The sequence below is a fragment of the Carettochelys insculpta genome, chromosome 16, assembly GCF_033958435.1.
Source record: "Carettochelys insculpta isolate YL-2023 chromosome 16, ASM3395843v1, whole genome shotgun sequence".
Taxonomy (NCBI): domain Eukaryota; kingdom Metazoa; phylum Chordata; order Testudines; family Carettochelyidae; genus Carettochelys; species Carettochelys insculpta.
Window position 1 is genome coordinate 4,183,127 of NC_134152.1, and position 69,547 is coordinate 4,252,673.

Below are 69,547 nucleotides of genomic sequence, written 5' to 3' on the forward strand. Positions count from 1 at the left end.
AGTAAACACTGTGCCTGTGTAGCAAAGAAGGCCAGTGGCATAGTGGGGGGCATTAGGAGGAACATTTCAAGCAGATCTCGAGAGGGGGTTGTTCCCCTCTGTTTAGCACTGGTGAGGCCACATCTGCAGTACTGTGTCCAGTTTTGGCTCCCAGTGCAGAAAGGATGTGGATGTGCTGGAGCAGGTTCAGCAGAGGGCAACAAAAATGATTAAGGGGTTAGAGCACATGACCTATGAGGAGAGGCTGAAGGATTTGGGCTTTAGGTTGCAGAAGAGAAGACTGAGGGGTGACTTGATAGCAGCCTTCAACTTCCTGAAGGGGAGCTCTAAAAAGGACAGAAACTGTTTTCAGTGGTGACAGATGGCAGGACAAGGAGCACTGGTCTGCTCAGGGCAAGCAGCACAGCTGGATTGGCTCAGCCAGGACCCCAGGAGAACAGCTGCTGTTTGCCTTTACAGTGCCTGTAATTATGGCATTAACCACCCTGCAGTGACCATGGCCAAACAAAGCCAGGTTGAGGATCAAGAGCCAGCAGGACACTCAAAGAAAAAGAACCCTTTTAATAGGCATTTAGAGAGACAGGCTGACTGTGGCAGCAATAGGCTCTTCAATAAATAACAGTGCAGTAGGGTCGGGACGGGAGTGGGGGAGGACTGACAAACCTGTGCAACAAAGACAGTTTAAAGAGGGGCACAACAGGTAGGACAAGTTGCTCCTCTCTAGGTGTGCTCCATTGCTGGAGCACTGGAAGTTACAATGTGCAGAGAGACATTCAGTGGCAAGGCAAAGGAGCCCCATGCACACCAGAGCAGCGTTAGCGACTAGATAAACCCTCAAGCACAAACACACCAGTTTAAAAAGTGAGCTATGTAAGGGGAAAAAAAAAGAAAACCAGTTACTGCAACTTAGAACAGAACCTGTGTGGAACCACTAGGGCAAGGCCCATTTACACTGATATATTCATTGCCCTAAATAGTGGGCCTGAGGATCCGTGATTGAGAGCTCAAACAGAGCATCTGTAAGTCTGCCTAGGCAGGGAGTTGGGCTGGAGTAGGTGCCCCTATAACTGGCACACATAGTAGCCTCCCTACAGCATCACCAGGAACAGTTCCAACTGGCAGATCCTTCCAGCCATTCTGCCAGAGGCCTTAGACTTGCAGTATGGGGCTGCAGATTGTCAATGGCTGCTCTGCCTGAGAAGATCTCACTGGCACAGAAGGGAGAGCTCGTGTTCTTCCAGTAGGGAACCCAGCCCCCATACACTGGGAAGAACCATAAGGCCCCACCTAAAAGCACATTGAAAATACAGCCATCCATTACCCACTGTGGCTGGCAAGGCCACTCCCAGAGGAGTTTGGATTAACTTCCTGTCACAATCAGACCCGGTATCTCCCTGGCAGCCCCACAACTGAAGGTGATCTTACCAACACCAGAGACCCTGGTCCTCTGTGGCACATGCTAACAGGCAGCTGCAACATTCACAGGGGAGAGGGCAAAAGAGGTGCCCCAGGGTGACTTCCCTCCCCAGCCCTGGGATACCCACCTGTCTTCCACATCCCACCCCCAGACACGGCTAAGATTCCATCCATGCCGAGGAGGCTGCAGGCCTCCCACTCCCCCAGCTGCACAGAGCAGGTGGCCAGCTCAGTCTACCTCAGAAGAGCCCTTGCCGCCTTAGCCCTCATACAACCCACGGCACAGCACCAGCCAGGGCCCAGGGTGACACTGCCTGACTAGCACACAGCTGGGGGTGGAGGGGAGAGGAAAGCTGGAGCCCTGGGCTGGGCAGATCAGAGGGAGGCTGCCCTCTCCTGCAGCACAGGGAGGTGCCCACAAGGGCTGCAGATCTTAACAGCCCACATGGCCCAGCAGCCCAGTGCATAACAAATACTAGGGCTACTTCTCTGTGGTCAGTGCTGGAGGTAACTGCTTTCAGATCCCCGTACTGCAAGTCAAATGCTGACTGCAGCAACTCAACAGGCCTTTGCTGCTGGGCTGGGGCCCAGCCCAGCTCCTCAGAACACCCAGCACAACCCCAGGGTAGTGGCCCCAGGGGGCTCAGGATTAGAACTTCTTCACAATGATGCAATTAGCTCCAAGTTTCTGCTGGATGGTGGGAAGGAGTTGTTCCTCCCCACCCCCAAACACTGAGCATACTGGTATCAGTACCAGGCTGGAGGGCGAGGGCCCCCCCCCCCCCCCCACAGCTGTAAGGTACGTGCACGCAAACTCTGCCAAGCTGGCAGGGAGCAGTGCTCGCTTGCCATCTCAAGGGCGGAAGATCATCCCCTTGCAGCACCTAGTGAAACCACGGTACAGTCCTCTCTAGATCTCCCCTCTTGGAAAATGAGGGAACAGTTTCCTCCCCCCACTCCGGTCCCAGCCCATGCAGGTCAGTCCCTGCTCTCTGGCTCAGGCAAGGGCTCTGCCTGCACCCTGAACTCCCGTTTGACACACACCAAGGGCAGCATGGCCCCAACCCATCCTCCAGGTCCCCCCAGAGGCTCTGTCCCTTCCCTGACTCATTCACCAACTTTTGGCCACACACTAGACACTGAGTGAAGTGTCCCCCCTGGTGAAGCTCAGTCACTCTTCCCCACTGCACAGCAGTACTTGGTAGGTCTGTACTAGCTCCAGAGGCAGGGGACACACTATGGGGCCAGCAAGGGAGAGCCCAGCTATTCTGCACACACCCCTTCTAATGCTTTGACTAAGAAACAGCTTCCTTTGGGATGAAGAACTCCATCACACACCCCTGAGCTGGGAAATGAACTGCATCTGCGACCAAAGCTCTCCATGGCTGCTTCAAGCCTGGACCCACACAGCACCCCAGGCCTGATGGAAGGAGCTCCCTGCCCTTGGCTCTGAACGACATGGACAGCACGAGGGAGTGCGAGCTGTACCTGCAGCACACATTTGGTATTAAAAAGGGTTTCACCGAGGTTCCTGAATCAGGGTGTCAGGACTACCCTGTATTTGGGATGCTGGCAGCACCAGGCTGAGGGCAGAGACAGAAGGATGCCACGTGCCCACCCTGCTTAGCAGCTGGCACACCATCCTCTACAGTTAGATCTTGACACGACTGCAAGGGGCCCCTGGAGAGCTAATTCTTCCACCCATGTAAATTCTGTAAGAGGCCAATTTTGTGCTGCAAGACCCAGACAGTCCCTGTCTCCATAGTACATTCCTAGATAGCTGCCACGTGCACTGCCAGCAGCAGGAGACACCACCCAGCTTTAGTTCCAGCCCTTCTCTGCCATTTCCCAGTTTCAACGTGGGCACATGCGCACTGGAGGCGGAGCCTCCACTGGAGGAGGAGGAGGAACTTGGACAGCTGCTGGCAGGAGGCCAGGGATTTGCTCACAGTGCACGCTTTGCTCAGGCTTAGCTGCTGCCACTAGCGCTACTTCCATGTCCTGCTACCACGCTGGTGCCCCTCCTGGGCTTTGGGGTCTTTTCACACACTAATGCAATATGAGAGGCCGAGGCCTTCTTCCCACTGGGGAGGTCAGTGTGGTGCACTCCATGGTGGGAGACACGTCCTGCACAAGTCTTGTGCAAGCAAACCAGCATTTCACTGCTAACCATCATGGTGCAGCCTCCACAGGGACTTCCGGATCAGACTTGTGCCAGTGAGGCTGCCCAGCAGCAAACCCTTTTCATACCCCTTGGGGCCTGAAGTCTCTCCAAACAAATGGGGCAACAGCTAATCTGTGCACAGATCTCACTCTTACACATCCTGCAGGAGGTAAGCCGAGGGCCCAAGGGCAACACCAAGTAAGGGAATGGCAGCAGCTCGCTCCCCTCTCTTGGGCTCTAACTACAGGAATAACTGTACATTCCCTCCCCCAACTTCTATCCTGGGGCACTGGAGCTCAGAATGGAGGCAGAGGATCTATATTTCACTATGAAACATCAATTTCCGTCTTCTACTGTTGAGCACCATGAATCAGCTGCCTCTTTTTAAGTCATGGGTGGGTGCTGATCCCTCTGCATCTCAGCAGCAGACTCCTACCTCGGTGCGGACATGAGCATCGCCAGCAGCAAGACAGACGTCACCAGGAGCTCGGGAAAAGAGAAACCTGCCCCATTCCCACCTGCCCTTAGACTGAGGGGACATGGCCCAGCCCTCTGGTGTATTGTGAGCTGATCAACGCTTGTCGATAGCCTTGTGTTCCCATCACAAGCAGTGATATGGCAAAGCAGATGATTGCATCCGCTACAACTGGGGGCCTCTAAGCGAGAGATGGCCAGCAGCAGGGGGTGGGTGGGTGAGATATAACATGCACACAGAGTTGGAATGGGAAGGGACACCGGCCTACAGCATGCGACGCCCCTCATAGGAGGTTAAACCACACGGGATTCCTTGGCACTCTGGCCAAGAAGACGGCAAATCACGGCTGCAGCAAGTCAGGCATACGGTCTGCCAAACCTCAGTGACTCCACAGCTGAGTGGTCAATTTTAAGAGGCTGGGTTGTTGATGGGAAGCCAGCAACACCGGAGTCAGTGCAGAGCCAGATGATTCAGGAGATTAAAGGGAAGAAGGATCCTATGAAAGGCAAAAAGAACAGAGATCTGAAAGCCACAGAAGGGTTGAATATTTGTACATGGAGAGACAGGACAGACACTGCTCTGAGGAGCTTACAGTCCCAACCACTGGGGGCTTTGCACTTTTGAGTCAGTCATACTAGAATGGGCCCAGCTGAGGTGCTTGACAAAGCTCAAGGCAAGGGGTCACCTGCAGCAGGCGGTGGCTGCTTCTCACAGCATTCAGGGAGCTCAAATAAATAAAATCCAGTTCATTTGCGGTGGGAGAGGGGGAGGGAGAGGAATCAGGGCCTGAAGCCAGGGGCATTCTGCCAGCGAGTGCAGCAGGAACAAAGTCAATGACAAGAAAGGCAAGGTTATTTAATAGCTGGCTGTGTACAGGGATCCCAGGTGCAGCTCTCCGGCCATTGCCAAGAGTCAGACTTGCATGCTGAGCCATAGTCTACATCACAGGGGCCCTAGTTTTAGCATTCTGCCTCGTGTTCCCCGCGTGCTAGAGTGGGGGCTTCTAACTCACTGCTTTGTTGAAGCGCAGGCCCCAGAGAGAAGGTAAACCCCGTTCTCCCGGCTGCCTACCTCTTGTTTTGCCAGTACCCTCTGACTGCGTCACGTTGCCCGGCTGTATTCAATGCCGCTCTTTGCGGAGATGCCAGACCACGGCAGCAGGCTGCGGAGGAGGCTCTGGGCTTGGCGATATATCCGGTGAGGAATCGAACAGGGGCTCAGGCTGGCCAGCGTTGAACCAATGTGCTGTAGGTAGTCGGTGAGCCTCAGTTAAGGCCAACAGGGAGGTTGACAGTGAAAGGTAGAACTCAGAAGACTGTACTGAGAGCAGCCCGGGGGAGGACAGTCCTAGGCAACGAGAACTAGGCCAGGCAAAACAGCCGTGGCTGTCTACCTGCCACTCACTCACTCACACGGCTGTACTGCAAAGAAGAGCACTTTAGCCAGGAAATGCTTTAGTCCAGGGCTCTGCAACCAGAGCAGTGAGGAGAGCCATTTCTTCAAATACGGGTACAAACAAACCCCATCCTTCCATGCACATGAATAGGAGACAGTCCTCAATAAGGAACGTCAAACCGAGCTCTTTGTACCCGTTTTAAGAACAGCACCCACACAGTGATTTGCACCAGTCAAAATGTGTAAGTTACTTTCACCCCGGACGGGAGAGCAAATAAGGACAAGGAAAATGCTGTGCCTGGTTAGCATCAACCCTCCATGCTCCACCCCACTTGGCTCACTAACCCACCCCCTGATCCCCAGGATTAGCCCCTCTTGGCCCACAAATCTATCCTCCTAATCCCCAAGACTAACCCCTCTCAGCCCCAAAACCCCCACCCCCAGGTTTAACCCCTCTCAGGCCCAAAACCTCCCCCCCCTGCATCCCCACGATTAACCTGTCAAGACAACGAGCTGCCTTTGGAGCCCAGCACACCCTTGGCAGGGGGAAGGCACCACTCTGAATGACCTACAACACTTAGCAAGCTTCTGTTATACACAGCAAAAGGGCAAACAAGGTCTCTCTGCTCTGGAGAGAAGATGCACTCGCTAGCTGCCCCTCCGCCCACCAGGACCAGTCTGGGAGGCACCAGACCCAGTAGAAACCACCACATAGCGAGTTGTCTGTTCAAGCTGAAGCCAAGACCGGATCAGATGTTGCTGTAGATTAGGACTAAGGTTTTGGATATTGCGCATTGCTAGCACAGGCGTGTCAGACAGGAGCATGGGGCTGGGCGGGGAAAAAAAAAAAAAAATCGCACCTTTATCAGCACAACAATGCTGCCAACCCCCCTCAGTGCAGACACAGCTATGCTGCCTGAAGGGTGATTTTGTCTGTCTAGTTACAAATCAGCTCTGCCAACAACATAAGCTACGCGGACGCAACTGCTGGGCTCTGCTGGCACACAAGCCCCAAGACATCGACAGAGCCATGCGGGGAGCCCAGGACTGGAAGGGCAGGGAGAAGCGGCAGGTCTTGCCTCAGGGGCAGTCAGCAGAGACACACTGTGGAAGTTTTGCACAATTCCAGTCCACACCACACCTATTCTTAGCCAAACAGTTGCATTCGCACCAGTCACCCAACTCAGACAAGAGCTACACTCCCTGCCCTGCAAGAGACATCCACTGCTCTGCTGAACGGCTCCTCCCACAGTAGCTCTGAGGAAGTCAGGCATGAACTTGCCAGAGACAAATCCAAACCTCCTTTGGAGAGTAAGGGAGCCAGTCCTTTGCCCGGGATCAGTCACCAATGACAACAGACTTGCTTTGCAGCATTTGTTTTTCCCCAGATCCCGCTTGCCTGGCCGCCTCGCTCCGTAGCTACTCAAAGCCATAGTAAAGGATATAAGATCGTCCAAGGAGGATGCCCACCATTGATATACAGGACGTAGGTGAAGCCGTCTTTGAGGACCCCTCTGATGGAATAGTAATAGGGCAGGTAGTGGTGCTGTCTGAAGTCTCTGTTTTCATAGAAGTTAATTGCTGTGTTGTTGGTGGTGAGGACATGTAAGTAGATGGCTTTACAGTGGTCTTGGGCGGTTGTTGAAATATGATCCTTCAAGCTTTCAAGTAAGAGAGAACCTGCCAAAGGAAGGAAGAGCAGCGTTACAGAGCAGCAGCTCTCTTAAGGGACTTCAAGGGGAGGGCAGCCATGAGCACTAAGCCCCGGCACCCGCCACCACTGCCTCAGTACAGAGCTCCTAGACCTTTCCTCATTCACCCCTTTCAAAACAGCCAGCAGGTCCTGGGTTGGGTGGTCTTAATAGGCTCCTGCCCCTGTACAGTGCTTGGCTTCAGAAAACTCGAGGCTGTACAAGGTGGGAGAGGTCCCTCCTAACAGCCATTGGATTGTGGTGGGCATCAGCAGGATTTAGACCTTAAGAAGGTTACACATGCCGCTGTGGTCCTGCAGTTACGAGCTCCCCAGGCACAAGGACTTGCCAGTAATGGCCCACTGCCAGCCAAGCTCTTACTCCCGTTGGGCTGGCCAGGTGGTTGTTGGAACCCTTTAGTTTGAAGGGGGCTGACCACAGCTAGGCCGCAGGAGAACAGTCAGTGTTCTAGAGGGACAAGACAAGTGACAAGCACCGGACTTCTGCTGCTGGAAGGAACACACGCTTGAGCTAGACGGCGCTCTTCTGCAGGTCTCAATGGCTAGTGGTTACGCCATTCTGCAACTGTGAAGAGCAAAGTGCATCTGCCAAGCAGCTCATGTGCACCTGTCCTGCTGAACTCTAGTAGATAAAGGAGAGCATTAGCTCCCACCAGGTTCTGGGAGCCTGGCTCCAGCTATCTAGAATCTTCATCTGGTATTTGTCAGTGAAGGGGCGCAGTACATGCACTTGGCCTTGGGGGACTGGGTCTGGAGGTTCCTCGGTGCAGTCTCAGGACTGTGTACCAGACCCAGGATACTGTGCCTCCACACACCCCTCTGCTGAATATCTAGCCTCATATACTAGAGAGGCGGCTTGATCCAAAGTGGCTTCTACTAGTTCTGCACCTACCTGTGTTATTTTAGGTGACCTAAGTGCCCAAAGCCTCACATGAGCAGCAGGACACGGTCATGGGACACAGCTTTCATGCCTGGCTTCCAGTGAGAGGCTCCGATGGCCACGTTACAATAACTAACACACCCCAGCCCTCTGCCCTAGGCCTGAGTCTCCTGCCACACTCAGAACTCCTTGGCTCCACCTCCGCCACGTGAATTTTGTTACGTGCACCAAATTGAAGGTGGTAGGTCAAACATCACCTCCGTATTAGTGGACACACAACAAAATTCATTCTGCTCAGGTGGGGAAAAATTAGACAGGACGCCGATTCTGATCCACATTAATAGGCTATTCCTTTAATCCTCTTGTTCTCTTCCTTTCTCCTTCTGTTTTTAAAGAAAAAAAGGAGGGAGAGCCACGCATTTGCAGCTTCGATGGCCTGTAGTTCTGCTACGCAGCACAACACAAGTAAGGTAAGAGTAATGCAGTTCCCCAGTCCCTCCTCCACCAGCGTCAGCGTGCCTTAATCCTGTTCCAGAGAGACCAGCTTTGTGAGGCTGAGGACTTTATCTCCATACCCATTCGGTCCCGAGCGGATGTGTTGGCATAGCTAGCAAGCATGACTGTTATGACAGCATTTTCAGCATGGCCAGCTATCCGCTGAGAAAGGGACTCCAAGCCACCTTCTCTTTAAACAGCCACCAGATAAGGACTCGCGGACACGCCGTACGTGAGGCCATGTGCTAGTGTAATGGAATCTATGTTCCATTTCCAGTTCCCCGAGACATGACAAAATTTTATACAAGCTTCGAATGCAAGCTAGCCTCTGAAACGGCTAGAGCCAAGGCATTCAGTTCTCTAACCTTCACCCATACATCGAACAGGAGTCACAAGGAGTAAATAAACCACACAATGGACTGGTGGCTCAGACACAGACAAGCTATATAGAATGTTCTTACCTATTCCATGTTTTCTAAATTCTTTCACCACTCCTAGACTGAGAATGTAAGCAACTTGAGTATCAATTGGAAAATTGGAAGCTAGGATATCTCCATCCTGGAGAGAGACATAACAGAACATTTAGTAGGGTTCGTATGTGAATCTCTGTGCAGCACAGTGTAGAATGACAAAAACACAGCAAACCCTATTCACAGAAGAGAGTTTTCTGATCCCAGGTGTCTTTATGGAGCTGTTGAAAATGGGAACACAAACACACACCCTCCTAAACGGAGGAAAAGGAAAGAACCAGGCTGAGAGAGGCGTTTGGCAGTTCGGGGGAGAGTGACTGTTTAGTTCCTTTCATGTCTTACACATGTCTATTAACGGAACGCTCTTCTTTGGTGCTTAGTTGTTTACTGAAAGGCACTAAATGGCATTGTGGCATTCCATGTTTGAGCATCCAGATCAAAATGTCAGCCATCTGACAGCTAGAATATGCTTTTCTCCAGCCAACCCTGCATAAGAATAGCCCTACTGGGTCAGGCCAATGGTCCACTTAGCCTAGTATCCACTCCCAGCTTATGCAAATAGACTCTAGGCATCCTGGGATCCTCTCTCTTACACATCAACAGCAATACCATGTTCTAGAGGCAATGCAATGCTTTCAGCAACATCACAGCCTTCAACGGGGTCTGCACATGTATAACCAACTGCTGGTGGTCTAGAATAATAAAAGGTCTTGAAAAATGTAGCTGACATCTCCTTGCCAAAGCACTAAGCCATATGCTCCCAGATACACAGAAGGATAAGAATAGCCATGCATGGGGTTAGTGTATTGTACTTAGTTCTACTGTCAACTTTAGGTAAAGCTTTAAAATCTCCGTATAATTATTGCCTCTCCCGTGATTTTATACGATCCTTTCAGACCAGCTTCTTCTCTACAATAGATTCTGGTGCGACAGATTTTTTCAAATCTGGCACAAGGAGCAACAAAAAAATTCAGCCCACTCTCCTGGAGCTCACTGGCTACAAATAGTGATGATTCAGTTTAGGCACCAACATGAACACATATGATGCAGAATGCACACTGGGAGTGGGGAGAGAGGGCAATTTTTTAAGGTCACTTTTTGGAGTACACTTGCAGGATAGGCAAGGCAGAAGGCTCCTGCGGCAAGAGCTTGCTCACATCACAAATCCTCGCTACGTTCAGCTACAGTTTTTTGGGGCTGACGCAGCATAGCAGGAAGGACACCGCCGCCCCCCCGCCCACACACACACACAGAGGGATATGCACCCTCAACTGCCAACGACTTACAGCAGAAGCAGCACTGCGGCGAAAGTTTCCTACCTCTAAGGAGCCCCCTGCTTTCACAAAACAATGCAGAGCCGAACGCTGGGAAGCACAATTCCAACTAAAGCGCACTCGCCCATTTTCTCAATATCTCCTTAGCGTGCTTTTGGCCAAACTGAAAAGTCTCTAGTTTCTTTTGACAGAAGTAACTAGGGAAGGAGAGAAATGGGCCCCAGGACAGGGAATCATCATTTGTGGGAATAGCACAGTTCATCTTAGATTATACCTCTTTGTGCACTTTTGTCCTGCTCTTTATCTCAGCTACTATCATTCCCACAATGGTGCCTCTGTATGTGGCTCCGAGGGAAAAGAACTTCTTGTTGGAAGTGATGTCCTGATACCATGAGTCAGGGTACCTGGGAAGGAAAAGAGCAATACCTTGGAATGCTTGGGAAACACACAGCATTTCAAACAGGCACACGCCTGCAATCAGGCCACCCTGTGGAATCAGGCAGGGCGAGAACATATGCTGAGCTTCAGTAGGAGACCTGCAATAAACACTCAGATGGTGAAGGAAGTATTGTGGGCAGCTGATTAGATTGCCCTCTTCTACAAGAGCGAGCAAATAGCCAAGCTAGGGAGCTTGGGCCCTGGAGGGGTCCTCTTTTGGACGGAGTTAAGACTGAGGCCTACTCACGTCATCACTGAAGATCCCATGGCACTGGTTGTAATGGAACGGACATTACACACAATTATCTGTGACCACATCCCAGATTGGCTAATTTGTTTCTATGCCACCAGTAACCTCCCTGGCAAGGATTTAATCATTTCTTGTGAAAACGTGACCACCCCACCACCTCCTTAAAAATACTGTCAATGGCAAAAAAAGATGGAGGGGGTGGGGGGGCTTGTGGAGAAGCTCTTTCCAAAATTGCCTCCTGTTGTTATGAAGCTCATGGTTTCCTTTACGAGGCTTTGGGATTCGATGGGATGGGACCATGAAGAAACAAGAGAATTTATTTGCTCCTGCTGTTTACTCTCTCCACACCCTCTGATGACTGACTGATCACCAGCACTGCAGTGTAGGCGATGCAGGACTGGACTGGCAGTGCGTAATGGAGAGAAATACATCAGCATGTGGGGCAACTGTCACAGGCCTAAACCTGGGCTCTCTCGCAGCCCACCCCGCAGAGGAATGTTACGTACTCTATTGGGAACCAGTCACTGCACAGCTGTTTCACTACATCTATGTCATCGTGGCAGAGAAGACGTAGGTTTATGTCACTAACTGCAGTTGGAGGCACGTCCTCTGTCATTCACGCCTGCAAAGGAAAAAGCAGCATATTAGGAAGGATGCACCTGAAAGCTTTAGGTTTGAGTCCTGTTAATATACAAACAAGGGCAACACCAAGGCTTGGGAGAGTCCTCACTGCAAAGCAAGGCATCCTGAGGCCAATCCGAGCTCTGTGCACCACAGGGAGATTAAAGAGAGTCAGGATTTTTTCCATTTTATTTAAATGTGGCTTTTTCTTTTAAAAATGGATGTTTACAATTAAATCTGAAGTTAGTACAAAACATGAAATAAAAAAAATACACTGAATCCATGACCCTCCGGCAAAGTTAAGCTTTGGGTTAAAGGATGCTTTTCTACATACAACTGAACTAGGGGGAAAAACATGCAACTTTGGAGGTCACACTGAACTATGGCCCAACAGTACGTATAAGGAGCTCGAGCCTGTGGGAAATCCGTGGCTGTGTTACTGTATGCAACAGATTTACAAGTAATGCCAAGAGAGACCATCTTGTATCTCCTTAGGACCATGTACCGAGCCCACCTGGTTGGCCTAAAGTTTCTCTTTCATAGCTTCTCTGTACCCGAGATTTGACTGGTGCACTTCTGAAATTAATACGTATGATTCCACCCACCATGGAAACTTACTCTTACAGCGTACCTTCCTACATGGCAAAAAAAGTACCAAATGCAGCGTTACCGCTCTCTTTAAGTCTAAGTTAACATGTTTTAAACACTTCAACCAGCAAGAAGTACCTCTTTAGAAGATAAAGGCAGTACAAATAGAAACATTGACGTCAACCAGGATTTCAGTCACGGACATAAACCAAGCCACCCTGCAGGGACTGCTCACTACAAACCTTGACACTCTTTCCTCTCACCTCAGACGGGGCAATTGCAGCAGAAGCATTACGAAACTCTTCTATTACAATATTGTCAGTGTTGTTTTCAAGTACTGTACTAGGGAATAAAGCAGCCAATAGGTGGCAGAGCGAACACACACCTCGGTATGCGCAATGGAAGTACTGAGTTGGGTTACGGCATGAGTCAGAACAAAGGGCGAGTGGCATACCAGTAAACCAGTTATGCACAGCCAGGGCAGCAACAGGTGAATGACCAGCACCTGTTTAATCTGAATCTGCAAGAGCCACAATGCTTCTCTAGGTCCCTCCCCCTCCAGAGTCCTACAGCTTCACAGCAGCTCTTGGATGAGGATCTGTGGAACTCTGCCACAGTCACAAAGCGTTACTGGGGACTTCAAGCAAGGAATACTGCCCAGCTGTAATGCAAGTTGGGGCTCACGCTTGTTTGATAAATACTCTAAGCCAACCCCCACGCCTTTGGATGAGATATCTGCACACCAGCCGTGGAAGAGAAAGCAGTCAAGGGCATTAATGGGGACTGTAGCCAAGATGGGCAAAATCCTAGAGCCAAACAGATGGGCAGAACAGAGGGAAGCAGTCAGGCAGCCGCACCCATCACATTGCTGAGAGCTTATTTCCCAGGGACTCACATTGTCCTCAGGAAGGCATGGGGCTGGAGAAGTGCTGTCCACCAGAGAAGCTCTACGTCAACACCTGGTCCAAAGCTATAGCGTGAAATAGTCTGAAAAATCCTGCACTATGGGACTGCACAGAGCCACCACACACACACACGACGAGCAATGAGACAGGGTGCGCACACAAGCCATCGACTGCAGTCACGCCACCCATCAGCTCCATTTGTTTGAACCCAGTGATGTTAAGATCAAAGACCCCAACTGCAGGACAGAAGCCCTTTCCCTTCTGTCTCACGGCTGTGCTCCCCCATTGCTTACATATACGCTATCACAGAGGAAAAGATGTTACCTTTAGAAACCATTCCGTTAAGTACAGGATCAGAATAAGGTCCTCCGGAGACAATGCATCATGCAGCCTGTACTTGGTTCTGCTGGAACTACAAGGCCCACCACTGACCTCTGTGTATGGGGCTGGTTCACAGCACAGGGTAGTTCAGTAACAAGGTGACAGACAACAAAACACTAACTAGTACTGAGAACCAGGGGAATTGCTGAACCAGTGGGAATCCTAGGAGGCTCGTGCCCTCACATTCATCAATTTTACAGCCCGGGGGGCGTGGGGGGGCGTGGGAGGCATGGATGATCTCGAAGGCTTAACATTCTTCTAGTGCCATCCCACAGAGGGAATCCCCAGAGCAGGCGGCTAGGTCCGCACTGACATGCTCTCACTGCTTCCCCAGGTGAGGCAGCAAAAGCAGACACAGGATCCCACCACCTGGTCAGGGTGTGTGCTTCTAAATGAATTCAATGCAGAGGAGAGGTGGTTGTCTCACAGCCCTATGCACAGTATGGATACAGATCCAGCAGAAACACCGAGTGTCCCCAACCATGGCTCAACCCTGACCTGGAAGTCTCATCACTTAGGCAGAGAGGACAGTACGTTGTCCATAGTCCATTTGTCCTAAATGTATGTACTCAGAGGGGGCTAGTTACAGCTAAGTGCAAGTGTGATTTTGGTAAAATCAGTATCTCTTCCATTGGGCCTGGGTAATGCCAAAAATTCATTTCATGCAGCCCACTGAGTAATCTTGGTTAGTTTTATTGCCACAGGATGTGTAGTGATCAACTCAGACAATTTTACTGCCCATTTCACAAAACCTGGTGTTTCTTAAAGCTTCAGTTTCCAGGTTCACATAACCAAAAAAAGCTCTACTTTTAAAAAAAGATTTCTAGTCCTCACATTTAGAGAAAAGCCTGGAACATGACAAGAGCATAATCTTCAGACTCAGAAATCAGAAGGCCAAAACGGGTAAGAATCATTTAGTTTTTTAAAGAAAAAAAACAAGAGATTTTAAACCCAGTTCTCTAATTTTAAAGGCCTAACTCCTGAGTTTTGAATGCTTGGGGTTGGTGATACTGAAAAGAACAGCAGGTGCATAATTCTCTACTGCTTATGTGAGGGCTCTGCCCAATTGACAAGTATTTCAGTAAACCTTTGATCCTAGTACGCTGAACTGAACAGATTCAATTCCAGTCCACGCCACGATTTCTGCAGGGCGTGTGATTACAGTCACGGTGACCGAATCACTTCGGTTCCACAGCTCTCTCTCTGGCTGTCAAAGAGAAGCAACAAGTAACTGCAGCAGTGATTTGGGATAGTGCTGCTTGAACAGCAGGTTTGTTTACCAGGCCTCCAGGGAGCTGGGAGCAACGTCATGTTCCTTGAGGTCTCTGGGAACAATTTTGGAGGGAACATTTTTTTTTTAAAAGTTGTGGCTGTTGCCAAGTTTGCTTCTAATTCAACTCTCTCCTATCAAGCCACTGAAGCTACCCAAAACCAACTACAGTCACAACGCAGAGTATTTCCACACAAGACTAGAAGCGTGCTGGCATTTCTGATCCTTGGAACACAGTGAAAAACCTACAGCTGGGACACACCACCTCGCTGAGCCTCACACAGTCTACAGCAGGGATAAACGCACATTCCTACCCCTTAAAACACTTTGGTGTCGTACGTTTCCATCCTTGGGTCTCAAACCGAGTACTAAGCGTTTTCTGCAGGAAGAAAACTTTGCTAACCCTTCCCCAGTCAGAAAAGCTTTGAACAACCTGGGGCAGAGTTCCCTAATGTTGGCTCCCAATCCACCAGCAGGTCACAGGAAAGGTCTTGCGTTGCCTGTCACTGGCCCTCCCATCAGGCCCTGTGCACGCCCCAGAAGTGCCCTCCTGAACACAGGGGAAGTTTGACCTGAGACCTCACGCTGATCTGCATTGTGACACTGTGTGCGGGTTGTTGTGCCATTCAGGTTTGGCCCACCTGCTGCTCTATCCACATGGAGTTGTGGCTACGCTAACACCGGTTCACAATGCCTGGAACAGAAAGCCAGACCCAACCCCATGAGAAAGGAGCAGCTTCCTGCCCTCCTACCTCTCAAGGGCTGCTAGCAGCACTGAAAGCAAACAGTTGTCTTTTTTCCTTTTGTGCTTGACTTAATAAAAACTAAAAAGGCAGTTCACACACACTGCATATAGGGAATAGTGCCCCACACGCATCACCCAAAATAAAATTCAATTGGTGGATTGTCTTAACTTTGGGGACTATTGTTCTAGGGCAGGGGTCCGCAACCAGAAGAGCAAGAGCAGCCATTTTTTCCAATTTGGTTAAAAAAAAAAAAAATCCAACAATTCAAGAGCCGCAATGCACGTGACTAGGAGATGGTCCTTAATAAAAAACGTCAAACCAGACGTTCCAAAAAAGTATATTTAAAGAACAGCACACACACTATGATTTGCAACGTGATACATGTTTACTGCAGGAGGGTCACAAACTTTCTACATATTCTATTTCCTCACACTTTACGTGTGTGTTTGTACCACTGTCTTCCTGACTTTCGCTCCCGAACCTTCTCTCTGGAGTACGCTGGGGAGTTATCCAATGCTGCGAGATCACGTATCGTTTGCTATTTAGCTAGGAGTTGTTCATTTTTGGGCCCTTAGACATTCACCGTCTGTTGAAAATAATTAGGAGTTTATTTTTAAAAAAATTGCAATTTAGCATTGGAAGCCACAAAGAAGCGCTTCAGGAGCTGCAGGCGGCTCCGAAGCCACAGGTTGCAGCTCCCCGTTTTAGAGAGATTCTCTTTCAAAATACGGAGTAGTAAAGGCTTCTCCCACCTTGACCAATTTCAGACCACTTCCAGTGAGCACTCCTTTCCGGGGCCCACCTTCTCTCCCAATCCCCTACTGCTCAGCATTCTAGAAAGACTTCATTCTGCAAAGCACAAGGGAGGGCTCTCTTCTAATCTCAGGCATTTGCTCACATGCCAGCAAGTACTCTAAAATTAGAGCTACAGCTACCAAAATAAAGAGCATATTCTAGGATTGTGTTTACTTGGCTGACCAGGTTACAAGGGGGTCGCCCACCCATTCCCTGTGACTTCCTGCAGTGCTGTTTCAAAAGAAAACATGCTGTAAACAACTGACTTTCATACTGGTAAAAGGAGCTTCCCAGCTTGAAAGCCAGAAAAACACACCCCGGAAAAGATGTAGCAGCAACTGTAGCAGCAGTAGTGACCTTTCAATGTGCCCAAGTACTAATTAGGAGGAACCACCTCCAGGGATTAGATGTTTGTTCCCTCTTCATCGACGACGGAGCCTTTGGGTTCTGCTCAAACAGCTTGCACAAAGACCAACTCTGATGGTTTACGTCCCTCTCGTAACTGGATGCAGATTCACTGACTTACTTCATACACAGCACCAAGCATCTAACCCACTGCAGTCATTCAATGCTCAGGGCTGAGGGTTTAATTCTGGTGCAGTAGCTACTTCTTCCTCACTCGTTTTATTGTTCCTGCAGAGCTTTTTGAGCTACCTGAAAACACCATCAGTTCTCAGGTTTACACAGACTTTCAAAAGCTTTCTTGGGTTTTAACAGAACAGAGATTAAGACAGCTCTACGTTTACTTCCTTATTTATGCACAAGCCAAAGAAAGGATGTCAGGGAACAGAGATTGTTAGGTAACTGCCATAGGCAACCTGTGAGAAGTGGCACAGAAAAGCCCAGCAGGGCGATCCATGTATTCAATCCAATGCCTCAAGAATAAGAGGGCAGGTGAAATCAAAGAACACATTTAAACAAACCCAACTATTTTTATACAGCTTAAGTAATACATCTTAGGATATTAAATGAAATAAGTTTCAAAAGATGATTGGTCACAAGTCTGAACAGCAGAGCAGCGATACCAGACAGACTAACAACAAAAAGACCTATCAGATCCTCAGACTTCAGCAGACTGTCACTGCATTCACAATTTGATACTGTGATGGGTTTTACATCTACCTCCCATCTTGCTATTGGTACAGATGGGACATCTGATGAGAAAGAGTTGGTCCTTTCCAATTTGGCAGATCCTGTGCATACTGAAAGATAACAGCCTAACATGTCTGTGAGCCAAGATACCAAAGATGCAAGAGATGAAGCCAAAGCAAGCACGGGCATTCACATCCAGTTATATCACTTCACAACATTCAGCAGCAGTCTCCAATGGAAACAGTGTTTGAATCTTATTACTACACCTTCTGCTTTGCGCTCTGCTTGTGTAATCCTTCCCAGTGTATCTTGCCTCCTGAATTCAAGTTTATTTGGTCTGTATATAACCCGCAATCTCCTTCTGCAGCAGCTGAAAAACATCTGTGTTCTCCAAAGGGGTGTAGTGGAGAACAAACAGTCGTTTCCGCTGGTGACAGATCTGGAAATTCATAGGAAAGCATACTCAGGAAGAGCTATTGCCAACAAGGGGGAGAAAAAGGAGAGATTAGTTTACCTTATGAAGCGACTACAGAAAAGCATGGCAGCATGATCTTATGTTTTCTTCTAGGTCATTAAATTTTAATGAAGAACTCGATGGACCACTGGTCTGAATCTGTATGGCTGTTCTTAAGAATAGTTAGCCCTTCCTTTAGTTTGTCCTGGTCTTCCCTTTTTGCACACCGCCAGGCTTAGTGATCATAAGAGATGTTCAAAAGTCAGGAGACAAGTTTATGATCATCAGCTAAAACTGGCAAAGAGCACCTATTTGAATTTGAGACGGTATAAACTTTCTTGAGACGTGAGTATTCCTTTAGAGAATCTCAGGAGTCTGCCAAGGCATGTCTATATCACAGCCGGGAGGTGCGATTCCCAAAGCGGGTGGGCAGATTCCTGCCAGCTAAACTTGTGCAGGAGCCTAAAAATAGCCGTGTGGATGCTGAGGCATTGCTGGCATCTCAAACTAACCTCTCAAATCCCCTGGGGTCTTAAGTGGCTAGTGTGAGCTGTCAGTAGTACCACAGCACTAGTACCATGGAAGCTTCACCAGCTAGAGTTAATTAGCGCTTGACATCTACAGCAGGACTGAGGGACTTGGTTTCACAGTTGTACCACTTCTCTGAACAGAAGCCTTCAGCCCTAGCAAAGCCAGTGTCTTTCACCAGCCTTACAAAAACTTAAAGTAGTAGTTGTTTCTTTCCTCCCCTCACCCCAGTGTCTCTCTGCCAGCTTAAGTTACAGTACGCCCACAGCTGAAACTGAACCAGAGCCACAGAACAAAACAAACAGAGTCATTCATTATCCCTCACCTTTGGTTTTCTTCCTGCCATGGAAAACAGGGTAGATGAAAAAGGTGATTAATTTTAAAAATCAGCATTTTTTTAATTTAAACCAGACTTTCTTTTAAAACCACCACATCTCTCATTTAAAAGTAACATTTACAAATAAATCTCATCACCAACGTGCTACACAAACATACAGTCTCATAAAAATGAATTAATGGCTTGAGTCTGTCCAGCCTAATTACGACTAGCTCTTGCCTCTTGAAGGCTTTGGGCTTTCAATTTGTGTTTCTCAGCAGACTAACATATGCAAAGATAGACGAGCTGGACAGGATGCCTTCCCCACTCGCCCCGCCCTGTACTCAGATGGTGGCGGAACTTGGCCAAGCACCAAGAGTTCGTTCAGACAAAATCTTATAGACAAACGTATTGGAAAGGACAGAGGCAGTGGTGTGCACTGGAAAGGAGAGGAAAGACGTTACTCAGCACATACACAGCTTCCTACATCCCCCCACACTTTTACCACAGAAAAACGGTTATGGCTTCTGGGCCTAAGAGATCCTATCAGGGAATATTTTGAAGAAATTTGTTCACTGGGTAAAAAAGGAAAACACGTGAAGTGTAAGCAGCGCATGAGGATGACGCAGGGCCTAGCTGCAAGGATGGAACATCCCAAGGAAAACTGCTTATTGGGAGAAAAATGACATGGCTGAAGGTGTGGTATGGCTGAGTGGATCAACTGGTTAGAAATGTAAATCATTCACTTTGCAAAGGCATCTTTCTTCAAGGATCTCACTGGATCGTTTTACTTGTCAAATCCCACTGACACAAATTCCCAAGTTGTAAGCTATATTGGGCGTTGCTAGAAACAAGAAGTTTGGTTTAGCTAATCTTTATGGCTTGTTTAGTTAGTTAACTAGGTTTAGAAGCTATCACCCAAGTACACAGTACAAAGAGCTGCTGGAAGGGAACTCTAGAGCTGCCACTGACATCTCGTTACATAACACACGTCCCTTATTTTGGGGCATCCTGGCCACAGGCCGTAATAGGGAACAGATGCAGCATCCCCATTTCACCTCAGCATAACTCAGGTTTCTCAAGAGCCCTATTCTAAGACTTGTTTTCTCATCAAGCACAAGTGCCAGTGAGTTCAACGGGGCTTAGCTCAAGATTAAATGCACTCTAAGCACAGTCAGTCTTAGCTTTGCTAACTTGATTTCAACCTAGGATTTTTTTTTTTGGCTCATTTAAATCGCCTTGATTTAAGCAATCCACCCTATGGAAGATGAGAGTTTGAACAGTTTCTACGAAAAAGAATAAATGGACACATATCAGACATCAGGAAAGGTAACATACAAAAACCTGTAAGAGAACATTTCAAGCTCCCTAGACACTCAGTAACAGATTTAAAAGTAGCCATCCTACAATAACAAAACTTCAAAAACAGACTCAGAAGAGAAACTGCAAACTGCAATTCATTTGCAAGTTTAACACTATCAACCAAGGATTGAACAGAAACTGGGAGTGGCTGGCCAATTACAAAAGCAGTTTCTGCACTCTTGGCTCTTGAGGTTCACAACTCCACATTAACTGCTGATAATGGGCCACATCCTCTCTGACTGATCAGACCTTCTCAACTCCGGCCCTCCCCTTGACTGAGACTGCCTCCTTTTCATGAGCCTATATTTAAACCCTCTTCCGGAATCCACCCCCCATCCCATCTGACGAACGGGTTCTTTGCCCACGAAAGCTTATGCTCCAAAATATCTATTAGTCTATCAGACGCCACAGGACTTCTTGTTGTTTTTGACTCCACAAAGACACCAAGAACTGCACATTGCAAAATACCACCTAACCTGCAGAGTAAGTGTCACTTCTCAGTAGTTACATATTTTAAGTCAAAGCAATAGCCTTATAAGCAACCCCCTGATGTTGCCAGCATTTCAATCTAGACTCCTTAAACAAATCGAAATTTCAACAGAGCAAAATATCAAGGCCACTGATTATGTGAAGTCCTTCCTGTCTGATGTCTTTAAACAGAGACTTCATCAGCTCTTCTGCTCTCAATCTACATTACTGAAGCTTATCTATTGAAGTGGTAGACTGCACTTGAGTCCACATCCCAGTACCATTCTGTCTTCAAAGCAGATGGCAAGTGGCATAACTTTCTGCTGTCCCAGATATAGCAATTCCCTGAGGGAAACCAAAACAGATTGTGAAGAACTACAAAAAGATCTCAGCAAACTGAGTGACTGGGCAGCAAAATGGCAAATGAAATTTAATGTGGGTAAGTGTAAGGTAATGCATGTTGGAAAAAATAACCCAAATTACACGTACTACATGATGGGGTCAAATTTAGCTACGACAGATCAGGAAAGGGATCTTGGAATTATAGTGGATAGTTCTCTGAAGACATCCATGCAGTGTGCAGCGGCAGTTAGTAAGGCAAATAGGATGTTAGGAATTATTAAAAAAGGGATCGATAATAAGACAAAAGATATCATACTTCCCCTATATAAAACTATGGTACGCCCACATCTTGAGTACTGCGTGCAGATGTGGTCTCCTCACCTCAAAAAAGATATATTGGCATTAGAAAAGGTTCAGAAAAGGGCGACTAAGATGATTAGGGGCTTGGAACGGGTCCCATATGGGGAGAGGCTAGAGAGACTGGGACTTTTCAGTTTGGAAAAGAGGCGATTGAGGGGCGATATGATAGAGGTATATAAAATCATGAATGGTGTGGAGAAAGTGAATATAGAAAAATTATTTACCTTTTCCCATAATACAAGAACTAGGGGACACCAAATGAAATTGATGGGTAGTGGGTTCAAAACTAATAAAAGGAAATTTTTCTTCACACAGCGCACAGTCAACCTGTGGAACTCCTTGCCCGAGGCGGCTGTGAAGGCCAGGACTCTATTAGGGTTTAAAAAAGAGCTTGATAAATTTTTGCAGGTCAGGTCCATAAATGGCTATTAGCCAGGGATAAAGTATGGTGCCCTAGCCTTCATAACAAGGGCAGGAGATGGATGGCAGGAGATAAATCACTTGTCTTCTGTTCTCCTTCTCTGGGGCGCCTGGCATTGGCCACCGTCGGCAGATGGGATGCTGGGCTTGATGGACCTTTGGTCTGACCCAGTATGGCCATTCTTATGTTCTTATGTTCTCAGTTTGGAAAAGAGGCGATTGAGGGGCAATATGATAGAGGTATATAAAATCATGAATGGTGTGGAGAAAGTGAATATAGAAAAATTATTTACCTTTTCCCATAATACAAGAACTAGGGGACACCAAATGAAATTGATGGGTAGTAGGTTCAAAACTAATAAAAGGAAATTTTTCTTTACACAGCGCACAGTCAACCTGTGGAACTCCTTGCCCGAGGAGGCTGTGAAGGCCAGGACTCTACTAGGGTTTAAAAAAAGAGCTTGATAAATTTTTGCAGGTTAGGTCCATAAATGGCTATCAGCCAGGGATAAAGTATGGTGCCCTAGCCTTCAGAACAAGGGCAGGAGATGGATGGCAGGAGATAAATCACTTGATCATTGTCTTCTGTTCTCCTTCTCTGGGGCACCTGGCATTGGCCACCGTCGGCAGATGGGATGCTGGGCTGGATGGACCTTTGGTCTGACCCAGTATGGCCATTCTTATGTTCTTATGAGTGATAAGAGTCACTGAGAGGGATTTGCTATTAGATCTATTCTGGCTAGATACGGAAAAGAAACTCACTCTATGACAATAGCATTATGGGGGATGAAAGAAGATGGCCAGAGTAAGAGTAAATTCAATGCAGAAGATCTGCCAAGAGGAGAGATTGAATGCAAATGAATGGCAGGTTTCCAATAAGTAGCTGCTCCTCCTACAAACCCAAATCACACATCACGTATGCCAGGTACAGCAGCATTGCAAAATTAGAGCAAACAGTAAGTTAAAAAAAAAGAAAAAAGCAGCCAGTCTCAATCCAAATAGCAAAGTGCACACTGGGAAATTAGACCTTCATGTCCATCTAATGCAAACAGGATCCACAATCCAAGATTTGAGTTCTTGAGCAACTATTCCTGGCGATAGCTCTGGAGTATTACCTGCCTATTAACAAACTCCATTCCCTTTACCCACATCATTGTAAGGGGCACTGCCAAGTATGTGATTATAGTTTTTCTTTTTGATACTTTGTTGGCAAGAGCCCCAAAAGAGGCTTACAGAAAATACTCCCTTCCCCACCCTCTTTGGAATACACATTCCTCTCCCAGATCCTGCACTTCGCAGAAGTAATGTCTGGAACGAGAGAGAAGAACGGCAGAAAATGAAGTTCAGTTTCTTCATTCTCTCTTCTTTAGGATGTCTCAGACATCAAAAGAGTGAAGTACAAATGGGTGCCTGAAGTCAGAGGCAGTAAAACCTGCAAACCGAAAAGGCTGCTAGTCTATAGCATGTGATGAAGATAGGCACACTCAGGCCCATGTGGGCTAGTTTGCAGACTCCCAACAGGAGATTTCTGTGACATGTACACAGGACACCACCACACTGGGTCAAAATATATTTGTGCAGAATCTGTCAGTGTTCTTTGCGCTGAAGAACACACAGATATAAAGAGCTAACAATAAGTGTAAAAGAACAGTTAGCTTTTTTCCCAGATACAAAAACAAGTACCTAACAGCAACAAAGGGTCCCGTGGCACCTTATAGACTAACAGAAAAGTTTTGAGCATGAGGTTTCGTGAGCACAGACTCACTTGCTCACGAAACCTCATGCTCAAAGCTTTTCTGTTAGTCTATAAGGTGCCACAGGACCCTTCCTTGCTGTTACAGATCCAGACTAACACGGCTACCCCTCCAATACTTTCTTATATATATAGCATTAATCTGGAGGCATCCGGCCCTTCCTTGGCAGAGGCAAATACTCAATTCCACTGTCACAATTCCTCTGAGCAAAAAGCAGTCAAGTAGCACTGTAAAAAGACAAGCAAAATAATTTATTAGGTGAGCTTTCGTGGGACAGACCCACTTCTTCAGTGCATAGCCATACTAGAACAGACTCAATATTTAAGGCACAGAGAACCAAAAATAGTAATCAAGGAGGACAAATCAGAAAAAAAAAAAAAAAAAAAAGATCAAGGGGAGCAAATCAGAGAGTGGAGGGGTGTGGGAGGAAGGTCAAGAATTAGATTAAGCCAAGTATGCAGACAAGCCCCGGTAGTGACTCAGAAAGTTCACATCCCGGTTCACATCTGAGCGGTGTAACCTAGACTCAGACTTCCAGAGAGAAAGCAATAATGCGTCTCAGGGTGGATAAACACATGAGGGTGAAGAGCTTCATTAACTGAAGACCTTTTTCAGATTATCAGCAAGATCTCAGCTGACCTTTTCTAAATTGGACCTAATCCCACACAATTAAAAACTTTTACTTTTTAGTAAGTAACCAGCTAAATGCACGGAACAAAGCAGCTGCTCCAAAGGGCATCAGAACAGCGTGAGAGTCCTGTGTAGTGTACCACTGCACGCTTTCTTTTAGTCATTGCCAGATAAAGATTTAGGAAAGCAGCGAAAAAAAAAGAGTCCAAATTTCTTGATCAAGGGGATACCGCCAAGGTGCAGACTCCCAAGAGAAACAAAACATCACAAAAAGATTTCACAGTCTACACAAGAATCCTGCGGCCCAGATTTGGTCCACACTCCACCTTCTGAGTGCTCCTCATTTACGGCACTTGTTTGCAAGGCAAGAAACCACAGATGATCTGACCAACAGCATCTGAAACCACCTACTTCAAATATTCCTTCGGAACTTTGCTTTCTGGCAGTACAATGAGGAATCAGCAGCAGGGCTTTAATGGGTACAACAATGTTAGGAGGTGTGATCAGTCCATAAGTAACTATATTGGGAGAAACTTCTATACCACAGGACTCTTCAAGCTAGCAGACAAAAGCCAAAGGAGATTGAGTAGTTAGAAGTGAAGTAAGATGTGCACTTTAACAACGAGGGCAATCAATCACGGGAACAGTTTATCGAGCAACGTAGTAAATTCTCCTTCACTTGGAGACTACAGATCAGGAGAGGATTCTTTTCCCCCCTCAAAGATGCACTCCGGTTCAAAAAGTTGCTGGGCTGGATACAGGAATCTCTGGACCAAAACAATGGCTAGCGAGATGCAGGTCAGACTAGGTCACCGCTGCCTTTAAAATATGAGACGTGAAGCTACTCACCTCTGCAAAGGAAAGTAAAGACATGAACATGAAGCCTTAGAAAAGGGCTGAGTATTTGGAGATGAAACGGATTGCTCACACAGAATGTATATAATAGTGCAGCGTTCCTCAAGGCATGGCACGCATCCCCTGAGGGGTACGCGAGAAGAGTCCAGGGAGTACACATGCCGTGCAGCTCTTTGAGCAATAACATGTTTGGAGCCACGAGAGCACTGTGTCCCTCCTGGCTCTGACGGAGGGGAGGGGAAATTGGGTTAAAGCAGGATCTTGGGGTGCCTGCTGGAGGAGGAGAGGGGGGTCTGGGTTAAAGTTTAACCCAATCCCCCTCCCCTCCTCCAGAGCCAGGCATGCTCTCTCCCAGCTGTAATCTAATGCTGGCAACTCACTGGAGCTGCTGACGCCGCCACCATCACTGCTGCTGCCAACACCACCACCGCCGCCACCACGCGCCTCTCCCACCAAGCGCTAGAGAAGGACGCGCACGCAGAGCGACACACAGAGCTCTCACAGCTGCAAGCATTTTATTTCTCAAAGAGCCACACAGCATGCACGCTTTGCTTGCGTACACCGCGCCCTGAGAAACACTGGTTTAAACAAATGCGTGGCAATGGTAGAAAAAAAAATTGGGTGTCTGAAAACTGGGGGTACTTGGAGGTACTTTTTGCAAAAAAAAGGAGGGTACTTTATTGGAAAAAGGTTGCAAAACACAGTGTACTTGTAGAGTCCTTTTTCCAACTAAAGACACCCTGCACACACCAAAGCACTGAACAGTAACAGAGAGGAAGCCGTGCTAGTCTAGACACTATCAAAACAAAAAGCAGTCAAGTAGCACTTTGAAGACTAGCAAAATACTTTATTAGGTGAGCTTTCGTGGGACAGACCCACTTGAAGTGGTCTCACCTAAGTGGTCTCACCCACGAAAGCTCACCTAATAAACTATTTTGCTAGTCTTCAAAGTGCTACTTGACTGCTTTTTGTTTTCAAAGCACTAAAATGTTTGATGTGCAGTGCAACAAGCCCAGTACTGGTAGGGATTATGCTGAAGTGCAGTCTTTCAGGTCAGACAAAAAACTGAATTTAAATCACAACAGAGCTCAGGACGCAGTCTGCTGAAATTCCAAGCTGCATGACCACAGCCTCCCAACCAAAACCTCCACCAAGCAATTTCAATGGACATGGTATTCTCAGGCCTTATCCCAACTTCTTGTAGCATTCCTGTGCCAGCAAGCGTGCATGCCCCCCCAAAAAAAGCAGCAATGTACCCCAGATACACTGTGTTACAGAGAGGGAAAACAATGTCTTGTATATGTAGATAAAGAATAAAAGGCACTTATGTGTATTTGACATATTAAAAGAATCTTTCTAGAAACAGAAACGAACACAGTGGAGGGAATTACTCCACCAACGTCTGAAAAATTGTAAAATTTGATAGTCTGTCTTTCATTCTAAAAGATCCTAACTAAAAAAAGCCTCACCTAAGCAAAAGAGAAAAGCCCTTTCAAATTTTGTAGTCACTGCCTAATATAATCTAAAAAAAACCCACTTTCCCTTCACAATAGTATAGGTAAAAAAGGTTGCAACTTACAGCAGCTACCTAAGCAGAGCCTGCTTGTCTAAAGCAGCGCACTACACCTTGAAAGATTTAAGAGTGACTATACAGGAAATAGCACAATAATTTAGAAACTGATTTAATTAAAAACAAGTTCCATTTCTGAATGTTTTGCTATTAATTATACTTTCTCCTAAGAAACCTCCTTGTTTTTTTTGCCTGACTAGTTATCAATAAGACAAGGGATACCTCCCTTTGCACTTGATTTATAAATCTTTTCTATTTCCCCATCCAAAGTTTGTATTTGCCAATGAGAGTTTAAATTGTCACAAGACATACCAAATGGCTGAGCAATCATGAAACAAACCCACAGTAGAAAGCTCAACACCACATCACAAATATTAAGTAAACACACACCCTATAGCAAGGAAGCAGTATTACCAACTTCACAAATGAGGAAAGGCACATAGAAGTCATTAGCTGGATTTCCTAAGGGCAGATCTATGCTACAGGGGAAGGGCGAATTGGGGTATGTAATTTCAGCTACACTAATTACATAGCCAGAGTCCACATACCTTAAATTTTCACACTGTCTCCACTAAGGGAGGTGGATGGGAGCTTACTCCTAACTGGTGGAAGGCAGGAAGTGGGTGGGGCTGGCCAGCAGTACCTCATGCAATGGAGGTACCCCGTAAATTTAGTTTAGGGCATCCCTACTAGATGCACTAAATTGAACCCCGGAACAGCCATGGCAGGGGCCATCTTCCCTGTAGTGTAGATGTGCCCTAAGGCAGAAGTGAGCAAACTTTAGACATCAGGTCCCACTTCTCATCCTTGCAATTAGCAGCCCCCCCTCACCTGTCTAATGTAATCCAAACCCAGAGACATTTCGGTTACGTTCAGATTAAAAAAGCCTGTTGGCACGTGTACGAAAATAACCCTGCAGAACATAAAAACTGTATCAGCCGGTACATAAATGCGAACACACAGAGTGAGCCTGAGACCCAGCAGAAGAGGGTGAAATCACAATATTTCACGTCCCCCTCCGCTGCCTCCCACTCCGCACACCCCCGCCCTAAGGAACCCGATCAGGGCAAACAATGGGAACTGCCCAGTGTTCTGGACCCCTCTTGGCAGGGCCCAGCTCCACCCCTGCTTTGTTTGTTTGGGTGTTTTCACATCTGTGCGCCCCAGGTCCCTAAGTGGCGCCCCCCCCCCCAGGGCTGAGCTCACACCCCTGGGTTTAGCCGGCCCATGCAAAGGGCTCCATACAAGCCAGGCAGCCCTGCAGCACCTGAGCGACTCACCAGCCCCGCAGCACCAGGTCCCACCGCCCCCGCAACGCCGCCCACCAGCAGGGGCCGCCGGGCGCGGGTGGGACGCTGCAGGGACGAGCCCGGGCAGCGGCCGGGCGGGACGGCAACCCCGGCACTCGTCTCGCACCACCGACGACCTGACCCCCGCGGCGGCCGCGGACGCCGGGTGCCAGCAGCAGAAGCGGCCCCCGCCCCCGCCCCAGGAGGGGGAGGCAGCGGCCGCTCCTCACACCCGGACCCCGCGCGGCGCGCGCCGGGGCTCCCGCGGGCACGCGGCCCGGCTGCGGGTTGCGCGCCCCCCCGGCACGGCGACGCCGCCGGACGCGCGCCCGCCGCCCGGGGTCGCTCCGGGGACAGCCACACCCCTTGGGAGCGGGGGCGCGCGGCGGCGGCGGCAGGTGCCCGTCGGGGCCGGGCCGCGCTCCCGCCCGGCGTCTCTCACCTCGGGCGGGGCGGCGGCTGCCTCGGCCTGCAGCGGGAGCGCGGCGGCGTCGCTCAGCGCATTCCGGGCCGGCGGCCACCCGTCCCGCCTCCCTCGCGGCGACCCTGCCACCCTATAGGCTGCCCGGCCTCACGTGACGCGCGGAACCCGGCTGAGCCGGAAACGTAGCCGCGCATGCGCACCAGCCGCTGGTTCGCTGGGCTACGGGTGTCCGGTCCCGTCGGCCTCCCTGGCGGCCACGTGCCGGGCTCCCTGGAGCCGCTCCCGGCAACGGGCCCAGCCCCCGGGGGCCCTTGGCCAGCGCTCCTCGGTGCGTGTGCAGCAGGGCGGTGGCGGGCTCCGCCTCTGGTCCCCAGCGAGCTGCGGCTCTGTCGACTTAGAAAGCCCCGGCTGTGAGAAATAGACACGTGGGCTCCTTGGCGTCCGCAGGAGCGAGTCAGGCACCAGTCCCTCTTCCAGCAGAGAGTGGGGCCTTGTGCCCACCCGCGCTCTGCTGACCGAAAATCACCTCGCAGAAGCGGCACGTGTTGAAGTGTAGCCAGCTCAGGTGTCCTGAAACCCCAGACAAATATCTCCCTCCGACTGACAAAGGAACGCAAAGTATAACGCTTTCATGCCGGGCCGTGCAGCCAGAGAGAAACTCATGCATTCGTCCAGCTGTTTTAGGATAGAAGTCTCCCCCCTCATTCACTGCACAGGGAAAATGCAGCCTGACACAATTTCTCTGCTCAAAGAGTTGCGCTCCTAGAACTTTGGAAGACTGTATCACAACCACTAAACCCACCTACGAACTTGCAGCAAGAGCCTTGTACTAGCCACTTGTACCCCAAAAGCCTCTTCTCCAGGAGCCCTATTATAAATGAGCAAATGGGCAACCACCATGGACGACGGTGCTCATGACAAAAGTCACTGCATAAGCCGCCTGGTTCCCAGCTCCCTGCCACTCCTGCTGGTCAGTTTCCCAGCTGCCACAAGGGGAGGTGAGAGAGGCTGCTGCATGGTTCTCAGCTCCCTGTCGCTCATTATTTTGATTCATGTTATTGCAAAAATGCATAAGTCAAATTCTTGTTAGTTGGGAATCTACTGTATCCAATAAATTAACAGTCAGGGCTGGCATTAGATGGCACCAAACAAGGCAACTGCGCAGAGCCTCAAACAATGGTGGGCCCCCCCAAAGCTAACTTGATCAGTCTTCAGCTTCAGCTTTCTGCCCTGGACTCTAATGAGCCTAATGCTGTTGCTGCTCTCTGGTTTATTTTGATGAACATCCCTCCCCCTAAACTTGCACATGACCTTGTAGGGCCCCAGATCCCTGGTTAAAAACTGCTGCAATAGAACATTTAAATTCCTTTTGGAAGCAGCTGACAATGGAATTGAGGCAGGCATGCGTATCTAGGATGCCCTTTCTCACATCCAGCTCACACAGAAATAAAGGTGAGAAGGTCCCTTCACCCTAACAAAAGTCACCATTTATTTGGCAGGTTAATTTATCTGCCAATAGCGCCATGCAATTTGAAACCATAAACCTTCAAGGCCATGATGACAGGAAAGTTCTCAATCGAGGCTTTTAATGTAAGTGGATGAAATAGGTCAGATACACAAAAACAAGAAAGAAATGCAAGACTTTTAATTAAAAGAACAGAGGCCCATCCTTGAGCACAACTTTTAGAAAAGAGACTGCAGACAATCTAAAATCAAGTAGCTACAGATAAAAAAAATAAACATGGTGTTACATTAGGGTTATTGCAATTCCACCTCACCCTTTTGAATGAGCTATAGACAAGGAGCAGAGAGAAATAACTTTTCATACTCCTTTATGCTCAGTAGTTCTTAGTTTCAAGACCTTTTTCATCATGTTGGAGCTTGTACAAAGTGATTTCTTTTATCTTTCCAGGGAAAGAGAAATAGGCGAGCATCAGGATTCCTCTCCAGTTGTAATTTATTGAATGAATTACAAGTGCCAAGCCACACTTCTATCTCTTTGTCCTTTGATATTAGCATGTAATTGGATAACTATCACTGCCAGGCCTTACCGTCAAAGAGCATGACATCTGAAACACGTATAAAGAAAAAGTAATTCACTCCTGCAAAAGAGTGGCTTAGAGAGTTCATTATTGTCACTGTGGCAAAAATGCAGCCCCAGTTGTGAGCAGGGATACATTGTGTATTTTACTGCAGAGATACAGAAGACAAACTTATCTTGACTGGAGCAGGTTTCCAATTAAAAATACACCATTACCAATTAAAAGCCTATGATACTGAGAACCTGCCTTCTCTGGAACAACATGGGTTTGTATTTTTTGTTTGGCAGCAAATTAATTGAAGTAAATAGGTTGGTTGGCTGAACATCAGTACCTAATTTGTTGCAGTAAACCGCCAATCGGTTTTCGCCAACCAGCATTAGTTAGTGATACCACATTGGATGTCTCGGTTCTACAAATCTGTTGATATTAACATGTGAAAAGCACAAAAAACCGAGGATGTAAGCTCCATGCTAGCAGAGGCCTAATGAAAATTGGATTTGCTGTACACCCTTTGAAAGACAAAAGGGAGGCAGCGATTACTCTTTCTTTAGTGGTTTCCTCCCACAGGAACCACTACTCCACTCCTGTGCTTCAGAAGCAAGCATTCACAGTGCCTAAAACATAGGGATACAAATGTTTACAAAAAGAAAGAACAGGGGCAGGGAACTAATGCGCATGCCCTGGTATGGCTTTCCTTCTGTCCCTAATAAATAAGGAGCAAGAGAACTGCTGGTCTCATTACCAAGGCGGAGATGTGTACCTGTGAGAAACCCCAGACCAAGAAATATAGTGGCATTGCTCATTAGGGGAGGCAGAGTTGACGTTAAAACAAACCAACCAACCAACCAACCACCCTATACATTCCAGAGGGCTTGTTCTTTTCTTTCAGCCATACAATACGGACGAATTAGAAACTGTTCACTGTTAGGGCAAGTGCAGCCTAGCGTTTGCTTTGTCTCCTGAAGAAACTCCTCCTTCGAGACATCATGTAGCACAATATTAAAGAGGCAAGGTATGGTTCCACGAATGTCTGCTTGCCTCTGTAACGCCTCCCCTGCCAGGGAAAGTGGGGGGGGCACACTGTACAGCTTAAGTGAGGTTCTTCAGCGAATAGGCCTGTATGGGAAAGTCATGCCCGGTATAAACGTCTGCACGGGGTGGGCTGGGAGCGCTGGATGAGTGGGGTGTGCTGCATGTGCAGGATAGCCCAGGGGAGGGGTGTGGATGTGAGGATAAAATCCTGGTGGCAAAGCAGCGTGGGTTGGTTGTTGCACTGGACCTGAAATCACCAGCTGGAGTAGGCTGTGGAAAGAAGATCCAGATAGAGGTAAGTATTACTCAAATAATAAACTGTCCAGACACGGAGCAGTTTGGCAGAAGGCCTGCTCCAAGACAAGAACCTGCGCCCAAAAGCCCTTGCCAACGTGAAGCAACATACATAGGCTTACACAGTGAAAACCATTTCCTGGAGAGTGTGGCAATTACGCTTATGACACCCTGCAGATTGATGTGTATGGTGCAAGGTGCGTGCGCTGTGGTATTTTTCAAAGCAGTACCGTCCATGACAATCAGTTTAGTATTTTTTAGTAATCCTGTTGAACAGCTGGCTTGTCAAGAAAGAGGGGACTCTGGATACCCTCTCTCCAACGGCCATGCCCTGTGAGGCTCTACGGCCAGGCTCCAGGAGAGAGGGTGAGGACTCAGGTTTGAGAGCGATGATAAAGAGGAGTGACTATCGAAGATTCACGCTGGAGAGGTAGCCATGTTAGTCTGTAGCTATCTGTTAGTCTATAAAGGTGCCACAAGACTTCTTGTTGTTCTCAAAGATTTATAGACGCTACAGTTAAAATACCCCCAAAATCAGTAAGTGTTCATTTCTGACAGGCAAATGTTCAGGCCAACATTTTCTACCCCACGAGCTGCAAGTCAGGCTTAATGCACATTTTGAAACCTAACAGAAATGGCCTGATTGCCAGATAGAGAAGCCGATCCAAAAACAGCCAGGTTACAATATTTTGGCTGATAATAAAAAGATACCAAATAACTAACGGTTATAACACAAACAAAAACCAGCAGGGTTAAGCATAGAATCTAAGTACAATTGGGTGGGGGGAAATTAATTCATAGGGCTGTGGCAGAGGTAATTTAATAAATTGCATTTCACTTTCACTTTTCTTCTTTGTTGAATAGTCTTAATTCAGGTCCCCATCTTGCAAGCTGATCTGTCTAGGTGGACCAAGGAGGAGCCTCACTGACTTTAATGGGGTCTACCTGGCTCGGGGATTTACACAGATTTTAAGGCAAGAAGGAGCAATCAGATCATTCAGTTTGACCTGTACAGCCGACATCAATCTATCTTGAATGATAGTTGAGAATCATTTAAGAACACCTTAAGAGACACCCAAAAAGCTGTAATACCGCAACTGAGGCAGAAGGCCACGCTGGTCTGGAGCTGGTGTGAAGGCAGCTATATTAAATATTATATGAAAAATAAAGGGGAGAAAGGGAAGCTTGATAGTAATGAATAGAAATGAGAAGTTAGAAACAGTAAGGAAGCAAAGGGACGCACCAAAGGGGAAAATGTGGCCTGCAGAGGAAAGGAAAGGAAAGGAGAGGTTTGGTTTTTTTTTAAACGCATTAAGAGAGAGAATCCTGAAAATGGTATTGGTTCATCACTAGACAGAAGTGGGAGAATTATCAACTCCACCACAGAAAAGGCAGAAGCCAGCAATAAATATTTCTGTTCCGTATTTAACAAAAAGAGATGATACAATTTCGTCATATGGTGATAACTCTCCATTCTACTAGTCTCCGAAGGACATTATCCAGAAACTAGTACATTTAAATGGATTTAAATAAACAGAGCCAAGATGTTAAAGGTGCGCCCTGACAAGCTCGCAGAAGTACTAATGCTGATTTTCACTAAGCACTGAAGAAGTTCCAGAGGACTGGCAGAAAGCCAACGCTGTGCCAAGATTTTAATAAGTTAAATGGGATGACCCAAGAAATTATAGACTAAACAGCTGGACTCATGTTCTGGGCAAGATAACCAACCAGCTGACACAGTAATTAATTAACAATTAAAAGACAGTAGTGTAATTAATACAGAGCAACATGCAGTCATGGAAAACAGATCCTATAAAACTATTTTTTTACGAGATTACAAGTTAAGTTGATAAATGTAAAGTGTTGACCTACTACACTTTGGCTTCTCTAAGGCATTTGACTCAATACCAGCATATTTTGATTAAAAAAATTAGGACATAAAATTAATATGGCACAAATTAAACAGATGAGAAATTGATTCACTGATCATTCTCAAAGGTAGTTGTAAAGGGAGAATCTTCATTGAGCAAGTGTGTTTCACGGAATGGGCTCTTGGCCCTAACCTACTTAACACTTCTATCAACCATCTGGAAGAAAAACCCACTGACAATAGCCCATGGGCACTCCAGCCGAAAGTGTGGGGGGCAGTAATTAACAAAGACAACAAGGACAGTCATTCATCTCCATCTGGCACAAGTACAGTAAACCCTCCATTTAACGAACTAATAGGGGGTAAGGTTGTCTGTTATTACCAGAAGTCTTTTAAATAACGGGAGAAGCACGTGGCAGCGCCATGTGGCCATGTCAGGGGTAAGCCCCACTTTTTTTAGTGGGTGGAGATTTAGGGTTTTAGGGACCCCAGTGAACTTTGGGAACGAGGGGGAACATCTATTGTTCCCAAAGTCTGCTAAATCAGGGTCCGTAAAAATCGAGGGTTTAATGCCGCTAAATGTAAACATATACATCTCAGAACAAAAGAACGTAGGCTGGGGTGGGCAACAATTTTTGATGGCAGGGGGCACTTCTAGGTTTCGGAAAGCAGCCAAGGGCTGCACTTTTCTATGGAGTGTCTGGGATGGAGGTTGGGTACAGAAAGAAGTTTGTCGTAGTGGACGGGGGCAGGAGAGGATGTGGGGTTTGAGAGGGAGGTCACGTGGAGGAGGGGGTTGTAACCTGGGGCAGTGGACTGGAGCGCAGAGTCTGAGACGGGGGATGCGGAGGGCTTAGGTGCTGACCTGGGGCAGGTGGGGGTGGTGAGCTGGGGCAGGGAGTTGAAGTGCATGAGGGGCTGAGATGTCAAAGGCAGGCCCAGGCCAGGGGGTGGGGTGCTTACCTAGGCAGCTTCCGGCCAGCAGAACCCTCAGGCAGGCTCTCGGATTGCCACAGTCCCAGATCTCAGAGCCGCCAACTGCTTCGTATGCCTTTCTGCATGGAGTGGGGAGGAAGGGAGGCTTTGCTCACAGCCCCCACTCCGGCACAATCTCTCAGCACCCACTGGCCAGTTCCCACTGTGCTGGGGGCAGGGCACCCAGTGGGAGCTAAGAGATTGCGCTGGAGGTGGAGGCAGCCTGCAAAGCTCCCCCCCACATGCAGAAAGAGTAGGGCTCTGTTCTGAGCCATGGGGCTGCTCCCTGCCTAAGGGTACCGGTGAGGTGGCCACACACTGGACTGAAAGACCCAGCAGGCCAGATCCTGTCCACCCCAATGCAGGCCATACTTACAGGACAAAGGAGACTGTCCTGCCAAGCGGTGATGCAAAGAGATCTGGAGTCAAGACAGATCCTCGGCCGAATGGGAGCTACCACTGTGACATTGCGGCCAAGAGATCTAACTCTCCAGGAGTGGAGAGGTTAAGTTACCTCTCTATTTGGCACTGGTGAGACTTGCTGGAATACGGAGCCCAGATCTGGTGCTTGCAAAAGCTAGAAGGATGTTTATTATTTAGAGAGGGCTCAGAAGAGAGCCATGACAGTGACTGACAGATTAGAAAAGACCAGACTTACAGTGACCGTGCTCCTGGAGTCTATTTAGCTTAAGGAGCAAAAGGTTCTGGGCTGACTTGTCTGTAAGTATCTACACGTGGGAAGCATATTTAATAAAGGGATCTTCTATGGAGCAGAGAAAAGCGTAACACAATTAGGTGGCTGGAAGTTGAAGCTAGACAAGTTTAGGCGAAAATCAAGATGTAAAAATTTTCCACAGCGTGGGTAATTCAACACTGGAACAATTTACCACGGTTACAATCTACAATTTTTATACCAAGCCTGGATGTTTTTCTAAAATAGACACTCTAGAAATTATTGTGGGGGCAAGTGTGTCCTGCACTATACACGGTCACAAAATTCCTTCTGGCCTGGAACCTATGAAGGTATAAAATCTCTGCAATTTCACACAGCTGCCCCTGTGCTGATCGCCCGAACTCGTGCTTGACAAAAAGCATGCCTGGCAGAAAAGCACACTGAGATTAAAAGCCCTTCAGGGCAGAGGTCCGCCTGCAACAAACAGCTTAGGAAATGCCTCACAATATTCATGTAAATAAATAAAACTTTGAAAGAAAGGTCCCTTACTTGTTGTGTGGTAGCCGAGCGCACATCGTTCTCAAGTCATCTGAAATTTAAGAGGATAGAAAACAAACAGGATGGATAAAATAAAACAACAGATTCCCTCCCCGCCCTCGGGCCATCTACTCTGCACTCTAGGAAATTGTATTCAGATTTTATGAAATGCTAGCAGAGACCAGGGATGTAAAAATCCCATTTAATTAACCAATTAAACAGGAGGCAGGGGAGCTGGGGAAGGGGCTTCCCCAACCGAGGAGGACTGGGTTACACCCCCCCACACCCAGAGGGGGGCTGCTTTGACTGCCTGGCACATCCCCGCACCAGGGCCACTCTGGCTGGGCTAGAGACCCTTCGCCCATGGTGCTCTTGGGCCCCACGCCTGCGGCAGACCCTGCTGGGCTGGAGCAGTCCCCTGCTTGCAGCGGGTAAGAGGCTGCTCCAGGCCCCGTTGGTTAACCATAACCAGTAAGCCTCATCCATTTATGGTGCGGCTTACTGGTTAACCATTAACATTCTTAGTAGAGACCCACAATTTCATCCTTTCATACCCAAAATACATACAAGGAACATTTCCCTGTAACTTCTACATCACAAACCATTTCACACATCATCTATCTGCAAAGGAACATTCTCTCACTTGCCTTACATGAGAGTTAAACAGACCAAAATTTACATGTCGCAAAGCAGACAAACCTGAACACAAAACTCTCAACAGCCAGAGCCCTGTCCCACTGGGGCAGCCACACTGGCAGCCTCCAGCTCAGATACAGGAAGGCTGCTACTGTCATCTCACCGTTCACATGAAGCAGAGTTAAAAAAGGAAGCCTGGAGACTATGTGTCCCTACGTGCCATACTCCATCTTGGACAAGACAACACATTTGCATATTTGTGTTAAGAGACTGATGAAGGCTTTTGCGACACCAGCCTCATTGGAGAAACCGTTTCCAAACGATTTAACCAGAATCTTACTCTAAAGAACACAAAGTCGTGAGTTCCTTTTGCTGCTGATTTAAAGCAAATTTTTCACAATTCTGTAAACAACTGAATGCCCAAAGAGGTGATTAGCAGATATTGATACTGAATTCCCTTCCTCTTCTGCTACAGCAATCCCCCCCAAAGTGGGACATGTAAGGCGTTAGGAGATAAGGAAGTTTAAGGGGACAGCTTTAAAACCGCTCTCACTTTTTGGCTTGCTACTGTTACAAAACAGATCTAAGACCATTAGAACTTAAAAATGAGAGGAAAAACATGATTTTCTGTTAGCTTCGTGGACTTGATAATATTACATGTGAGGTCAGTGTAATAAGTACTAAAAGAAGCTGACTGAGACTCACACATGAGCCCCAGAGAACCTGTTTGGGGGAAAAAAGGCAGGTCTTTCAATTCAAGGCTCTGGGTGAGAAGCCCTCCGCTGGGAAAAGTTGCTTAAATTTCTGTGCTTTGTTAATGGGCGTTTTGTTACTGAATTAGAAAGTTTGTGCTGAGAAAACAAAACCGAGTGACCCTGTGCTTGGGTTGGGCCACCCAAACGGGTAGAGGGACTTTTAATATGGCTTTTAGAAGTTGGCTGGATTTTCAAGTTGGTGTCCCTCTGATAAATCCACTAAAATTTCTCGGCAGAGCTCAGAATGATGACCCAATTAGCTAGTGAAATAAGTTTATCATCTGTTACGTGGAATTTAGAAGTTACTGGCCAGAAAAAACACAAGAGAAAACCCAGAGACCAGAAACATAGGCTTTAGAAAAGTTTCGGATGAGACTACTGCCTGGACTGCCCCTCCTGTCGTGTTCACACCCTATTCTGTAGGCCATGCGGTCTCACCCAGCGGAGAGAACCTATTAAGTTGAGCAAAAAGGATACCATCTCCTTTTAAATAACTGAAAGTGTATCCTTCCCTGGAGCTCCTTTAGAGAATGGTGATGCAGGTAAGGAGACGGAGGCACAGAGGCTCAAGGCCAGATTAACTCTTCTGGGGGCTCAGGATTAGTAGATTTTGTGGGTCCCCCAGGCTCTGGTGTGGAGCCAGAAATGAGGGGTTCAGTGTGCGGGAGGGAATTGCAAGGGAGTGATCTGGGTGGGAGGGGAAGGGTCTAGACAGCTGGCAGAGTGCAGGAAGGGGGTGGGGGGTGCAGGGTCTGAAATGGATGAAACGTACAGGAACAGGTTCAGGGCAGGAGATGGGACCACTTACCTGGTACTGCTCAGAGGGTTCCGAAGGTACCGCCACATGCTGGAGGGAAGCATTCCCTGTAGGCACCAACCCTCGCCACTCACACTGGCCTGGAATCACAGCCAATAGGAGCAGCAGGCTGGGGCGGTCCCTTCAGAAAGTGCTTCCCTGCCGTGTGCAGGAGCTGCTTCCTCCCCGCTGCCAGAGAGTCTATGGCCTGCATCCACCCCAGCTTGCTCTCGTTGGGCCAACGAGGCTTGGGGCTCCCACCCTACAGCTGGAAGCCAGCTCTGGTACTCCAGCAATGCTGACCCCTGCCAGTGGGTGGGTGAACCCTGAGGGCCGTATCTATGTAAGCTGGCCCACAGGATCCCCACCCTGTGTAGAGATTGTGTTGGCAGCAAACTAGTTTTTGGTCAGACGGACCCTCACCCCAGACAGCCACAAACTAGTCCTTTTCCTAGTCTGAAATGCCATGAAAATGGGTCTCCTTGGACCCAGAGTCAAATACGACACAGTAAGATCTGACTTCTTTTAAAACTGCAGAACCAATACACCTGTCCAACAACAAACTAGATTCTACTCTGGCTTGGGACTCAGACTCGTTTACTAACTTCTAACTGTAACACAAAACTCTGCCAGTCAGTTACGCCAGTACAGCCCCTTGGGAGGCCTGGGCTGGATGCACAATGCAACGCAGGACAGCATCTTTGTTACATGTGATCCACGTGTCCACAAGAACTTGGATCAACTTTCATAGTCCATGACGTTTGCAGGGCTGGCATGAAATAAGTAAAGGGTAAATGCGCCCAGGAGTAATTGGGTCAAAATTTACACACACACACACAGCCACCCCTCCCCATACAAGGAGGCACTGCTTTAGCGAACCATAAATTCAATCTGCAATGCACAAGCCCCCTCCCTACAGCCCCTCCAGGCCCCTTCACCTTGAATGGTCCCTTGAAATACTCTCTCATCCTCCTTGTGCGTCATGTATCTTGTATTAGACCAATTTTTGTTGGTGAGAGAGAAAAGCTTTCCAGCTTACATGGAAATCTGAAGAAGTGGGTTTTACCCATGAAAACTAATAAATATCGTAAATCTCTAAGGTGCCACAGGACTGCTTGGAAATGCATTAACTATTTCTGCAAAACAATCTGTTTCATCTTGTATTTAGTCCAAAGAGCAGCTCTGTACAACTTGAGAGGTTGTCCCTCTTACCAATAGAAGATATTACCTCACTCACCTTGCCTAATGTTTACTGTATCAGTTTCAAAGCAGAATCAGAGCCCAAGTCCTTCGCTAACTTATGCCCCAACGCTGTACAATGAATGGCTACGTTGTAATTCATTAATGCAGCAGCTTTAAACCAGCTTAGGAAACCGGATTTAAAGACACATCAGAAACCAAGTTTATCTGACAGCGTATGACCAAAGCAGGCCACAGACCCAGCCTCTGGTTGTAAGCCCGGATGAGAGCAAATGTCTTCCTATTTCGAAAAACAAATGACAAACCCCAGCACATCTTGGCAGCGGTGGTGGGAGTTTGAATGGAGGATTCCCTTCCAAATCCCCAAAGTAACGTTCTTTCTTGAATAATCCATAAAACTGATTTTTGTGTCTCGCTTGCTTGCTTCATAGCTGTTTGTCACATCCAGCGTGCGAAGCTCTAACAATCTTTTATTTCCCAGGAGTTGTGAAATATTTATGCTGTTAATGCATTTGCCAATGTATCCCTCCCTCACACAGGGCCAACCTGCCCACATACCAGAGAAAACTAATCCCACTCCAGGATCTTCACCAGCTGCCTTCCCCGACATACCTCTAGTGCACAGCAATGCTCCCGATGCCATGGCCACCTGCAGAGCCTGAGCCAATCTGTCTAGAGCCAGTTCAATCTCTTTCGAAGCATTGAGTGGATTGAGTTCATCAGACAGTCTGCTAATTTCCTCAACAAGCGGAACCACGTGGTCAAAGGGCACTAGACCCAGCCGGCCATAGAGGTTCTTCTCTGTCAAGTGCCCCTGAAGCATCATGAGAACCTGGAGGACACTTAGATGCAGTTTGGAATACAGCAAGTGGCGGTCTTTGTCAGCGCCAGCAGCTGAGTCCTTGGCAATTTTATTGGCGAGGTGACCGTTGGAGAGAGAGGCTTTCTTTTTCCTTTTGTAAGCCAGGGGGGCCTTCACGCACCAGCGGATCAGTCCAGTGAGGGGGGTGAGCTCTAAAAACCCGATTGGCAGGTTCGCTGCAATAGGAGTGTTTAAAAAGGTGATGAGTATCAAACGGGGGTCCTCAAAGATCCAGGAGACAACCATCTCCAGCAAGTCTGAAGGGGGAATCAAATCATCTGAAACAAAGTAAGAGACAATGCTCAGCAAGTCCCCTGGGCCTAGGGACAGAAATTTCATTCTCCTCCCACCTTCCTCATCTGTAGGTCAAGGTCCAACCTCTGCTAAATTCCTTCATGTATCAATCTCTCCCTGTCACAACCATTTCAAGTCTTCTTTTATTGTATTCCTCAGTCCCACCACTCTAATCTTCAGAATGCTACAGCAAGACACCTTTACTCCAGGAAGCCTGGGCCAAATTACCACTAGCTCTAGTCTTTTCACTGGCTTTGAAATCACATCTGAACCTAGTCTGAGAAGACCACTCCTGCTTTCATTCTTCGCCCTTCATTGAGATGGCCAACAACAGGGCCAATTGTTACATGGCCACTTGTCTACAGGTTGAACCTCTCTAATCCGGAACACTCTCATCCAGCAAACTCCATAATCTAGTACGATTTTAGTTAGCCCGGTGACCACTTATTGTGGGCGTGGCCAAGTTTCCCTATGGTCCTATGAAGTTTGTTTCCAGACACCAGTCCTGGCTTCTTTCTGTGTTCTGTGCTGCCAGTTAGCTGTAATTTACCCCAATTGTGCTCTAAGAACACAGTAAGCAGTGGTATTGTTGGAAACGCGCTAGACAATATTGACCTCCTATCATGGGCAAATTCTCTCGTTTGGCACCGGTCAGGTCCCAAGGATGCCGGATGAGAGAGGTTCAACCTGTATTACAAATTGAACTAACGTCATTCATCACTGTGCTGTGCTTCTCAGCTTTCCCCACACGTTAAGGACGGATGCTGTACCCAGCACGGTCGCTAGCAAAACTGGGAAGCTGAGTGCCATTAAAATGCCCGTAGGCAGTTGAGAACACAAATGCACTCGCAACAGCCAGTGGGCACTGGACTGTAGCATTCATTTTGAGAGAAGACTCCTGCTCCGTTGCAGCTTACCTGAAGAAAGGTCGTACAGTGCAGTAACCGAGGTGATGAACTGGCAGCAGAAGCGAGGACTGGCGCTGAAGATCTGTTTCAACGTCTGAATGGAACCTGGCACCAAACAGCAGTAGTCATCCACTAAGGTGCGAGCTAGGCTCACACAGTAGATTGCAGGGGTGCGCTGAAAGAGATTTGCGGTGTCCAGTGGTGACAGGTACTTCCACTCAGCACATAAGAAACTCTGCTGAGCCCTCCCCAGAGGCAGATGAGGAGTAGTTCACTAGGGCTGTTAGACGAAACCATCTATTGGCTGTCACTACATCTTTTTGCTGACCTGACAGTTTGATTTGATTTATGCAAACCACGCTAAGATTAAGTGCCTTAGCTTCAGCTTCTGATGTCTGCGGCTAGTCCTCGTTACACTAGCTGATCAGACCTCAAGTGAAAATTAGACTACAAAGAAAAAACTGGCTCTTACTAATTACCACCAAACTATTTAAGGTTGAGGATACAAACTGGTTACTGAAAGGTAAAAGACTTGCAAGAATTCCTACAGCTGTCCGGAGTTACGCACATCTGACAGGGACTGTGATGTTTCATCACCACACCACACTTTTCTCTGCATGAAAATGTTGTGATTTCATGAGCTGAGTACAGCAATGTCCTCTGTCCACTGCTGTCCAAGTCTTCTTAACCACTGTCCCTCGCCTGCCACTCACCTTGGTTCTAAAGACCATCCTGTCCCAGAGCGAGAAAGCCATTCTCCAAGGGATTTCTGAACAGTAGCCAGATCAGGTTCTCAGGAAAATGAGTGGGTGGGAGGCATGTAAGAAATCTGAGGGGCGGTTCACCGGGACAGCACCGTCCCTGCAACGGCTTTTAAGTACTGAGGTTTTAGCATGGAAACCGTTCCGTTAACTGAGCTGAAGGTGAAATGCACCACAATAAGCCACCCCTTCAAAGTCTCCTGCCACCCATGTTACACCCCTTCCTGCTTCTGCAGCCATCAAGAGCCCTCTACGGAGAAACACCTCTCTGGCAGACCTTAGGGAAGTGGGGGAGATCTCCCCTCTGCCGCTCTTCTCCTCCCCTTCCATTCCATTCCCTTGTCCGAAAACGGAAACTCACTCCTGAAGATCTCAGGAGGCACATGAGAGTGGGGGTCCCCTAAGGCAGATATTAAGAGACCCCCAAGAGCAGGCTATGGGCACGACAGAGGTCTGGAAAGCTGCAAAAATTATGCCCTGCAGACCTCACTAGGAACAGCGTCCCTCACTGCCGTGCCCTGACAACTTGCCAATGCTGCACGGGAGGCTGCAAGCAGAACATCCACTGCAGGCGTGAGTTCAATGAAGGGAATCTAGAGTCCACCTGGCAGTCCTAACCCTTCACTACCACTAGACAGCCCCTTTTCTTCAGTTTACTCACTCGCCCACCATGTTCAGCTCTTGCAAACCTTCCCATCTGTGTAGCGGCTTTACCTGCAGCCACGATGCAGCACACTCCAGAACAGGAACTCTGCACACAGCTACCGCCATGGAAACCAGTTTTCCTAGCAAGGCCATCCTGCCATCATCTGCTTTGTTTCCTTGAGGGCTGAAGAGGGCTGAGAAAATTATCTGTCGGACCGAATCCTTGGTTTGCTCCTGGAAATAACTGCACATGATCTCAAGAAGTTGAAGCTCCTGAAGTGAATTCAACCTCTAACAAACAAAGCCAGAAGAATAACACAGTAAATCTCCACACAGCAGGTCCAAAGAAAGATGGAAGCGTATGAGATTATGACTCTACCTCCCTTCCCCATCACACCTGGGCAAGCCTGGCTATATTTCTCCATGAACTGCTGTGGAACAGAGCAAACACAGACCTGCTCTTTCTTCAGGGACTGTATAAATTCCTTTGCTGAAAGATCAAATAGCAGCTGTGGAATCTACGGGCTTCTGAGGAGTAGCAGAAATTCTGGCTTCCCAGACTTCACAACCTATCATATTTAGCCTGCCTTATCACCTTTCAGTTCTTGCATCCTTTCTGGTGCAGCATGCGCAAGCTTGTGACTGGGGACAAACATTATATTTACTTACCAAGCTAAAGAGGTTATCAATCATATTATTTGCAAGGTAACTGCATGGAGTGTGTTGTCATAGCAAAACAAGTCCAGAGAGGGACTCACAGGGGACTCCAAAAATAAACTAAACCAAAAAGGTCTAAAAGCATCTCCTGTTCCTGGTTCTTCCAGTGCCTCTGATCTGCCTAAGCGTCAATCACGTCTCCAGACCTAGGTGGGCCCTTTCACCTATATGTGGCCCCAGTTTAGTCAGTGGGGCGCTGTATAGATTTGATTGGAGGAACAGGGCCTGGACTGTAAGTGCAAGACATCATCAAGACATCAGCCCATTCAAATACAGTTGTATTTTTCCTCGAAGGACTTGTTACCTACTTTAGGCTGGGAGTTGCGCTCTTTGGGAACCTGAAATATGAACTCTTCCAGCAACTCAATTGGTCCTTTGTCCACAATGGGAAGAGGGGCGTTTTGGAGCTGGCTGCTGAAGTAGATGTCCAAGTGATACAGAACTTCTTTGGCCGCACTCAGGGCATCCCGGCGGAGCAGGGAATGGCGAATGTCACTCATTGTGCTCCTGCAAGAGAACAGACAAAAGAATGATGAGTAAATCTCAATAACATCAACCACAGTAGCATGCCTCAGTTCTTCTGCCCCCAGAAAAAGAGAGGCTTCTGTTTTCTACGAGCAGTTCTCTTGTATTTGCATTTAAGGACTTGAGTAGGCAGCACCACGACTTAGACTGCAGGAGTCTGTTACTCTTGCCCAAAAAACTGTAGATTTTAATTTTCTTTGGCCCATACCTCACTCTACTTTTATTTAAGGGAGCAGGCAAAACCAAGAAACACCACAGCATTTTCTCAGACTGAAAATGTTAATGGCTCTGGCTCACGAATGTTTAGGCCTTGAGAAAACGATTAATAACCCCTGCAGGATGTGGCATGAGCTGCTGCATTGCTGTCAGAGAGACAGGATCTTCGCACAGAGGTGGAAAACAGACGCTGCTGTGTATGTGCTAGGGATGTTAATGGTTCACCTAAACCGATGAAACTTACTCGTTAACCAGCAGGGGCTGGAGTAGCCCCCTGCGCCGCAGACAAGGAACCTCCAGCCAGGCAGAGCAGGCCCAGTCCCAGCATGCCACAGGCAGGAGAGCTCCAGACTGGCCAGAGTAGCCCCCGTCTCCTGGGCTGGAGTGGCCTCCCAGTGCCCCACTTCCTTTAACTGTTTAACCGGTTATCCAAGTAATGGGATTTTACATCACTAATATGTGCATTAAAGACAGTCAAACAATTTTTGGGACCGGGATCAGAGAAAACCCTTAATTCTAAAGCTAAGCTAAGGCAGGATAAAAATTTCACCCTATGGATATCTGCAGCAGTAGAACCACTTGAAAAATTTATCAGGCACCTAGAAGCTTGAAGATGGCTCTGCAGGTGTTGGAGAAGACCAGAGCCACTGACTCCAGAGCTCCTGCCCAAACAGTTTTGGAGTGAAATACATCTGGCTCTTGAGTTTCACTGCTGCCAAGTTCAAGGTAGCCACAGTGAAACTGACCAGTCATGTTAGCTTCATTCTGGGCACCTCCACAAACCTCGCAGGAACGGGCCAGGTGCACCAGCCCTGTCTGCAGGCTCAGGATGACATCAGAGCGCCAGTTACCTATGTGCCAGGTTCGGAAGGTTTTCTGGGCAATTGCAAGGGACCTCGTGGGTAAATGAAAATGCAGATACTGCAGAAAGTGGTGGCACAGCCCTCCCACCCACTGTTGTCCTATGCGGGGCCAATCGCTTCGAAAAACCGGTGATGTTTCTGGGCCCCACTCAACCTGCATTAGGGACCCCCTCCCTTCCCCCGCAGGTTCCCTGCAAGGAGGGTTCTCTCTCCGCCTAGCTGGGTAAGGCAGGGAGGTGCACCAGGCTCAGGGGGCAGCTCCGAGCCCTGGTTGTGGAAGTGTGTCACCCCCCTCCCCCGCCACGCCAGGAAAACAGGCACAAAACCCGCTGCTCCTGCCCCATCCCCTTCCCCCCGCGCGCCCCCAGCTGCTCCTCACCCCACGCGCCCCGCCCCCAATCTTTCCGCCCCACCTTCCCCCAGCCCCCCACGTGTCCCTCCCCCATCTTCTCTCCCCCCCCCCGCCTTCAATTCCCCCTCCCCCAGGTGCCCCTCCCTCGACCCTCTCTCCGCACCTGGCCCCCGTTCCCCTCCCCCATCCCACCCACGGCCCCCAGGAGCCCCCCCCCCCGCCGAGGCTACTCGCCCCACCCCCAACAGAGACGCCGCAAGGCCGCCCCCGGCCCGGCGCAGGCCCCGCGAGGCTGAGGGGGGGCGGCGCTGGGGCCGGGCCCAACGAGGCGCGCGCGCGCGCGCGCTCCCGGCCGCACCTCCTGCGGGCCCGCTCAGGCGGGCATGTCCGGGCGGCCTCGGCGGCGGGGCCGGGCCGGCTGAGGCGAGCGGAAGCGGCGAGGCCTGCCGCGGCGCGAGGCGGACGGGCGGGCGGGCACGGTGGCCGGGCCCGGCCAAAAAGGGGGACGGGGCGCAGCCATCCGCCGACAGCGCCACCTGCCGGCCGGCCGCGCGGGGCGCCCGAGGGGCAGGGCCAGGGGATGGAGCTTGTGGGGAGGTGGGTGCGCAGGGGTGGTGTCCATAAGGGGTGTGGGGTTGGGGGGCGCTGGCCTGTGTGGCCACTTGCTGGAGCTGTACAGGTTGTGCCTGTCCCTGGAGCACGCGGGGGCGACTGGACGCCCTCGGGAAGCGGAGCCCGGCCTCCCAGAAGCTGCAGCCCGCAAACCCAGCGGCGAGCTTCCTGAATTCTGCACCAGGCACCAACCAGCAGAGCAGCCCCTGATGTTTACCCCAGCTTCTCCCATCCCCAGCCATCTCGCCATGCTGCCAGAATGTCTGGTATTGCACGTAGCCCGTCGTGTCCGACGAGGATGTCTTGAGCTTGCAGGGGCTCATCGGTTGTGGACTCGCATGTGGCTGAGGAGTCCAAGCTTTGAACGGCCTGGGCGTTTGCACTGGGGGCAAGGGAGTTGTCCTGGCTCTTTTGGCGCAGCTGCTGCTGTTGCTTTCTTCCTCTCGGGAGCATCACTGAGGCGTACACCAGAATATCTAGAATGCAGAATACTCTGGCCTCCCTGAAAGACCTCTTCCCCTCCTTGGTCTGCACCTCAGGGCTGGAGTAAAGGGGTCAGACAGCAATTCAGAACTGGGTGCGCAGTGTTCTGCCTTTTATTTGGGTGGCGCGTTTCCTCCTGCAGTGATGCCCTTTAGATGTGGTTATGGCATAGGACCTTGGTGCATAGTTACCTCCACAGGATGCCAGACCCTATCTGTTTGAATCTACCATTCTGTAACTTGTAAGGGGGTAATTGCTGGACAAGTTTGTCAGAATATTTCTTCTAGTTTCTCTCGAAGAAGCTCGTTAGACGTTAGCGCCACCCCATCACACAGCAACAGCTTTTAGGTTATGTCTACACTACAATCTAGGGGAGTGATTCCCCAGCTCATACACGCTTACTTGCGCAAGCTGGGATCAGGTTAGTAGCAAGCCTCTTCTACTCCCACGTCTCGGAGCATGGGCCATTGATGACCACTCACCACTGTTCCCTGTCCTGGGTGATCTTTTCCAGTTCTGACCAGGTGTATCCCGGCTTCTTAGTGTCTGGCTCCAGGTGTCTACGCCAGGTGTTCCTTGGGCACCCTCTTTTCCTTCTTCCTGGTGGGTTCCAACTTAAGGCTTACCTTGTGGTGGTGGTGGTTGGTTTTCTGAGGGCGTGTCCAATCCATCGCCACGTTCTCTTCCTGATTTCATCTTCGGCAGGAAGCTGATGAGTCAGTTGTCATGGGTCTTGGTTGTTGATGGACAAATTTACAGAGGCAGTTATAGATAAACATCTGGATTTTTTTTTTTTTACAGTCCTCCTTGTTGTTCTCCAAGTTTCTGCTCCATACAGTAGGAGTGATTTGACCCTAGAGTTGAATAACCTGATCTTAGTCTAGGTCTGATCTGTTTAGAATTCCAGATGCTTTTCATGAGAGAGCTCTCAAATTCCATTCATATTTTATCGTCTAAATCCTCTGGGTTAACTTTTGCTCATAATTTTCCTCTGCTCTTGGAAATTAGCCATCTTGAATTACAAGGTTTATAGTGACTGGTTGGAATCGGTCTTCGTTTATCTATACTGAATGTAACCCTGTCGTGATGGCTGGTCAGTAGCAACCACCAACGTCCAGTCCAGTGGTTCATTCATTTTTACCTGTCACGAAGTCCACAATGTTGATTTGGTGTTGCCCCAGGTTGGATTTGAGTCAGTAAACCAGCTGTGAAGGGCTTTAGTTTCGATGACAATGATGACCCTTTGTGCCAGTAACAAGCCGGACCTTGGTGAGCACCATAATCCCTGAGGTTCCTCTTCCGCTTGAAGAGGTAGGATGCAAGTTCTGTGGGGAGTCAAGTCACTTTTAGAGCGAGGGCTCATGCAAAGAAACCCGACAGCAAACACTGCAGTTGGGACAGAAGCCCCTTTTGCTACGTCTACACCAGGCAAAGTAAGTTGCTGCAGATGTGGAATTCGAGCCAGGCAGTTGCACAGCTAGAACTGACGTATCTGTGCTCAGCTAACTTGGCTGTCCCTCCTGAGGCGGGTGAATGGGAGAGTTTTTCCTGTTGACCTCTGTGGAAGTATAAGATGTGACATTGTACATAAAAGAGTTACATTGTAAAAAGAAATTAAATCACACTATGATACAATGTTACTTCTGAGCTCAAGAAGGGGAAGTTATGTTGATACTGTGTGTAGGAATGTAGGGTGGGTTTGGATGGAGCCAGGTGTGCCTGGGAAAGCAGAAACCAGAGCAGTAGGTGCCAGACAGTAATTAAGGTAACCAGGGAGTCATTGGCAGGGGATTGCTAAGGGTGATATGGAAATGAAGGTACATGACTGGTCTCAGGGACTATATGGGGTGGGTGTGTGTCTGGTTTTTTTTCCTTTTTTTCCTTTGTCTATTAACTTGCCTTCTTGAGCTGTATAAATTAAGAGACCTGAGCCCTGGGAGGGGACTCACTTTTCTAAATGTATTAGCAGAGCAGCTTTGCTAACAAACAGAGTGGTCTGACAAATTGTGAGTCTTGAGTCTAACTTTGACACCTCCCATGAGGCGTACAGGGGTCAAGCGTGACCCCTGAGAGGTCGATCTTGTGCATCCCTATGAGAGGCACCAAGCTGAACCCCGTAGACATGGCCTGTGTTCTTATGCACTGCACTTTCTTCCACGCTGCACCCACGTTTTCAAAGGACAGCGGATCTTCCATGCTGTCTTGGATCGTGCTCATCACACTTCGAAGTTCCCACGTAACATCCCCCAGCACCAGCGCAACCCAGCATCCGAAGCGGTGAGCAAAGGAATGACACGCCAGATAGTGCTTCCAAGCCCTGGCCTGCATTGGGAAGGGGCTGCACTGAGGCCTGGAACTTGGACAGTGTGAAGAGCAGCTACACCCCCTCCTGCCGCTCCCCGCTGCCCTGGCAATGGCTCCTCTCTGCTGCCAGTCCCCTCCCTGGGAGGAGCCAGTCAACTCTTGTGAGAAACCGCCCAGCTGCGTTTCAAGGACAAAAAGCTCTTGGCAGATAAACTGATGTAACTAAAAGGAGCTGCGCCAGTCAGATGTCATGTATCTGACCTGCCCAGCTAGACAAGCCTCCACCGTTGCTGCCCTTGTAGATGTTGCAGACTTGGGGTGCTCTGGCTAAGGAGGCATCTCCCGCTCCCGAGGAGGTGGGCTGTGGGGCACCCCGCCAAGCAGGAGAGAAAGTGAATTCAGATTCGGCCACTACCCTGAGCCTAGGGACAGAGCCTGGGGGAGGGGGACACAGCCCCTGGGAGATGGACTCTTTTCTGACCATCCTCTTGGGGAGATGATTTATAAATGGGCCCTGGAGGCTGGGGTCTCTCCCGCTGATGGTGCCACTTAAAGAGGCATTCGGGGTCCAGGATTCACCCCTTCTCTGGAAAGTAGCACCTGGGGAGGTAGGAGGTTCCTGGGTAGGGACTGGGGTGGGGAGTAACCAGTCTAGGGTTTCCAGTTTGGGTTGGGTGGGTTCCTGGAGGTTTCATCACATGAGGTAGTCTTTAATTAAAGATTACTCTTCAAGTCCTAGAGACTCCAGAATGCTAGAACTGGAAGGGACCTTGAGAGGTCATTGAGTCCAGTTCCCTGCCTTCACAGCAGGCCCAAGCACCATCTAAATCATCCCTGACAGATGCCCGTCCAACCTGCTCTTAAATACCTCCAGTGACGGAGATTCCACAACCTCCCTAGGCAGCTTATTCCAGTGTTTAACCACCCTGCCAGTAAGTTGGCAACCCTAAACCGGCTGCACCCTCTGCAGGTGCAGGAGTTGCAGGTGTGAGTGGAGACTGGGGAACTCGCGCCCAGTGAGAAGGTCTGGTAGATCCAATGGGTGTGTGCCCCCAAGTTCTGTGCAGGAGATAAAGGGGAGGATAACCCCTCCCAGCTGCCTCTTCCTGTCCCTGGAACAGGAGCGCTGGCCTCCCACTGATATGGTTTATTTTACCAATTACCTTGCACCTGGCTGGATCACAAGTGGGACTCCAGCTGCCCTGTGCTCCAGAGTGAGATCTGTAGTGGTCAGTGCTCTCCAGGGGCTGACAGCTCAATCGCTGTCTCTTGCCAAGGGAAGGCAGCTGGGGAAGGAGGATGGCTGGATTTGGAGGGAGGACAGCTGATTGACAGTCCCCAGCACATTGTTAGGAGGGAAAAAAAAAAAATCACTGATTCAATTGGACAGAGTTTTCTGTGGAGACGGACTCTTCCAGAACGACCTCATAACCATGATGGTCCTGACTCAGGGACCAAGTCCCCAGGCACTGGATAACTTCCTCTTTGGCCGAGGCTCCGCTTGGCTTTTGGGGATCCTAAGCTGGACTATTTCCTCTCTTTTTCCCTCCCTAAAAATTCCATTATTCCCCCCACCACCAAAGCCAGCCAGCACCAGCTATGCTGATACACTTGTTAAAGGTCTACTGTTAATAAGGTTAATGGTATCTGGGGACTCATGGTAACTCAGTTCAGGAAGGATTGTCCAGGATGTGGCTGGGAGTTGCCCTCTCCCTCACAGGGACAACTTCGCTCCTGTAGACAGAAAGGTGCCTTGGTCTGAGGAAAGATCTCCCCAGGTCACCCGGAGCAGGAGGCCAGAACAAGACTTTAGGCACCATGTACTGGTTCAGGTGGGACTCAAGTGGCACATACCGACCTCCTGCTCCTCTGCGGAAGTCACCACGACCGATAGCGACTGACTTAGCATTGCAGCTGGGATAGAGACAACTTCCTGAGGTGGGTCCAGGGCCATCAGGAGCCCAACAAGGGCAGCCAGGGTCAAACCTGAGGCTGAGCACAGCAGGGCCAGTCCCAGTCAGGCTGGGTCAGTACCAAGGGTCAGAGTCGGAGTCACGGGGCAAGGTCCAAACCGAACTGAGGACAAAGCCAGGAATTCAGGTACAGGGAGAGCGATGGGAGCTCCAGGACCACCACACTGCATGTAGATAGGGCAGGCAGCCAATCAGGAGACATGATGCTGCTGTCTGTCCAAGACTTGAGGTGGCCTAGAGGATAAAAATTTGAAGTAGGCCATGATATTTGCTAAGAACCACGGTTCCAAAATGGAATCTGGTCAGCTCCCCACAACCCCAGCCATCTGGGGAGGGCATCCCAGTTGATGTACAAGTCCCTCGGCAGCCACATCCCAGGAAGGGGCCCTGTGGGGAGGGTAATGGGACTATAGTTAAAGGGCAACTGACACGATTCTTTCACTACCTTCTGCTTTGATCCTGCATTGCCCACTTGCTTTGATTCTGTAGAGATACCGCGAACGATCACGTCCCTGTGGCGATTACATCAGGAGGCCAGAGAAGACATCACTGCTCCACACATCGGTGTATTACAGACGAGCTATCACTTTATACCCCCATGTTGGGACCGCACTCTTCAAAGGACTTGTTTGTAGATAAAATGTTCTGTAAGCTGCGCACGGAAACTCTTTGTAACTCCCAGATTGTTTGTTAATTCATCTGGATTGCTCACTGCTTGTTCATTGATTATGCTCTTCTCTTCACTGCCTGCTCCCATTCTTTCCTCTGCCTATCAGCTCTCTATATAACCACTCATAACTTGATGCCTCCCAGTGCATTCTGAAACACAACCAAGTTCAGAATCACTCCGCCAGCTGGTTGTAATAAACCTTTGCTGCTTCACATACAGTACCCAGACTTTATGCCAACATGGCCCTTGCTATGGTCAGTATCCACAAAGGACCATGGGAAACGCAGTGTAAGAGAGCTGTACCGGCAAGCTGTATGGCAGCCTGGCAGTGCCCACTACCGGGCAGCTGTACAGGCCTGGACACGAGGTCCAGAGGAGTCGTTCCTACAGGAACTTGTAAAAATTGTCTTAGAGAAAAGGGGGTTTTTTTGCTAAAAAGGGCTTGCTGAACAAAAATGACCATTTGCACAGAAAATTCCACTCAACATAGACTCTCAAACAATTTTGCCTCCTGGGAAATTGCTCCACAGAAAACACCTGATTTCCCCCAGCCAGCTCCATAGTGCCCCTAGAAGCCCCTTGACCTGCGCGGGCTGTTTGCCTGATACGCGATTGTCCTTTCCTGCGTTTGTCAGACTTCGTTATTTCCTTTCTTTCTTTACAAGCTCAATTCTTGTTCCATTATCGATTAGCATCTTTTTCTTAGTGTTACGCTGGACCCCACAGCTGGAGACGGCATTTCCAGCTCCCACAGGAAGAGCTATTTTTTCCACTGCGCAAACCTTTGCTTTCCTGAAAAGGACCATATGAAGCCTTCACCAGGCCTTCAGCAAACAGCGGAATCTCCCTTTGGCGAAGTCAGGCCCTGACGAACGTTGATAAATAGGGGCCAGGGAGCTTCTGGTCTTTGTGGAGCACGTGGAGCAACATCAGAGGTAAGCAGTCAAGTAGCACTTTAAAGACTAGCAAAATAGTTTATTAGGTGAACTTTCGTGGGACAGACCCACTTCTTCAGACCATGGCCAGACCAGACTTTTCTTTGTTTTGATAGTGTATAGACTGGCACGGCTTCCTCTCTGTTACCATCAGAGGTAAGCTGCACTTTTGCTTCCTTCCTACCGATGTAGGCTTTGGCCATTCCGACTCATTTTCTGGAGATTAGATTTTTCTCCACCGATCGGTATCTAAGGCCAGATCTTCAGCTGGAGTAAACCAGCCGTACGTTCTCTGGATTACAGCACTGCCTTGCAGGCCAGATCCTGACTTCCGTCAGGGGAAGTTGGGGCAGTACAGTTACAGTCCTCTGGATTGTAAAGTTCCCGCTCAGGCAAGATGTCACCCTTCACGTGTGAGAGTCAGGGGTACTGTCTAGAGTTCCAGGTCACCCATCAAAGGGTGAGCCAATGATCTCCTCCTGAAGGTACCACACAACTGTCCTCAGAGCACTTGAGGTGCACGCTGGACAGAAGGGTGCCTGGGAAAGGAACCCTCTTCCAGAGGGGTTGAAAGTGATGAACGTTTGAGGCAACAGGGAGGTATTTTAATAGGAACATTGGAAAGATTCCTCTGACACCCGTGCAGGCAGACGTCACAGCGCTGGCATAAGGTGCCAGGGGCATTACTGGGTTTACTGGAGCAGGTGCCTCAGAAAGGGATCCATCGATTTAAACAGGCATTTTACCTGCGTAGACTGGTCCTGTGTTAACCCAGGGGCACAGCTGACCCGAGACCTGCCTAGAGGTAAGAGCAGCCCCCGGGGAAGGATTCTGCAGCAGCTGCTTGCATTCTACACACCTGCACTGCCCGTCCTTCTCCCAAACAATTGAGCCTTTATCTCGGGCCCAGCGACTTTGGGCAGATGAATCCAGGGAGTTCCAAGGGCAAATGTCAGTGCGGGCAAACTCCGAGGAAGAGGCACCCCAGGGGCTGCTTTCAGGATTGTCACCTGTGCCAGGTAAGGTCACATCCCGACTGCTGCAGCTGGACAGGGTGCAGCGCAGAGGGCAGGTGGAAAGCTTAGATTTCCAGGACACTGGAGTTTTCTGCGGGCATCTGGCCCCGTCCCACAAGGGGGAGCCCATCAACCCTCCAGGGGCTGGATAGTTTTCCAGAGAGGGAAATAAGAGTCAGAATGAGGTCCTGGTAGCTTCATTAGGACTTCCTGACCGAGGCACAGAAAAGCTGGAGAACTCAGACAAGTCACCGTGAAGCTGGGGATGCCCTAGGGTGAACGAACACAGAGTAGCAAGAAGCTTGGAGCAGGTTCCCAGGGCGTGTTAACGTATAAACTCTCTGGGTCCGGAAGTGTAGAGAAGGGCAGTTTCTTGGCAAGTTGGGAAGGAAGCCATGGGGTGGTGTAGGCGCTTGTCTGTTCTTCAGAGCAGCAGACGGCACAGTGCTCTATATGGATCTGTGCCAACTGTTTGGGCAAGACTGCGGGGTGCCAGCTGGCCTGTGGTAGGGGTGCCCCAGTGGGAGCACCCTCGGGGGCTGGATTAGAAGGTGCCCCAAGCAGCTCTGGAAGCAGCTCACCCCTTGTGTCCCTTCGGGCCAGGCTAGCACTGCTGTCGTGTGATCCTTGAACTAGGAGTCAGAGGGAAGCTCCAGCTGTCCTTCCACCCCTGAGATGGAAGATCTTTGATCTGCCAGAGATCTCAGCAGGGGTCGGGGACAAGGATGCAGCTGTTGCCAACGTAATTGGGCAGCAGGGTTAAGAGGTGGTGTGTGGAGGGGGAGGGTGATGCGCTCCGGCCTGGTGAATCCAGAAGAATGGCAGGCAGCTGGCAGAAAGGACTGGGCAGAAGGTCATTCTAGGACAGGATGGGTTGAAGCGAGAGGGGAAATGGCAAAAGCTGGGAGGAACTGTGCTGCCGTGGCTAGGATGATGCAAGGAGCAGAGTGTCCAGGATGGCAGAACTCCAGGGAACTGCACAGAGAGCAGCTCAGGGCCAGGACAACACTAGATGGGAGGGAAGGGTCCCCAGATGGGAAGGAGGCAGGGCTGTGATCTCTGCAAGGCCTAGGACGGCAGCAGAACCTGTGGGGGAGCCCCAGGGCAGCAGCCCCTCACTCTGAACATGCTGGGGCTGAACAGCTGGAGCCCATCACACATTTTTCAGGTAACTTTTTCCCCTGGAAAACGCCTCTTCGACCCCCATGGCCGCCTTCGCGCGGGTGTTTCACGGGGCTGACACCTCCCGGGCTGGGGCGACAAGCCTTTGGGTGGAAGTTTTCCTTGCGTTACCAGCGCCGCCAGCCAGCCGCCACCGCCGCAACCCAATCGCTCAAATCTTCCCACACGCTCAGTTCCACGGTGCCCTTTGCAAAACTCTTTGGTCGGCCCCCTGGGCTCAGGCCCAAATCTCAGGCAGGCATCTGCACGTCCCCTCATCTCACAGGCTCAGGGGAGTGACTCCGGGTTGACATCAGCGCGAGAACCTGCCGGAGGGATCCGGATCTTATTCTTTGGACCCCGGGGCAGCCCATTGTGGGCCAAGATGCCTACAGGAAGTGCAGAGGGGCACTCGGTCCCAGGGCAAAAGCTGCAGCCTCAACCCTTGGCTCAGGGCTGGCTAGCCAGATTGCCTCTGTCTGGCGCGTGGACAGAGCCAGCGAGCAGCAAAGGAAGGCAGATGGGAGCGGAGAACCACTGGGTGCTGGGTTCTGTGTTAGCTGCACAGCTCACATGTGTCCAGGGCCAGCCAACAGAGCAGTGCATGGAGTCCAGTGGGACCACGCCCTGCCCCTAATAGCTGTCTGAGCTGCCTCTCCCCTGGTCCCTGCTCCTGGCTGGTGCTGAATGCTCCTAGCTGGCTGGTGACTGGGGCCGGGCCAGGCCCCTTCTCTTCCATTCAAGTGCAAAGGTAACTAACCTCTCAGCTGATCCCTTGGTGCTGCTTCCTTTCCTCCCTGCAGGATGGTGGCCGGCGCTGGCCTTGCTGTCCCTGGCCTACCTGCTGCACGCCGCCACCGCCCTGGGAATCGGCGCCTTCAACATCAGGACTTTCGGAGACAGCAAGGGCTACGTCTACACGTGAAGCCAACATCGAAATAGCTTATTTCGATGTAGCAACATCGAAATAGGCTATTTCGATGAATGACGTCTACACGTCCTCCAGGGCTGGCAACGTCGATGTTCAACTTCGACGTTGCGCAGCACCACATCAAAATAGGCGCTGTGAGGGTACGTCTACATGCCAAAGTAGCACACATCGAAATAGGGATGCCAGGCACAGCTGCAGACAGGGTCACAGGGCGGACTCAACAGCAAGCCGCTCCCTTAAAGGGCCCCTCCCACACACAGTTGCACTAAACAACACAAGATACACAGAGCTGACAACTGGTTGCAGACCCTGTGCCTGCAGCATAGATCCCCAGCTGCCGCAGAAGCAGCCAGAAGCCCTGGGCTAAGGGCTGCTGCCCACGGTGACCATAGAGCCCCGCAGGGGCTGGAGAGAGAGCATCTCTCAACCCCCCAGCTGATGGCCGCCATGGAGGACCCAGCAATTTCGACGTTGCGGGACGCGGATCGTCTACACGGTCCCTACTTCGACGTTGAACGTCGAAGTAGGGCGCTATTCCGATCCCCTCATGAGGTTAGCGACTTTGACGTCTCGCAGCCTAACGTCGAAGTTGGTGCCGCTACTTCGAAGTAGCGTGCACGTGTAGACACAGCTGATATGTCCAACGAGACCGTCGCGGGCATCATTGTGAACGTGAGTGCCGGGGGCTCCGCGTCCGGCAGCTCTCAGGAGCAGGGGTGTTTAGGACCCTATCAGACAGCCCAGGGCTCTCGGGAGCATGTGTTCTGTGGGCCTGGAGGGTGCCATCCCTTGGGCTGAAGGCTACTTAGAAATCTGGCCCACAGGGTGCGATGCAGGGCCAGGAGACCGCTTCTTTCTTTGCTCAGTCCTCGGCTAAGAGCCGGATAGTGGGATTCCTCCGGGGTGCTGATCGTGCTCTAGCCCTCACGCTTGCGAGGAGAGACAGGCTGTCTGAGCCTGCCCAAGCGTCCCTGCGGAGAGAAACCTTCCAGACACACCACCCCCTAGTGCGCTGAGAAGAGAGACCAAGGTAGCTCGATGGTTGGATATGTGTGGGCATAGACCAGTGGTGGGCAACCTACAGCCCATGGACCCCCCGGCTGATCCCCTCTCACACACTGGGGCACCAGAGGTCCACATGTCCTACACCTCCCATCCCTCCACTTTGCCTGATTCCCGATCTGTCCCTGCTCCTCCCTGCCCCCAGGTCTGGGATTCTTCGAATCAGCTGTTTGGCTGCATTCCAGCTGGTGGGGGACGGGAGGACCAAAAGTGCTGGGAGGGAGGGGGAGCAGGTAAGTGGGGCTCAGGTGCCCCAGCGTGCAAGAGGCACGTGGGGAGCCGGGGCAGACAGAGGAGCTCTGGGGCCGCAGGAGGAACCCCAGTGGGCTGCTGTGGGCCACTCGTGCGGCCCACCCGCTGTGCGTGGTTATCCATCCCTGGCATAGATGATCTATCAGAATCCAAGAGCAGGCAGACTGGATCAGACCGAAGGGCCACCAAGCCCAGGATCCTGTCTTCCGACAGCAGCCAGAGCCTGATGCATCAGAGGGAACGAACAGAACGAGGTTATCATTGAGTGATCCAGTCCCGATCCTGGTGGTCACCATCCCCTAGAACACTACGAAGTGAATCCAGGGTCCCAGCGATAGACCTCAAGATAGGGGCACAGGTCATCTATCCATCTCGTCCTAGCCTCAGAGCCCACCGCATGTCAAGAGACAGATGGGGTAACCCCGGGAACCTGGCCAGGCTTCCCCATGACAGGCGCTGTGCGACCACCACTGTCTTGGTCTCTACTCTGTTGAGATCCTGTTGGTCCCTCCTGGCACAGCTGCAGGCTGGAAGCTGCTGTTTCCAGCCTGTTCTCCTCTGTTTCCCCATTGAAGCCACCTCAGGGCTCAGCTCCTTGCTCCCAGCTCGTGCACCACAGCAGAACAGAGATAAATGCCCGGTGGAGCTGGTGAAGGGACAGTCAGCTGTGGGGACACCATGCTCCTGGTGGCTGGCCGCAGCCTACAATTTTGCTGGGCATTCCTGGTGATTGTCCCAGAGCTGGAGAGCCCCTGAGAGCAGCTGGAGAGAAAGGGGAGGAGTGTTAGGGGCGGCGCACACAACTTGCACCAGGCTCAGCCTCCCAGCTCTGCGCCGTGTCTCCCCCCTAGATTGTGCGGACGTATGACATCATTGTGGTGCAGGAGGTCCGCGACGCCGATCTGAGTGCCGTCAGGAAACTGATGGACCAGCTCAACAGGTGCTTTCCAGACCTAGGCGGGACGGGGAGGAGCCCAACGCATTGGCGTGGCCTGGAGCTCCTTGGAGAAGACAGACAAGGCTCTGTCGGGAGCAGCACCCTGGCAGCCCTGGGGCACTGAAGGGGGTTGTGGCATAAGGGACTCGGTGAGCCTCTCACGGGGTACGTCACTCACCGCTGCTCTGGTGTCTCCTCCTGGTCACTCTGGGGATTAGCATGAGGCAGACGCCACCACCCACGGTCTGCATCCTGTCACTCCTTCTCTACCGGCATCCCCCCTCCCTGTGGCAGGACCGCACCATCCTCAGCATGCTTTTTATATACGCCGACTGGGCCCTGATTGGCCACTTCTCACAGCCCCTCTCCTATTGGCTGCCTTTTGTACAGCCTCCCTAGGCCTCCAGTAGCCCCTTAGCAGCCCCAGTGTGACAGGCACCCCTTCACTGACACGCTTATGGGATGCTGGGGATTTTCACCACCAAAAAGCACACGTGCGAGAAGGGGCCTGGCCCGGTGCACCACCAGTCACACGGCTGTAGTGTGACACAGGTGTACAGTGGCCCCAGAGGGACACATTTCATGGCGATAATCTGGGATGCAGGAGGCAGCACAAACAGGCCTGCACAATTCTCTGGGGTCATCTGCCAGGTGCAGACACGGAGCAAAGCGTGGGTAGAGGCGGGGACTGAGCAGGTTCCTGGGTGGCAGCTTTTCCCCAGAGTTAGAGCAGCTTTGTGGCTGCTCTAGTTTACATCGCTGGCTGCTGGGTTAGCCAGGCTTCCAGCTGGCAAAGGCACTCAGGGGAGCTTTTCGGCAGCTGCCTCTCTTTGGTAACATGCAGGGCTGCCCAGAGCAGCCAGCAGCCCAGTGTGAAAAGTTACCTCACCAGCGGAGGGGGAGGGGTCAGGCGTGACGCACAGGACACTGCGTGTGTGAGGTGGTGACGAGCTGAGCCCAGTGGAAACAAGGGGTGCTGATCACACCAGGCCTCCCCCGCTCACATTCCAGCAGTTACTTACAAAAAGACACTGGGCTTTTGCTGGCAAGTTTGCCGCCGGTGAGGCCTGGTGCTCCTCTGCCCGGCTAGCGCTGAGCGACGGTAAACACCCCTTCTGATCTCTCTCGTACCCAGGTGTAATCAGACATCCCTCCCTTCTAACCCGGGGAGGCCAGCCAGGGTGAACGGGGTGCGAGGTCAGCTGGGCGCTCCCCTAGTCACAGGCGGAAAGCGGGTGGGGGTGAGTTGGTGCCGAGGGATGGGGTCACCGGTGACCCCTCAGGAGAAGCCTGTCGAAGGGGCAGCATGGGGCCAGAAGGGACTAGGGAAGTGCAGAGGGCACCAGCAACTCTCCAGCCTCTGGCCTGAGATGAAGTGAGGCCAGCGGGTGGGGTTCGGGCGAGGCTGGTGGTATCGCTGCTGTGCATCCTGGGAGCTGGGACCAGCCTCTCTCATGTGCTCGGGGGCGCTCAGCACCTCCCGAGAGCTGAGAGGACTCCACTCCCCTCACTCAGGCCTCTTCGCGGCAGCGGGACTACACCGAGTTGCATGGCGCCAGGCGGGGAGTGGGCCGTAGGCTGAGCCACCCGTCCACCGTCACCCTGCAGCACTCCTTATTTATAGCCTTGCCAGGCCTGCTGATGGGCGTGGAGGGAATGGGACCAAGGGGGCAGCTGGCCGAGGACCCGACATTTCAAAGGCACCCAGAGTGCCAGCCACCGCTGCTACGTTGGCCTGGAGCTCCAGGCGCCTTTGAAGTGCTGTAGCAGGCAAGCACCGTCTAGGTCATCCAGGACAGATGTTTATCCAACCTCTTCCATAACACCTTCATGGTGGAGCGTCTACAACCGCCTCAGGCCATTTATCCCAGTGTTTAACCACCCGGACAGGAACGTTTTCCTAATGTCCAACCTAAACCTCCCCGGCTGCAGTTTATCCCCTTGCTGATTGTTCCATCCTCAGAGGCCAAGGAGGACAATTTTTCTCCCTCCTCCTTGTAACACCCTTTTAGGTAGTCGAAAGCTGCTCCCACGTCCTCTCTCGGCCTTCTCTTCTGCAAGCCAGACAAACGCAGTTCTTTCCATCGTCTCGCGTCGGTCATATTTTCCAGACCTCTCATCTTTCTTGTCGCTCTTCTCTGGACCTTGTCTAACTCCTCCACATCTTTCTGGAAATGGGGTGCCCAGAACTGGACACAGTCCTCCAACTGAAGCTTCACCAGCACAGAGTCGAGAGGAAGAACGACCTCTCGTGTCTTGCTCACAACGCTCCTGTTAATACAGCCCCGAACGATGTTTGCTTTTTTGGCAACAGTGTCCCATTGTTGACACACATTTAGCTTGTGGTCTGCTAGGACCCCTAGATACTTTTCTGCGGTTCTCCATCCTAGGGAGCAACTTGTACTCCTGACACAGACTGGTGAGGGGCCTGCATGGAGCCAGGCCTCTGAGCCACAAGGCAGGTCCTTGCAGGGCTTGGAGATCAGCTGGGGTGGAACAGGAGTGGGGAAGGTGGTGCCGGATCAGGGAGATGTGCTTTATGAGTGAATGACCCTCGCTGCTCCGGTTGGGCCTCACTGCCAGCTTCTCTCCCCCCGTTCTAGGGTGTCTCTGCATCCGTATGGCTTTGAGGTCAGCAAGCCCCTGGGCCGGGGCTCCTACAAGGAGCAGTACCTCTTCATCTACAGGTAAGGACCCAGCCACCAACCGGAGCTGCTGACTATGCCAGCAGTGGGGGTGCTGGCCAGGGCCGGGGTCCGGAGCCTTGCCCTGCCAGAGCTAGGCCAGCACACACTGGGGAGGTGCAATGTGGCCTAGGACCAGGCCTGCTGGGCCCCCACTCTGCCAGGTCCATGGGGGCTCAAAGCTGCAAATTGGGGAACATCTACTAAGCCTCCTCCGGGGAGGTCCAGGGCACCTCCCACCCTCTCCCTCCTCTTGCCCAGCCACCCCCGCTGTCTGCGGGCAGGGCCTGGGGGCACCAGGTCCCTCCCCGGCGAGGAGCCCCTGACGATGTGTGGCCGTTCCATCTCTCCTCCCGGCAGGACCGACGCGGTGTCAGTGGTGGACAGCTACTACTATGATGACGGCTGCGAGCCCTGTGGGAACGACACCTTCAGCCGGGAGCCCTTCATCGTGAAGTTCTCCTCCCCTTCCACGGGTAAGCAGGGCCGGGGTCTCTCTGCCCGTTGGCACTGGGCACGCCAGCTGCCCAGGCCATCCTGCCTCTCACAAGAGAAACCTCTGCTCCCCTGCACGCTGACCCCTCCCGCCACACGGCTGTGGAGACTTCAGCCACACCTCTGGGAATGGAGCTTCAGAACTACTCCAAGGAGTGGGCTGAGTCCAGGCTCGGGCTGGATCTAGGCCCTGGTAAGCTGCCAGCTAGCCTCGTGGGCAGAGCAGATGCCAGGCATCAGGCCCAGTCTGATACCAGCAGGGCAGCATCCGGCAGAGCCAGGTTACCAGGAGCTCATTAGCAAGGAGCAGGTGTGGCTGGGAAAGCAGGCTGGAGTGGGGAGATCTTCTTCCTGGACTGGCTTGATGCAGACACCAAGCCAGTGCTCTGCCAGTTGGAGGCCAGGGCTGGGGTTGTCTGGCGCCATTCAGCTCCTTCCGACACCACTTACGAGGCCAGCAGGGTGGAGCTCCCTGGTGCCGAGGTGCCTGGGGGACCAGGGTCCCAGCCCTGCAGTCTCTGGTGGGTGTGGGTCCGGGTGCTGGCTTGGGGAGCGCGTGTCCGATACTGGGTTTTATGGGACACATCCCAGCATAGGCTGATCTTGGACACTGAACTTGAACCCCAATGTCTGGCAGGTTTGGGGGTGGCATTGAGCTGTGGGGGGCAGCAGCAGGGGAGCAGTTGAGCTCCCTAAGGAGGTAGCTGGGACCCAGAGCTCAGCTTGGGAGCCACCAGGCTGTGCGTACGCCCAGCTCTCCTCCATGCCCTGTGGGGCGTGATCTGGTCCCAGGGCCAAGGAGGGGGCACGGTGGCTGTGGGCTGACTTATAGCCCCCACAGCAGCTCTTCTGCTGGGGCTGAAGGCCTCAGGGCAGCCAGAGAGAAGCAGCAGGCGTCCAGCAGCGACAGGCACGGCCAGCAGCAGCCCAGCTCGGAGGCTTCTCTGGTGACTAACCCGCTGCTTTGCAGCTGCTGCTTCTGCGCAAAGCCAACCAGCAGCACGTCTGTGGGTGGCCCTGATGCGGGAGGGCAGCACGCTGGTGCAGAGGGACCCAGAGAGGCAGGCCCAGCAAGCCGGGCTTCTTAGTGCGGAGGGACCTGCCCAGGGACAATCGAGTGGGAGAGAGACAGCAATGGGAGACCCGAGGTTGAGTCTGCGTCCAGCTTGATTCGGGGAGAGCGTCCAGGCGCAGAGCGTGGCCTTGTGCAGGCCAGGGCAGAAGAGTCCCCAGCGTCTGTGTGTGCGCATACACAGGAAACAGCCCTTCGTGCCTTCTCGGCAGAGGTGCGGGAGTTCGTGCTGGTGCCGCTGCACACGCCCCCCAGCGAGGCCGTGCCGGAGATCGACGCCCTCTACGACGTCTACCTGGACGTCATCGACAAGTGGGGCACTGATGTAAGCGGCCGCGGCCGGGTGCAAACCTGGCACCGCGGGGATGAACTCCCCTGCGCTCCCTGCCCCGTCCAAGGCAGCTGCTCCCAGGACGGGCCTCGGCCGCACAAGGTCCCGGCTAGTTTATTTCGGGTGCTTCCTGCACAGGGCCCCTCTGTCTGCCTGGGGCAGTGCAGGCCATGCTCCAGGGGAACAGCCAGGCCTGCGTGTGTCTCTGAGCTCTGGAGAACTGCAGCGTGTGCCCCTGAGGGAGCGACTCCTTCATGCGTATCCAATGCAGCTGGGGAGCAGAAAGGCCCAGAGGCCCTGCCGGCCCCTGTCAGCCCTTGTCTGCCTGTAGGCCCCAGAGCTACAGCACTAGCCCCAGCCTGCCCTTGGTCACTGTTTGCTCAGCCCGGTCTCCCTCCCACCCCAGCCCGGGGCTGCACCTGAGGGAGGGTCCCAGAGCTGCTCCCCCCGGTGCAGGGGTTCTGCCGCCCAGCTTGGCCGGCATGTGGATGGCTCCAGAGCGCAGGATGGGGCCAGACAACTCCTGCTCACGCTGAGCCAGGGAGATGCACGCAGCACCCCCACCGTCACAGGAGGGATGGCTGGGGGGGTAGCAGCCCAGAGCCCCCCCTGCCTGCACTGCACTCCCTCCCTTAGGGCCGCTCTCTCTGGGGCAGGGCTGGGAACCTCAGCACTCTCCTGCCCACCATGTCCCGGCTCAGCTACTGGCTAGGACACCCCCCCGCCCTGCCCCTGCCTCAGCAACTGGCTAGGACACCCCCCTGCCATGCCCCTGCCTCAGCAACTGGCTAGGACACCCCCCCGCCCTGCCCCTGCCTCAGCTACTGGCTAGGACACCCCCCCGCCCTGCCCCTGCCTCAGCAACTGGCTAGGACACCCCCCCGCCCTGCCCCTGCCTCAGCTACTGGCTAGGACACCCTCCCACCATGTCCCGCCTCAGCAACTGGCTAGGACACCCCCCCGCCCTGCCCCTGCCTCAGCTACTGGCTAGGACACCCCCCCGCCCTGCCCCTGCCTCAGCTACTGGCTAGGACACCCTCCCACCATGTCCCGCCTCAGCAACTGGCTAGGACACCCCCCCGCCCTGCCCCTGCCTCAGCTACTGGCTAGGACACCCCCCCGCCCTGCCCCTGCCTCAGCTACTGGCTAGGACACCCACCCCCCATGCCCCTGCCTCAGCGACTGGCTAGGACACCCACCCCCCATGCCCCTGCCTCAGCAACTGGCTAGGACACCCACCCCCCATGCCCCTGCCTCAGCGACTGGCTAGGACACCCTCCCACCATGTCCCGCCTCAGCAACTGGCTAGGACACCCACCCCCCATGCCCCTGCCTCAGCGACTGGCTAGGACACCCCCCCCGCCCTGCCCCTGCCTCAGCAACTGGCTAAGGCACCCCCCCGCCCTGCCCCTGCCTCAGCGACTGGCTAGGACACCCCCCCGCCCTGCCCCTGCCTCAGCTACTGGCTAGGACACCCACCCCCCATGCCCCTGCCTCAGCAACTGGCTAGGACACCCACCCCCCATGCCCCTGCCTCAGCGACTGGCTAGGACACCCCCCCCGCCCTGCCCCTGCCTCAGCAACTGGCTAGGACACCCACCCCCCATGCCCCTGCCTCAGCTACTGGCTAGGACACCCCCCTGCCCTGCCCCTGCCTCAGCAACTGGCTAGGACACCCCCCCGCCCTGCCCCTGCCTCAGCGACTGGCTAGGACACCCCCCCGCCCTGCCCCTGCCTCAGCAACTGGCTAGGACACCCCCCCGCCCTGCCCCTGCCTCAGCGACTGGCTAGGACACCCCCCCGCCCTGCCTCTGCCTCAGCAACTGGCTAGGACACCCCCCCGCCCTGCCCCTGCCTCAGCGACTGGCTAGGACACCCCCCCGCCCTGCCCCTGCCTCAGCAACTGGCTAGGACACCCACCCGCCCTGCCCCTGCCTCAGCGACTGGCTAGGACACCCCCCCGCCCTGCCTCTGCCTCAGCAACTGGCTCGGACAGACACTGGTAGCCAGAGACCTCTGCGATCTAGCTGGCTAACAGCTGCTGTTCTGGCCTGTGGCTGAGGTGGGGCCTTTGGGGATGGGGAAGGTGCCTGGGACACCCCAGATGAGGGAAGGGCTCGGGGAGGGGAGACTGCTGTGTGTAACACCAAGAGACCCGGGTCACCAGCGCCAGCGATTGACCCTGCCCTGTGCTCTACCGCATGAGCGAAAGGCCAGCTGGCCCTCAGCCAAGGCTGCAGAGCAGAGACCTCCCCCAGCCTCGTAGCGGTCTCAGTGCCTCCGGGTACTACGTGTGCATCGGAGCCTGGCCTGGGGGGCAGGAGTGGGGCTGGCCCCATTTGCTCCACTCAGCTGACGCGGCCCTTCCTTGGCAGAGCATCTTCTTCCTGGGGGACTTCAATGCCGACTGCTCCTACGTGGGGCCGCAGGACCGGCCCTCCATCCGCCTGTGCACCAGCGGCGCCTTCCGGTGGCTCATCCCCGACAGCGCCAACACCACGGTGTTGTACAGCGACTGCGCCTACGACTGGTGAGGCGCCGCTTCTGGGCCCGGCCCGGCAGCCGGCCGGAGAAGCCACCGGCTCTGGGGGTTCCCTGCCAGCTCTCGGGGGTTGATTCGGTGCTGGGGCAGCTGGGTGTGGGTGGACCCTGCGCCTGCCTAATGCACCAGTCAGAAGTGGGCTTCAGTCCCCAGCCAGCCACTCTGCAATGTAGGCAGCTGGCCGGCAGGCACAGTCTGAGCACCAGCCTGCGTCGAGTCCAGGGACAGGGGCAGCCCCCAGAGCCAGCCCAGCCGGGAGGAAAGAGACAGGGGAGGCGGGCAGGGCCTTCGCCGGGATTTCTCAGTGACCCCGCAGCTGGGGTAAGCCCGACACAGGCTCCAGAGCTGCTGCCTGTAGTCCAAGCAGGAAGCTCTTTAACCCTGGGCCATACTGCAGGGCACACGTTCCTGGCACGCTACCCAGCGCTCTCCGCCGGGCAGTCAGGGCCACCGGCAGTCTGGAATCAGGCAGAGCTGGAAATTGGCCCTGGCACGGGGGCGGTCCTTATACCCATCAGTTTCACTTCCCCACATTCAGCTGTCACCTGGAGTTGGCTGAGAGCTGGGGGGGGGATGGGGGTCCTGTGGGGTGGGCCCCTCCAGCAGCCACCGAGCAGCGCCGTGTTAACCCCAGCCCCTCGTGGCCTGTCGCAGGATCGTGGTGAGTGGCCCTGAGCTGCAGCGTTTGACGGGGACCCACTCCGCCAAGGTGAACAACTTCTCGGTGACTTTCCACCTGCAGCTTAAGGACGTAAGGAAAGCAGACAACCAGCCGGCGTGCTGGCACAGCAGCTAGCTGGGTGCAGATGATGGCTGCTAGCGAGCCAGGGGACGGCAGCAGCTGGTTAGGACTGGGGCGAAGGCCAGAAACCACAGCACCCAGCTTTGTGGAGGCTCCCGGGGTGAAGGCTAGTTTGGCTCAGCTAAGCTCCAGCCTGCTCTGCACACGGGGGTTGTCCTGCTCTGCCGGTGTGGGTTCAGGGCAGGGCGCCCGGTAATTTTTTTCTCACCATGGGCAGAATAAATTTTGTTACTTGCACCAAGACATGTGCACCACCCGTAGAACCACACGCTGCCAGCTGCGGGTGGTTGTGAGAGCTCTGCTAATTGGCTGGGCAGCACCCGAATCTCTTGGGCAGCTGCCCAAGTGCTTAGCTTGCAGGGAAAGCGGGTTCGAGGGGAGGGAGTGTGTGATTCTGTATAGTTGTAGATGCAGTTATACCAGTCGAAAGAGATCGTCCCTTTCCTTTCCCCAGAGGGGCAGAGCTATCCCAGGGTAAACACCCTTCACCCCCTAACTCCAGCCACAGTCGGGGGTGGGGGTGGGGGGGAGGAGCTCCACTTGTGTGGGTAGACAAGGCTGGAGAGCCTCTGGGCGTGAGTCTCCTGCACCTTGTGCAGAGTGAGCACCAGGCCAGGGTAAGACATCGGGATCTGCAGCACAGCCTTTCACACGCTGGCCTCACTGACTGCCCAAAGGGGGGGGCTGATGGGATAGGTGCGTCTCCTCCAGCCCAGGATGCTGCATTGCCCGTTGGAGGGATAAGCTGCTCATCCGCTCTCTGTACATCTCTCTCCACCTCCATTGGTGGCAGCTTGTGGCCTCTGTTTTATGGATGTTGTGTGTATGCTCCCCACACCTGCTGGGTTAAAATCCCAGGCCTGAGCCTGTTCTCCCACTAGTGTAACCCTCAGGGTTCCCCCCTTTTTTTTCCCCCCCATCCATGTGCGGAATAAATTTTGTTATATACACTGAGGCATGTGGGAGGTGCACCACCATTAAACACATGCTGCTGGCTGTGGGCACACTGCTAAATCAGGTGGGCAGCATTGGAATCTTTCTTGGGCACCTGCCCAAGCATTCAGCTTAGAGGGAACCCTGCTAACCATCGATCTTGGAGACCCAGCTGCAAACTGGGGTGGGTGAGAGCCAATTCCAGTTGCTCCTTTCACAGCACTGGGGGCACGAGCAGGTGACTTACACTGCGAGGTCTTGGCTCCCTTGTGAGCCGGGCCACCTACCGCAGCGCTCACAGGGACACCACCCGCGGCCTGGGAAGGCAGTCATCCTTGGGAGAACTGCAGCTGTGATTCACAGACTGCACGAAGGAGGAAACGCGCTCGGTGGCGCTGTGTAGGCAGCATGGCTTAGTGGCTAGAGCACAGGAAGGGGAGCCGAGAACCTTCCCCTTGTATGGTTGGTCAGAGGTGCGTGAAGTGTTGGTAACACGCTTCAGGCAAGCTCAGGGGTGGGAGCTAATCTAAAACTGTGCAGACCCCTACGGCGCTTGCCTTCCCAAAGGGAGAGAGCTACTGGGCCCCTTGCATTTGATAATCACTCACCTTGTGTAGGAGGAGCTCAGACCAGTTCATGGATGTTACTTGACTCACGCTGGCAGCGCCCTGTGACAGGGCAAGTCAGAGTTATTCCCATTGTGCAGACAGGAAAACTGAGGCACAGGGAGGTTGGGTTACTTCAGCAATCAGGGGAGGGAGCAGCTCTGGACAGATGCCAGGTCCATTAGCCCCTTCTGCCTCCTGCTGCGCTTCAGAGATTGCCAGGATCCCTGCAACGACAGGCCCAATCATGCTAGGTCACGTACAAGCTGCACCTGAGGCCTACTGCACCACTTAGGCTCTGTGACTTCTCTCCTTTGCATCCAGGCCCTCGCCGTCAGTGACCATTTCCCGGTGGAAGTCACACTGACCGCTCGCTGAGGGTCGCCTGCTTCCTGCCTCGCTCCAGCCCCTGCTAAGCCAAGAGTCTCAGCTACCAGCAAAGCAACCACCACCGCATTCCCATGTCCTTCTGACAAGTTCCCAAGGCTGCCCTCAGGGTCTACATTACCCGCCTCCTGGCGTCAGCCTGCAGCTGGTGGCACATCCTCATGGCTTGTCACAAAGCTACATCTCTAGGTGCTGCACCAAGTGGTCCATCAGCATCATCTACTGGGTAGCCAGGCCATTAGGAATTTCCCTTCATGCATTGCAGCTAGTATGCCTGGAAATCTTTGGTCCTAGGGACTCCTGGAATGTTATTCTGGCAACAGGGTTGGGGGAGCTGATTTTATGGCCCATGGTTATGTGCAAGTAATGCAGAATGAACGCGAGGCAATTTTATAAAGGCTTGTTGATTGGCTAGATGCCAGCTCTTGGGTCACATAATATCTGGTGTTTTCAAAGCCTCAGCTCTGGGAGTCACGTGATGATAGGAGAGGCCCGGCTTTCATTAGGAGAGGCAGGTTCTAGCCTTCATGTGTGCGGAGAAAAGCTGGCAGATGGGATTGAGTTCTCAGTGCTAACCCACTCCCCACACTGGCCAATAAATAGAACCTGTCACTGATTAACAAGCAGTCCTGGGTCACCTTGGAGACTGACACATTGATTAGGTCATGAGCTTTCGTGGGTGCACAGACAGCTCATGATCTAAGCAATTTGTTAGGCTCCAAGGTGACCCTGGACTGCTTGTTATCTGTGATGCTACAGCCTAACATGGCTAATCCTCTGGGATCATTTACCATCATTATTTCTCTCTCATGGTTTTTACGTCACACGAGTTTGAGGCCCTGGCTCACGAACACATCACAGAACGCAAGGACAGACACGGCGATCAGACCAATGGGCCAGTTAGCTTGGTGGCCTAGTGAGACAGTGGCTTGTGCCAGATGCTTGAGACGTCATGAAAAAAAGAGGCAATTAATCAGTGATCCTTCCCCAACTGCCCAGTGCCAGCAGCTGGGTGTCAGAAGACAGGGTTGTGTCTGTGACCTATCGCTATTGTGGGACATGAACACGACTGTCCTTGCAACAGTCTCTCTGCAAGGAGTCATTCCCCACAAGACAGCACTTGCCAGGCTTCAGTCTAACTTTTTCCATCCATGGGTGGAATAAATTTTATTGCATGCACTAAGGCCTGTGCAGATCTGCACCACCCATGGACGCGCCTGCTGCCGGCTTTGGCCATTGTAATACACAGGAGGTTTCTGGGCACCGCTGACAGAGCCAAACCTGGGCCAATTGCTTAAAACCGGGCCACTTACAGCCCCAGCTTGGGTTTGTTTCCCCACATAGGGCAAACCAGGCCAGATATGAAGAGCATCTCTGCTGCTTCGCTGGCCAGCCAGAAGTCACACAAGCAAATCTCACAGGCTCTCCAGCAGCTCCTATGCCCCAGACCAGTACCCCTCCTTAGACAGGTGCGAGGTTATGAAAACCAATCTCACCAAATCCAGGCAGGTCTTCCCAGGCCCCCAAGGGACCAGCCACATTCCCAGGGCAACATATGCTCAGATCTTACCCAAAACAGTTAGGGCTGGGCCAGCCCTGTACCATCTAAACTCTAAAGGTTTAGTAAGCATTAGCCGATGGTCAGGTGAGATGCCACTTATGCCCTTGTATTAACACGAAATTTCAACTGCTAGGGCAAAGCCCACTGGTGACCAGGCTGAGAGCAGCTGAAAGCAGCTGGGTTGTTTGTTTTGTGTTCGGTTTGCACAGTAACAGGAGGAGTCAGGTTACCACTTAATCAATTACTTTGTTTATTTACCTAACGAGTTAATCTCTTACGGTTACAATGTTGCTTTGTTTGTTCCCCTAGCGAGTTAAGCTCTTGTGGTTACAATTGTTACAAGGTTTATACTTCGATTACAAATAGCTAGCGTACACTCTGATTCATAGATCTATACTTGTTAAATGCGCGCAAAAAAAAGCAAAAGATAAAATACCTAGTGGGTCTTATTCTCACCCCTGCGTTACCAACGTGGCTTGGCCAGTTTCTCTCAATCCCTTGGGAAGAAGTCCTTTTCCCTTTTTCTTGAGGAGTCAGGCATTCCTGGGGACCTCGGGAGACCCCCACCCTCCTGTCCGGCAGGAAAGATGATTGGAGCTCAAACAGGGGGTCTGCTGGTCCCCTCTTTTATACCCATTGGGTCACTGTACGCTTCTTCCTTGTTAAAAAAAAAAAAAGACAATTGAATTAAACTGTCTGATGCTGATT

The 69,547-nt window shown here is 51.5% G+C and overlaps 3 protein-coding genes across 8 annotated transcripts; 1 reads left to right on the forward strand and 2 right to left on the reverse strand.

Moving 5' to 3' along the window:
- Positions 1-432: 432 nt before the first annotated feature.
- On the reverse strand, positions 433-28,247 carry NAA60 (N-alpha-acetyltransferase 60, NatF catalytic subunit). Of its 4 annotated transcripts, XM_075010926.1 has the most exons (8): positions 28,157-28,220; positions 17,633-17,805; positions 11,475-11,590; positions 10,555-10,684; positions 8,998-9,094; positions 6,896-7,130; positions 5,127-5,313; positions 433-4,551 (listed from the first exon to the last, which is right to left on the reverse strand). In XM_075010926.1, the coding sequence occupies exons 3-7, from the start codon at positions 11,582-11,584 to the stop codon at positions 5,157-5,159; spliced, it is 729 nt and encodes a 242-aa protein (XP_074867027.1). In that variant the 5' UTR covers positions 11,585-11,590; positions 17,633-17,805; positions 28,157-28,220; the 3' UTR covers positions 433-4,551; positions 5,127-5,156. The 4 variants fall into 4 exon arrangements, with proteins under 4 accessions (XP_074867027.1, XP_074867025.1, XP_074867026.1 ...); XM_075010924.1 differs by lacking the exon at positions 17,633-17,805 and having other exon boundaries at positions 28,157-28,247; XM_075010925.1 differs by lacking the exons at positions 17,633-17,805; positions 28,157-28,220 and adding an exon at positions 27,706-27,869.
- A 1,430-nt stretch (positions 28,248-29,677) lies between these two features.
- On the reverse strand, positions 29,678-45,588 carry INTS15 (integrator complex subunit 15). Of its 3 annotated transcripts, none has more exons than XM_075011024.1 (7): positions 45,450-45,588; positions 43,444-43,642; positions 42,488-42,709; positions 41,022-41,187; positions 39,561-40,088; positions 35,574-35,613; positions 29,678-31,482 (listed from the first exon to the last, which is right to left on the reverse strand). In XM_075011024.1, exons 2-7 carry the CDS (start codon positions 43,633-43,635, stop codon positions 31,284-31,286), a joined length of 1,347 nt encoding a protein of 448 aa, XP_074867125.1. In that variant the 5' UTR covers positions 43,636-43,642; positions 45,450-45,588; the 3' UTR covers positions 29,678-31,283. The 3 variants fall into 3 exon arrangements, with proteins under 3 accessions (XP_074867125.1, XP_074867127.1, XP_074867126.1); XM_075011026.1 differs by lacking the exon at positions 45,450-45,588 and adding an exon at positions 45,331-45,417; XM_075011025.1 differs by lacking the exon at positions 45,450-45,588 and adding an exon at positions 44,121-44,874.
- A 7,429-nt stretch (positions 45,589-53,017) lies between these two features.
- LOC142021850 (deoxyribonuclease-1-like) lies at positions 53,018-67,269 on the forward strand. The gene is made up of 10 exons (XM_075011100.1): positions 53,018-53,087; positions 55,049-55,147; positions 55,808-55,848; positions 57,342-57,430; positions 60,031-60,114; positions 60,472-60,587; positions 61,891-62,003; positions 64,385-64,539; positions 65,206-65,302; positions 67,216-67,269. The coding sequence occupies exons 1-10, from the start codon at positions 53,018-53,020 to the stop codon at positions 67,267-67,269; spliced, it is 918 nt and encodes a 305-aa protein (XP_074867201.1).
- The last annotated feature ends 2,278 nt before the right edge of the window (positions 67,270-69,547 follow it).

Bases quoted from the DNA above. Each gene is read 5' to 3' on its own strand.
- LOC142021850 (XM_075011100.1), top strand. From the start codon at position 53,018: ATGTCAGTGCGGGCAAACTCCGAGGAAGAGGCACCCCAGGGGCTGCTT. The intron at 64,540-65,205 runs GTGAGGCGCCGC...GGCCTGTCGCAG, and splicing joins AGCGACTGCGCCTACGACTG to GATCGTGGTGAGTGGCCCTG. The intron at 65,303-67,215 runs GTAAGGAAAGCA...CTTTGCATCCAG, and splicing joins TCCACCTGCAGCTTAAGGAC to GCCCTCGCCGTCAGTGACCA.
- NAA60 (XM_075010924.1), bottom strand. From the start codon at position 11,584: ATGACAGAGGACGTGCCTCCAACTGCAGTTAGTGACATAAACCTACGT. The intron at 9,095-10,554 runs GTATAATCTAAG...GTCTCTCTCCAG, and splicing joins GGACAAAAGTGCACAAAGAG to GATGGAGATATCCTAGCTTC. The intron at 7,131-8,997 runs GTAAGAACATTC...TTCCTTTGGCAG, and splicing joins ATTTAGAAAACATGGAATAG to GTTCTCTCTTACTTGAAAGC.
- INTS15 (XM_075011024.1), bottom strand. From the start codon at position 43,635: ATGAGTGACATTCGCCATTCCCTGCTCCGCCGGGATGCCCTGAGTGCG. The intron at 41,188-42,487 runs GTAAAGCCGCTA...AATCTCTTTCAG, and splicing joins GTGCTGCATCGTGGCTGCAG to CGCACCCCTGCAATCTACTG. The intron at 31,483-35,573 runs GTAAGGGACCTT...TTCTTTCCACAG, and splicing joins GCTCGGCTACCACACAACAA to CCTACTCCAGCTGGTGATTT.